Source organism: Pistacia vera, unplaced genomic scaffold (assembly GCF_008641045.1).
Source record: "Pistacia vera cultivar Batoury unplaced genomic scaffold, PisVer_v2 Contig1060, whole genome shotgun sequence".
In the NCBI taxonomy this organism is placed as follows: Eukaryota; Viridiplantae; Streptophyta; class Magnoliopsida; order Sapindales; family Anacardiaceae; genus Pistacia; species Pistacia vera.
In genome coordinates, this window is record NW_022195094.1 from 534,436 (window position 1) to 606,524 (window position 72,089).

General features: G+C 36.0%; 1 protein-coding gene and 1 pseudogene across 1 annotated transcript; one reads left to right on the forward strand and one right to left on the reverse strand.

The window, feature by feature from the left end:
- Window positions 1–32,719: 32,719 nt before the first annotated feature.
- Window positions 32,720–45,487, forward strand: LOC116130624. Its single transcript, XM_031416358.1, has 10 exons — window positions 32,720–35,527; window positions 35,625–36,125; window positions 36,358–36,876; window positions 37,279–37,527; window positions 38,920–39,576; window positions 39,681–39,841; window positions 40,759–40,891; window positions 41,833–41,957; window positions 42,423–42,568; window positions 45,231–45,487. Exons 1-10 carry the CDS (start codon window positions 32,720–32,722, stop codon window positions 45,485–45,487), a joined length of 5,556 nt encoding a protein of 1,851 aa, XP_031272218.1.
- Window positions 45,488–61,609: 16,122 nt separating this feature from the next.
- Window positions 61,610–63,189, reverse strand: LOC116130753 (annotated as a pseudogene).
- Window positions 63,190–72,089: the final 8,900 nt, after the last annotated feature.

A 72,089-nucleotide genomic window follows, 5' to 3' on the forward strand; every position in this document is an offset into this window, starting at 1 on the left:
TTTAATTATATTTTTTTCTTCTCTAATTTAATTAATAAATCATTAGTGTAAACTTCATTCAATTTTCAAGAAACTCTTAAAAAACACTATACATTGTTTGCAACATCACAATAACATATATATTTTCTGGCTTTGGTTTTATTTGCAAATTTATGGATTTTCCATAACTGCTTCTAAACCGCAATATTTTGAGTTAATATTTCATTCACTTCTCAATAAGTAAATAAATAAAACAGAGAGAAAAAAAAAAAAAAAAAGTAAAAGTACGATAAATATTTCTTCTTCTTTTTTTTTTTTTTTTTTTAATGAAATCTTTTTGTTTGTTTGGTTGCTTCTCATTCGTAATAAGAGTAAGAGAGAAAAGAAATAAGTTGAAAGGATTAGGAGAAGGATGATTTTGAAAGAAGTTAAAACCTTAACATATGTCCTCTAAATAAATACCTGCATGCATACACGTATCTTATCTGACGGTTTACATTATCTGATGCTTTAGGGTATAGATCAAAAGTTGTATGTTGCCTACTTGGTAGCTGTAAGTCTTTTTTTACTTTTCTTCTAATCAATTGGTAAAAGCATATGATTTGAATAAAATGTGTTTGTTAGAGTATTTTGACTTTGTTATTTGAGTTGAATAAATTGTTGAATATTTGTGTAAGTGTGAAGACTGAAACGATGCCATATTACATGATTAAGTAATACGCTGTCGACATGATTAAGTAATACGCTGTCGTTTCATGAGAATCAAAGGATCAGTCAAGACCATCAGTTACCCTGAGATCCAACAGTTATAGTTTAGTCAAAGCTTGGTCAACGTTATTTAAGCAGATGAGTCTTTAATCTTCAGGCAGATTTTTGAGGTTGATACTATGTAGAAAGAAAATTGCTCTCTTAGGGTTTCTCTCATCATGAAATCGTGATCTTTGTAACTGGTTCGAGTGATTGGTGTTAGTCATTCTATGAGGGGGTATTGTCTCTCAAAGGGCTAGGGAATCTTAGTTTTGCTTCTCTAGGTTGATTGTTACAAGTTGGTTGTTTTTGGGCTTTCTTTCTTGGATTGACTAATTCGAAGTCTGTAATCTGTAAACTGATTCTTGATAGTGCACTAGTTTCTTTTGTTTCCGAAGCTCAACGTGAATGTAGCCTTCTCATTCTTGGAAAGATGAACCACGGTAAAATTGTGGTGTTGATTCTTTGTATAGTTGCTTGATTTGTTAGAATTGGTAGGTTTGTGTGTGTGATTTTACAACAATTTGTTTGGTATATTTTTTTTATAAAAGATTTATTGATATAATATTTTGGCGCATTTTTTAAAATAATTTATTATTATAATCTAAAAACTTATCAATTTACATTTTAATAATATTCAACATTTGATTGATAATTTCGTAACCACTAAATTAAAAAAAAAAAAAAAATACTAATCCCATTGTTTAAAAACACCACATTGATACATATATGACAAAGCTTGAACGGTGGTGGAATTTGAATAGAGAATCACGCTTATGAGTGGTGGTGGAAGACAGAAGCCCGTGGTGGTGGTCTAGGATTTCAACTGGCGATTTTGGGACAGGGATTTAGGGGAAGGAGGGCTGTCAAAAATGCCGGGACAGTTTTTAGATTCAGGGGAAAGAGAGAGTAGCACAACGTTGGGGAAGATTAATTGGGGAAAAGGGAGAAGTAGCGTGGTGAAGGAGTGAAGAAAGAAGAAAAAGTCAGAGAAGTAATGACCGTGAGAGAGAAATTATTGACAAGCTGGAAGAAACAAATTAAGAGGATGACAAAAGTATTTATGTTAAAGTTAGTTGAATTTTCTCCTTCAAATTTATATCTTGAAAAAGTTAATTTCCTTAATATTAAATAAAGAATAAAATCACACACAGAATTTTCATACCTTGTATATTATTTTTAGTTATGCATGACGATCGAATTTATAATAATTATAAATGATGATATTAACAATTATTATTATTAAGATAATAAAATTAAAAGAGTGATGAAAAGTGTCAAATACACAAAGTTTCACTGAAAAGGGGTGCAATGTGATCAGATTGGTGCTTCACAACTGCAAAAACAAGACTTTAGCAGTAACAAGACTGTCAAAGAAAATCATAGCCTCAGAGATCACAACTTCTATCTCCACATCAGTAACATAAAATATTAGCAAAAAAACTACAAACAATGCCTACAGGCTTGCAAATCATAGCCTTTGAAAAAGGCTTCAACACCAACACCACTTGAAAAATTTCATAAAGCTGTGCAGAAACCTTTTGCAACTGTAGGAATACAGCTAAATGTTTCAACCACACAACTTTTGAAGTCCAATTCTGCAAAATAACTCCAGAATTTCATCATTCAAGATCACAGCATAGTCTTGAATTTACCAACGTTGGTCTAAATCTTCTAATTAAGGCTTTTACCCTGGCAAAAAGTATCATTCCCTTCCACATCCAAATCCTGCTCCATTTCTGATTAGAAGAGAGAAGCTAACCATCCAGCAAACATATAACACCAACTGGAATTTTTTAACAAAAAGCAGATACCTGCTCAGTATCCAAAGAATTTAACTTAATGGCATATATTTTTAACGTTGCAACAAACTTTTAGGTTCATTTTGTGTCACACTCTCACGTACTATCTTATTATTGATTTTGTTAATTTTTTTTATAAGTTTCAGATTAATTACTATAATTAAGTTTTTTATTTCAAACAATTTTCTTGCTACTTGTAACAAGTTCATATTAATTAACTTTATGGGATCAAAACTTAATTTTTACTATTACGTTATATAACTGTCACATATGTCTATTATAAGTCTAACTATATGGCTTATTATAAGTTTCAGGGAGAAAATCGAAACAAGGACACATATTTATAAAAATAATTAAAAAAAAAAAACACAAGTTTTCTAAAAGATAAAAATAAGACAATGGTATAAAATTGTTTAATTTAACTTCAAAAGGGTTATAATAGTAAATGTATTTGATTATATGAGGTAAAATTTTGGTGTTGATTCTTTGTGTTGTTGCTTGATCTGTTAGATTTGGTAGGTTTGTGTGTGTGATTTTACAACAATTTGTTTAGTATATTTTTTTATAAAAGATTTATGGATATAATATTTTGGTGCATTTTGTTAAAATTATTTATGATTATAATCTAAAAACTTGTCAATTTACATTTTAATAATATTCAATATTTGATTGATAATTTTCTAACCACTAAATTAAAAACAAATTTACTGATCCCATTGTTTAAAAACACCATTTTGATACATATATGACAAAGCTTGAACGGTGGTGGAACATGAATAGAGAATTACGGTAATGAGTGGTGGTGGAAGAGGGAAGCCCGCGGTGGTGGTCTGGGATTTAAACTGGCGATTTTGGGACAGAGATTTACGGGAAGGAGAGCTGTCAACAATGCCGGGACAGTTTTTAGATTCAGGGGAAAGAGAGAGTAACACAATGTTAGGGAAGACTAATTGGGGAGAAGGGAGAAAGAAGTAGCGTGGTGAAGGATTGAAGAAAGAAAAAAAAAGTCAGAGAAGTAATGACCATGAGAGAGACAAATTATCGATAAGCTGGAAGAAACAAATTAAAAGGATGACAAAAGTATTTATGTTAAAGTTAGTTGAATTTTCTTCTTCAAATTTATCTCTTGAAAAAGATAATTTCCTTAATATTAAATAAAGAATAACATCACACACAAAATTTTCATACCTAGTTATATATTATCTATGTGACTAAATCTTCTAATTAAGGCTTACCCTGGCAAAAAGTATGATTCCCATCCACATCCAAATCTGCTCCGTATCCATAGAATTTAACTTAATGACATATTTATAAAAATAATTAAAAAAAAAAACACAAGTTTTCTGAAAGGTAAAAATAAGACACTTAATAGTATAAAATTGTTTAATTTAACTTCAAAAGGGTTATAATAGTAAATGTATTTGATTATATGAGGTAAAAGTTAAAAGAGTTATTAAAATATGTTGATGCTTGATTTTGACACCAATAACTCGCACATGGGAAACGCTAAGCTGGCTCAGGAGACAAACGTGAATGAAGGATTGAGAGTAAAAATGGAGACAACAGTGTTTAAAGTGGTTTGGATGCTTGAACAAGCGAATCCTACGTCCACTGATATTGTATTTATATTTGATGGATCAGGTCGCGAATAGCGAGTTGACCTTAGACAATTTGAGAATACAAATGAGAGAGAGAGAGAGAGAGAGAGAGAGAGAGAGAGAGAGAGAGAGAGTAAGCTATTACAGAGATAAGTTAGCTTAAACAACCATAAAATGAGCTAATCCCCCAAACAAGAGAGGAGCTCCTTATTTATAGTGGGATACATTGAGTTAATGATTACTAAATCCATAAAAAGGGGGGAGATCCCATGCAAATCCTTTCTTGAGTCCCGTTATTCACCTACCCGAGTGATTTCCTCGTTTTGATGCAGTGATGAGACACGTGGACAACCTCCAGCCTTTCGTCAGTCTGGCACACACCCACTGCATTGGTGGGTGCAGGCTGCTTACGCCAGCATGCGACGTGGCCGCATCTGAGCAACTGTAAGATTTGCATGGATCCTGACCGTTTATACTGACCAAGCTCTACGTCAACCCTAGTTTTTCAGGCATAACAGAAGTCCCCTAGTTTTTCAGGTTTGAGGATCAAACCTTGGAAACTATATAATTATGCCTCGATTTGATGGGCTTGAAAAGATACTGGTCGACCAGACCTGGTTGCAGAAGGGATCGAGAGAATGTTTTCTCACAAGCGACCTGGGGTAGTCTGCGATTTTAGGATCAGTGACCTAGTTTAGGTACCTAGTGCTTATAGTGATGATTTCGACCTGAATGGAATCCTTGACCTGTTTACACTTAAAGCTTTCGAAAGGATAAATGGTGACGCAGCTTCACAACTGACGTCACATCGCTTTGCGACCGACGTGAAATGAGGTCGAATAATCACGTCACTTTGCTACTAATGAAGCGAAGAGTGTTATAGCTGACGACCTCTTCAGATGTTATCCGTTGCATTTTCGTGGCTGACGTATTGATGAAGCGCTTTTTGTGCTGATAGACGTGTCTCAAGCGTAATAAATGCAAGCCATGCGTATTAAATGCGAGCCATGTTGAAACGACATTCCCTATCAGAGCATTAAATGCAGATGTGGGCACATTAAATGTGGAGGAGGGAGAACGTGCCGTCGCTTGAGCGTTTCAACAGAAGGGAATGACAATCTGATTTCTCGAGGTGTGACAGTCACTCTTCTTCGTCGATTCGAGACACGTGGTCGCGATCAACGGTCAGATGCGTTTTTCGCCCAAGCGTCGTTTGACTTCGAGAAACCAAAGCGCCATTTCTTCAACTATATAAACCCCAAGCTCTTTTCAGGCAAAGTCACAATACTTTTATTCTTAAAGAGCAAGAAACTTCTGCGAGTCTTGGTTCTTTGCCTTCCAAAGTGGTGTTCATTCGATATTCGGAGTAGAATAGTATCTTTCTCATTTCAAGAGGTAAAAAACGATTCCCTTCTCCTATTTTTAGTTTGATTTTGCGTTCGACGGTCGCCATGCGATAACTGTCCGTCGGTAGCTCATCGAAGATGGAATATTCTCTGTCGGGTTAAAGCCATTGATGGTGGCTCTCACGTATCCTGTTTAGGGTTTTTCTAGGGTTTAAAAGAGGAAATGTTTATTTTCTCCTCCACATCATCGTACCAAATAGTGTACGAGGACTGAGTGGTTCTTGCTTATCGCTTTTGCAGACTGTAGAATGGACCCCCCAACGACTAGGGCCGAGGAAGGGACCAGTTCGCCTGTGCAAGAACCCCTTGTGGGTCCCCCTCGAGAGATCTATTTGGTACTTATAGCCAAAGAGCTTCAGAGGGTGGTAGACCAATACGTTGTCAGCGTAGAGGTCTTCCAAGATAGAATACACACAGTTCGGAGACTGCCGCGAGGGCTGGCCGCGATCTCCGAGGATATTTTCAAGGGTGGAAGGTTGATCCCTTTCCATCCCTTTGTCAGGTCGGTCCTCGATCACTTCGGGATCACGCCGATGCAGCTTACACCAAACTCGTGCATGATTGTTGTTGCCATGTACATCGCGTGCCATGAGAACGGCCTGAGCAAGCTAACCACAATAGAGCTCGGTTGCTCGTACGTTCTGAAAAAGAGTAAGGACAAGGATTCTTACTATCTTTCCAAGCGATCCATCATCGAAGCGGGGAATACACAGTTACCCGAGCAATGTAGGGGCTTATGAGACGAAATTCTTCTTCTTTCGTCATTGCAGCATTTGCCATTTCTAGGACCCAAGTAGGTTTTTCCTTTATTTTGAATCGCGAACTTAACTAAGTTCTTCGCTGACGAGCTGTTTCTTTTTGTTTGCAGTTAATAAAATGACCAGTTTGGAACTGGTCGCTGACCCAGACAGGATCACAGCCTTCAGTTTTTTGCCCAAAGCAAGCCGCGACACGAAACTGCTCATGACGACCGCAAATTTGTGGAGGTACGACTTTTTCAACTCTCATGCGGCCTTAGAGACCCCACCGAGTAAGTTTCCTGACCTCTTTTTGAGCTTTTCGTGCAACGAACTATTTTACTAACGGTGTTCGCATGCAGCGACCATGCCTCCTAAGGTGCCCAGATCACCACGACCGAGGCAGTTCACTTTTCCTAGGGTCGGTGGCGTCGGACTGACTGGCGCTACTCCTGGTGATCCATCCACAGGGGCGACTTCGACGGGTGCCCCGGTGTAACCTGCTGGAGCCCCTCAGCCTCTAGCTGTTTAGCAGAAACAGAAGACTACAGCCCAAAAGTCCAAGAAGCGGAAACAAATTCGGGCCGAAGAGTCAGAGTCTGAACCTGAGGGACTGGGTGTCTAGCCCGAGAGGTCACAGCCATATCGAGCGATTGGCTCGGGAGGACCTCCTAAGGGTACAGCTGACATTCCCATCCCCCTGAGGGGGCCACAGACGGGACAATGCCCATTGGGGGGGGGGGGGGGGGGGGGGGGGTGCCGGGGGGGGGGGGGGGGGGGGGGGGGGGGGGGGGGGGGGGGGGGGGGGGGGGGGGGGGGGACAAGGGGGGGGGGGGGGGGGGGGGGGGGATGTGGCGCTCCATCTGCTAAGGGTAATGGCACACCTGTGTTACGACGGGCCAACTCCCAGACCATTTGCAGCCGGTAGTTCTTACTTTGCTGGAATGTGAGCTTGCGGAAGCATTTGAGGAGTTCATGGCTTCCGGTGATGTGGATCTGATGTCCACATCCATTCAGCACGTGAGCAAGGTAGAACGAACTATCTTCAACGAGGACTTAGCTTATTTGTAGTAGAGAAACTAACTTTACTTTTCTTTGTTTGCAGGCTCTACTCTCCATGCAACTCTCTCTGCAAAAGGTTCAGCTCGAGGCTGTCGAGGGGGCGGTTGAGCTAAGAGAGGAAAACGCACAGCTTAAGTGGGGCTTGGCAGCTACTGAAGTAGAGAGAGACTTGTCCACCACTTCGAGGAACCAGTACTTGAATGAAAGGAACATTGCTCTTTGCACGATGGACTTTCAGAAGGCCGAGTTGCAGAGACAAGGAGAGGAGATGAACAAGCTCTAGAGGACAGTGGCCAGGCTCACTAGGGAGGCTTGCGAGAAGGACAAGGAGTTGGCCACAACCACCCAGTGGGCCTTGCAAGCAGAGCGGGTAAAGAGCGAGCTGTGGGAGTCTTCCAAGAAACACAGGTAGGCGCTGGAGATCAAACTCCACGCTAGTCAAGGAAGGGTCACTTCGCTGAGTGAAGAGATGCAGCAACAACAATCGGAGATCGAGAGCAAAGCTGTTGAGTAGACAATCGAGTCCATCTTTGCCCTTTGGTCGAAGAATCCTGGGATGGATATATCCAACCTTCCGGGGGACTACCAGGACATCCTTGATAGAATGGCTCGGATGGAAGAAGCGGATGTAGCGGCGGCCACCCGAGGACCTGACCTAGGGGAGCATTTGGGACATGTCTCCGAAGAGCCTACGGCCGACCAGGTGATCAGCGATCAGCGTGGGGGCGATGAGGCTGGGCCTTCGGGAGCTGGGGGAGAAGGCCATTGAGCTCATTTTGTTGTCTTTCCCTTTCCTGCTTATGTACTTTTTTCTTTATAAATAAAGACATCGCTTTCTTAATCTTTTTGAGTACTTACAATTTTCGCATTACATTTACATAAGATCGCATTCTAACTGTTTACAATTACATTGAGATAAGTCTATGCGAACAAGATTTTACATTCTATGCAAGCAGAATCATACATGTAAAGTGATTACAAAAGAACTAAGTTACACTTGTCATTTACAAAGTACGAAAAATAAAAGCTTTACAGGGGAAAAATTGAGTTCGGAATTACTGATAATATGGTCGGAGATGTTCAACATTCCAAGCTCGCAGTACTATGAAACCATTCAGCCTTTTGAGATGGTAAGTCCTTGGTCTTATTATTTTGGTGATGCGATATGGGCCCTCCCAGTTCGGTCCCAAAACTCTCGCACTTGGTTCCCTCGTATCGAGAAGAACTTCCTTCAAAACGAGGTCACCAACCTAGAAGTCTCTTCTTCTGATCTTAGAGTCGAGGAACATTTTCACGCGTTGTTGATAGGCTGTTATTCTTAGTTGAGCCTTACCGCAATCTTCTTCAACCAGATCAAGACTTGCGCACATAAGCGCTTCATAATCGGCTTCGTTGAATAGGTCTCTCCAAAGTAATCATGTTCCTTCCTCCACAAGGATCATCGCTTCGCAGCCATATGCTAGCGAAAAAGGGGTTTATGAGGTAGAGGTTCTCGAAGTTGCCCTGTATGCCCACAAGACTTCACAGAGGTCTTCGGCCCAATTTCCATTGGCTGTGCCAAGTTTGGCCTTTAGAGTGTGCTTGATGGTTTTGTTGACAGCTTCAACTTGACCATTTGCTTGCGGTTTTGCGATTGAGGCTAACTTTTTATGGATATCTAGCTCATCGCAAAACTGTTTGAACTCCTCGTTATCGAACTGTTTACCATTATCTGAGATGAGGGTATGAGGAATTCTATATCGACACACAATATTCCTAAAAGTGAAGTCTTTGAGCTTTTTGGTGGTGATCGCGGCTAAAAGCTCTGCTTCAACCCAAGTAGGCTACCGCGACCACCGCATACTTCACTCCCCTTCTACCAACCAGCATAGGACCAATGAGATCGATTCTCCACATGGAGAATGACCAGGGGCTGGTCATGGTTATCAACTGGTGAGAAGGAGCTCGCGGTATGTTCGCGAACCTCTAGCACTTATCACACTTTTTGACAAAGTTGTAGGCGTCCTCTTGGATCATGGGCCAATAATACCTTTGATGAACAACTTTGTTGGTGAGGGACCATGCGGCTGTGTGATTACCGCAGATCCCTTCATGTATCTCCTTCATGATATAATCTGCTTCTTCGTCGGTTACACATCGGAGGAGAAAGGTGCTAAACCCTTGTTTATACAATTGGTCCCCAATAATAGTGTAACGAGCAGCTCTCGTTCACAGGGTCCTTGCCTCGACCTTGTTGTTGGGCAAGGTCCCATCTCGGAGATATTGTATGATGGGAGTCATCTAGGAAACTGATTCTGAAGTATTCACGACTTGTTCGGTCGAGCTAATATTGGGGGCCTCGATGAACCAAACAGGAATGCTTTCTGGTGCATCTGAATCCAACGATGAGGCTATCCTTGCCAAGGCATCTGCCACAGAGTTGCCCTCTCTAGGAATTTGTGTGATTGTGAAGTGCTTGAATGGCTCGAGTGCGGCCTTAGCTTTCTTCAGATAACTAATCATATTTTCTTCCTTAGCTTGGTACTCTCCCAAAATCTAGTTAACAACTAACATGGAGTCACTATGGATACTGATAGCGGTTGAACCCATTTCTCTGGCCAATCGTAGTCTAACGAGCAGAGCTTCATACTCAGCCTCATTATTTGTCGCTTTGAACCCGGACCGGAGAATGCCATGAATACAAGCCCCTTCGGGACTCAGGAGGAGTAGACCTACCCTGGCCCTCTTTCTGGTCGATGATCCATCGATATAGAGGCTCCAAGTCGGTGGGTTTTGGGTGGTTTCTTGGTCAATTTCGTTGGGCTGCTACTCGGACTCCATCAGATTGTATAAGAATTCTGAGATGAAGTCGACAACAGCCTACCCTTTGATAGCTGCTTTTGGTCTGTAGTGAAGATCGAACTGACTTAGTTCCATGGTCAACTTGAGTAGTTTACCCGATGCCTCTGGCTTCTGGAGGACTTGCTTGAGCGGGTAATTGGTCATTACATGGATCGTGTGGGCATAGAAATAAGGTCGCAGCTTTCTGGAAGCGATCAGCAAGGCATAAGCCAATCGCTCCATTTCTAGATACCGCATTTCGGCATCCACTAGATGCTTGCTTGCGTAATATACTGACCATTGAGTTCTGTTCTCTTCTCGAACTAAGGCTGCACTGACCGCATGCTGAGAGACGGATAGATACAAGATCAGGGTTTCTCGTGGGAGAGGTTGGATAGAAGGGGTAGCTTTCCGAGGTGCTATTTGATACTCTGAAAAGCTTGTTTGCACTTGGGGGTCCACTCAAACTTCTTATTAGCCTTTAGTACATTGAAGAATAGCAAACAGCGATCTGTTGCTCTCGATATGAAGTAACTAAGTGTCGCTATTCGCCCTATTAAGGCTTTGAACTTGCTTTTTTGTGGTCGGGCTTTTCATATCGAGGAGTGCTTGGATTTTTTTGGGATTGATCTTTATACCCTTCTGGTTAACCATGTATCCCAAGAATTTTCCCGAGGACACTCCAAACAAGCATTTGAGAGGGCTCAGCTTCATTCTGTATTTTCGGAGGATGTCGAACATCTCAGCAATATGTGCTACGTGATCTAAGGTGACATGCGACTTGACCAGCATGTCATCTACGTAGACCTCCATCGATTCCCGATCTGCTTGGAAAACATACAGTAAACCAGCCACTGGTAGGTTGCGCCAACGTTCTTCAGGCCGAAGGGCATAACTCTGTAGCAATAGAGCCCCCGATCTGTAATAAAGGAGGTATGCTCTTCGTTTGATGCATACATCAGAATTTGATTGTATCCCGAGTATGCATCCATAAAGCTTAGCAGCTCGTGCCTAGAGGTGGCATCCACGAGCTAGTTGATTCTAGGTAGGGGAAAACTGTCCTTTGGGCATGCTTTGTTGAGGTTGGTGAAGTCTACGCAGGTCTGCCACTTGTCATTGGGCTTCTTTACTAGAACTGGGTTAGCAACCCAGCTTGGGTAAAGTGCTTCTCGGATGAACCTATTGCGAAAGTGATTATCTACCTCAATTTTTAAGGCAGTATATCGCTCATGATCCATCGCTCTTCTTTTTTGGTAGACTGGCTTAGCTTCGCTGTCGATGTTCAAGGAGTGACAAATTACACTCGGGCTGATCCTGACCATGCGAACACATCAATATTCTCTCTGAGGAAGTTGGTCAGTTCGGTGGCGAGCTGGGGATTGAGATTGCTTCCAATCTTCAACACTCGGCTCGGCTCGGCTCGCCTTGGTCGACTAACACTTTGGTTAGGTCCTTAACTGGCCCACTAGATGGGTATTCTTGCATACGGGGATCCAAGTTATTTTTAGTTGGGCTGGGCCAGGCTGTGGCTTGATCCGGCTGATCGCCATTGCCTGCTCAAGAATACTCCGCGAGGTGCCTTTCCCTTTGTACGCCATCTGCACTGCCCTTATATAGCAGTCGCGAGATACACGCTGAGATCCGCTCACTTCCCCTATCCCTGTTGGGGTGGGGAACTTCATCTTAAAATGGTAAATCGAGGTGACTGCTTTAAAGTTTCTTAGCAAAGGTCGCCCTAGGATTCCATTGAATGTGGATGGGCAATCTACTACCAAGAATTCAATGACCTTGGTCACCTTGTCAGAGTCACCCAGCGTGACCAGAAGTGAGATCGTTCCTTTGGGGATAAGGTGATCCTGGTAAAACCGTACAGAGGGACGGAGGCAGGCTTCAGGTCAGCCTCATCCAAGTTTATTCTATTGAAAGCATGCTGGAACACGATATTCACAGCGTTTCCGTTGTCTACCAACACTCTATGGACGTCACAACGCCCAATCAGGGGCGTAATGACGAGAGCATCGTCATGAGGATGATGCAGTCACGCTAAATCTTTCTCGGAAAAGGAAATTTCCTTCTCTTTGCAAACCTTTGAAGGTCGCGACGTCGTATTCATTACTCGGATGGGGTCATGGTGGGCTTCTTGAGCATATCTTTCTTGGGAATTTCTCGTGAGGTATGGCCCCCCCGTAGATGATCCTTATGCTGTAAATGCCCTTACGATCATGGCGATTTTTGCTCGGTTCCCCCTGATCTTTCTCCCGTACGAGAGTGGAGTCATCAATATACTCCTTGAAATGCCCTTGCTTAATGAGCGCTTCGATTGCCTGTTTAAGAGCTCAGCACTCATCAATATGATGCTCATTATCCCGATGATATCAACAGTATTTTTTACTGTTTCTAGCTAATTGGAGATTTTTCATGGGCTCAAGCTCTCCGAGCAAGCCAGCTTCTTCTGACTTGTCGAGAATAGCCGATACAGATACATTCAAGGGAGTATACTGATTTCTGTCGCGATCGCGATGAGGAACGTGTGCATAGGATTTTTTGGGCTCAAACCATGGTTTTTTTCCTTTACGCTGATCGTCATTAGCCTATCTGAGATCAGTCCTCATGTTTTACCCCCGACCAGGTGCATTGCCTGAAGGGCTGGGGTTATGGTGGTGGAGTGTCGCCATATAGTTCTCAATACGAAGGCACTTCTCCGTAAGTCTGTAAAAGTGAGTAAGGGAAACATCATCCTCAGCCTGTAGTTCTCTCCATAGATCAGTCTGTGGGCAGACTCCCATGATGATGAGAGTCCAAACGAATTATTCGGGAGTATGAGCTACCTTATGAAGCTCCTTGTGGAATATGTCGATGTAAGACTTGAGGGATTCATCCCTCTCCTCCCTTATATTGCTGAGATAGCTCAAAGGCATCGAGAACTTTCTGTTCGCCTGGAAATGTCTCAGGAATGTCGTGCTCATCTGAGGCCATGAGTTGATCGATCCCGCTGGGAGCGACCTGAACCACCGCTTGGCATGTGAGGTTAGAGTTACTACCAAACATTGGCACTTCGCCAAGTCTGAAACCTGGTGAAGTTCTATTAGGTCGTTGAATTGGTAGAGATGATCTTGTGGATCAGAATTCTCATCGAACGCCCGCATATCGGGCATTCTGAATCTCGACTGGAGTGGGGCGGCTAACACAGCCGGAGAAAAGGGAGACGCCTCTGCAACCTGCCTCACTCATTTTGCTGAGCTTTTAGTTGATATAGAGCTTGTTGCAGCTCTTCAATATGAGGCAGCGGCACTGCCTGTGGATCGCTTTCTGCAACGGGGGTTCGACCCTCACTATTGCGATTAAGGAATGACAGTAGTTCGGATTCCTCTTCGCCTTTGTTGGCAGTTTGGGCCAATCTCGACACACGTTGGCTAGAGTCGTGTGATGGTGCTGCATGATTTGGGAAATTTTCACGACCTCCGCAGTGGTACGAACCGACCCGCGAAGTGTGGTAACTTTCTGCACGACGATGATCGACATTGTCATTTTGGCGATGGGAATCTCCCCACCTCGCACTTTTGTGGGAGTGTTCGTATGACGCACCACGGGACGGCTCAAGTCACGACATGTCACCGAGTCTTAATACCATGGGTATCCTACTTGTGGTGCGGTCGATGTTCGCTAGACCCTCGGAGTCTCTAGGCCCCTTGTTCACCGCTTGCTTCCCTTTTCTTTGACGCGCTGCAGTGCACGTGGCATAGGCTATTGCCCTTTTCTGCGCTTTCGCACAACCTGCAGGTGTTTTTGGCGGTTGCACTGCCTCATTTGATTTGGGTGGCACGACCCGATCCAATCGGTCCAACCTTCGGTTGACTGTTTGGAGAGTATTGTCGAACCTCTCCAGGTAACTCATGATGGCTGGGTCAAGCTGCGAGCTTGAAGGAATATCCCCCACGACATTTTGTGGGATTGAGGGCACCTCGGGAGAAGCATCCTCTTGTACCTAGGGGATCTCTTCATTGCCATGATTGGTTCGTTCTGATTCGAATCGACTAGCCATTTGCGGTTGTGGGACCGTTTAGTCAATGATTCTCCTGATGAAGGATGAATACTAAATCAGGGCCCTCCTTCTAGCGCCAAACTGTTGATGCTTGATTTTGACACCAATGAATCGCATGTGGGAAACGCTGAGCTGGCTCAAGAGACACACATGAATGAAGGATTGAGAGTAAAAATGGAGACAATAGTGTTTAAAGTGGTTCGGATGCTTGAACAAGTGAATCCTACGTCCACTGGTATTGTATTTATATTTGATGGATCAGGTCACGGATAGCGAGCCGACCTTAGACAATTTGAGAATACAAATGAGAGAGAGAGAGAGAGAGAGAGAGAGAGTAAGCTATTACAGAGATAAGTTAGCTTAAACAAGCGTAAAATGAGCTAATCCCCCAAATTAGAGAGGAGCTCCATATTTATAGTGGGATACATTGAGTTAATGATTACTGAATTCGTAAAAAGGGGGGAGATCCCGTGCAAATCCTTTCTTGAGTCCCGTTATTCACCTACTCGAGTGATTTCCTCTTTTGGTGCAAGGATGAGACACGTGGACGACCTCCAGCCTTTCCTCAGTCTAGCGCGCACCCATTACGCCAACATGCAACGTGGCCGCGTTTGAGCAACTGTAAAATCTGCATGGATCCTGACCGTTTATGCTGACCAAGCTTTGCGTCAGCCCTAGTTTTCCAGGCATAACAAAATATATTAATAGCTAAAAAACCCATAAGATATAAGGAAATGACATATTACAATATTATTTGACTTAAATGTCAAGAAAAATATTAAAAGGAAAATTGATTAAATCGCCTGCAAAACTAATTAAATAATCGATCATATGATTTATTTAGGCTGAGTTGTACATGTAACAAGCATGAAAAACTTCATGTTCAGAAAATTTTATTGATTTTCAGTAAAAGTTAATACTTGATCTATGTATTACATGGCGTAAAGGGGAAAATTATAAAATAAAATAAAAATATTAAACTCAGGGTCTACATAGAAGAGATGTTATTCATTATAAAAAGTTAAAAAAATAAAAAATTAAGGAGGGCCATTACACATTCTAGAATATATCATAAAGAAAACAAAATTAAAGTAAAATCATTTAGCCAAAACAGATTTTAATTTTATTTTTGAAATTTTGCCAATTAAAAAGGTTGAATAATCATATTATATATTCTGAATCCATATCATGATGATCAACACCATAAAAGATAATTGTTTAGGGTATACGTGTTCTTCTTCTTGGGATGTCCCCAAATGTTCCTGGGTCGTGTTCCAAATTTTAACACACTTTCTTCTTCTTTGGATGTCCCCAAATGTTCTTGGGTCGTGTTCCAAATTTTAAAACACTTTCTTCTTCTTGGGATGTCCCCTAATGTTCTTGATCGTTTTCCTAATTTTAACACACTTTCTTCTTCTTGGGATGTCCGCAATCATCTCTCTCTCTCTCTCTCTCTCTCTCTCTCTCTTACTGTTCACATTTTACAAACACTTTTTATTCTGTCTATATACCCCCCCACTCATACAACACTTTCTTTCCCGAAACATTTCCTTTTTCATCTCTCCTTTTCCTTCATTTTCTTTCTAATCAAACACAAACCAACACTACTCAACGTTTGATATTTTTTAGTTTATTTATTTATTTTTAAATATTTGTAAATATATAAACTAAAATACTTATTAATATTAGTATTTTATTATATATATCATTTAAAAATATTTTATTAAAACATTATAAGAGTACCATTTATAATATTATTTTAATTTATATATACAGGCGAACCTCTTTATAGTGATACTCTATATAGGAATAAACTCTAAGTAGTCATAAAAAAATTTGGTCCCAACTTAGGCCAGTTATAAATAAGAATAAATTTCACATTGTAATAAGTTATAATTTTTCTAGGTCTCGTCTCAAAGAATTTGCCTCTACATAGTAATAATTATATGTATATTGTAAGAAATATATACTATGTTACATTGAAGGTTTAAGATGAAATAAAATATTTATTTAAAGTTGTTCGGGACAATGATTTATGCTTTAGAGTTGTTACCACATCTTTTATCTTATGGGTATGTAATAAGTCGCCAGCATAGACATCTTCCTATTGAAGCCAAAATATTTCTAGCTTTTTAAACATGTTTAGAGCTTCTTGACACGAAACTTTTGGTATTTCTATACTATCATCCACAAGATTATCCTCTTCATCTTCTTGTCTAATTCTAGTAATAATTTCTTCTTCAGTTAAAACATATACGACTCATTATTCATTTGGATGGTTGAGGAAGACATTAATGTCTATTTGATTAGTATAGTGAAATTGTCGAATTTGATCACTCAATTCATTTATACCACTAAAACATGAATTATAAAATAAGAAATCAAAACAATAATTTTTGTAACTACACCTCTATTAAATTATACCTCCTCATAGTAATAAATTTAGTTGGTCCCAATATTATGACTATAGAAGAGTTCTACCGTATAAACAAAAAATTGAATAAAAGTATTTATTATTATTCAATATAATGTTAATAATTTTAAATATAGAAATTAAACTAAGTATACAAAATTAATTAAAAATATTTTAATAATATAATTTTAAAATATATAAAATATTTAATAAAATATTATTAACTTAGTATACGATGCACTTTTTTGTTAGGTACGTATTGACTTGGATGCATGATACACCTATGACTATAATCGATTCTTCTCTTTCATGGTTAATTATTTTTTCGTTATAGAACAAATGTATTTGTTAACCAAGAGATACATGCATGTTAAAAATACATATAACTTTTGATTATATTAATATAGTTATTGTCATATTGTTTATCTTGTTGCATAAATAATGTCTATAAATTTTTTTTATAATTTTAATAGAATAATAATTTTGAATAAATATAGAAGTAGTCTACTTGTGATATATTTATTACTGTTTTACATAAGTCTATGCGTAAGATCAAGGTTTGTAAGCAAAAAGAGAAAAAAATATAAAAGAAAAGAGAAAAGAACGACAACTAACCTACCGTTCTTTGAATAAATATAAAAGTGGCCGAATGTTTTTTATTTGAACAACGCACAGAACAGAAGATTCCAAAGATAGTAAGTATACTATATGAAAATATATATTTAAAGATTTTGTCACTGAAAGAAGTTGCTGAATTATCGGGGTCATGTCCTCGATTAATTTGATAGAAACAGCTCTAATGAAATGCATTCTCCAAACAATGGGATCTTCTTGACTACCAAGAAATATTTATTTTTTCTTAATGTTCTGTTTTATTTTTTTCTTTAAGAAGTTTTAATAAGCCGCCAAAGTACGTACATGTGATTCTGAGTTTATTCAAACCAATTGATCAGATGGTACCACTTTTTATAATTTTCTTTAATGGGGAATGTTATGAAGATTTTCATGTGGTATTACAAGTTGTATTTTTTCTATTTTTTTGTCGTATTGACTGGCATGCATGCCTTGATTCACTGTTTTGTTAAGTCACTCTTGCTATTGAGCACCAGCTGTCGCTAAACATATTATTAACTGCTGTAACTAAAATAATTAAGGGCGACATTGATTACAAGTAAGATCTTCTGATCAACTTCATTAAACACATGTTTGAAAAAGTAAGCCCGGCCGTGTGCACATGGATTTTGTTTGTTCTTGAAATTAAAGTTGGTTATTGAAATCACATAAAAAATGAAAGAATAATTGTACCTGTACATTTAACCAAACTCCTTTATAAATTTAAGTGCTCAGAAGCTAGCTAATCTTAGTATCAGTTAGACAAGAGTTTCTTAATTAGATAGTATTCTTATTGGTACATAGTTATGGAAATCTTCTCAAAGATTTTATCCAACACTGATATTACAAAAAGGTTGGGATTTCCTACAATTGCTTTGAATCATTTTTCTTTTCCTGAAGAGCATCATCACTACGTGCACTTTCTGGTTAATGACTCATCGACTCAGAATGGGTGGAAATTTCGTTTGTCCAAACGGCAGAATAGCAATTATCCAAAACCTGCCATGACTGGTGACTGGCTTAAATTTGTAGAGACTAGAGGTCTCAAACAAGGAGATCAAGTCATCCTTCGCAAGCTGGTCGATGAAGCTGGTGGAGTGAACTACAGCATTGCTGTCAGGAAAATGATCAAACTATTTGGTAACGTTATTTATGTTGATCAGGATGAAGCTGGTGCTTGAGTGTTTAGAGTTTGTGACAAGCTTCACTGTGGAGATGTGAAGTGTCCACGTTATTGGTTTTCTTTGTTTCTTTTGAGTTTTCAGTTTAAATGGAACCTCGCAGGGGTGTAGGTGTCAATTTATTCGCTGGTCTTTTTAAAGTCAGGTGCTCTTTCTTGAAGATATTCAGGATATGGAGCTAACTAGCTAGCTCTTCAACCTAGTTTCAGTTTGTTCATCAACTGTAAATTGGTGCATGAAGGTTTGGCTATTATATTTATATAAGCAATGTGCCCTATGTTAGTTTGATGATAATTTGAAGTAGCATTTGGTTTATATATGTATGGTAATGAAACTATTTCTTTTTGTCTGTCTTTTTTTTTTTTTTTTTTTTTTGGAAAATATCTGATGGTATCTCTGAAGATAAATAATCATATATATTATATCATGCATAGACTATATTTAACTAAGGAATCTTCTGTTTTATCCATATTATTTTATATTCGTTTTTTTTATCACCTAATTTAAGTTAAAAGCATTATGGAATCTAAGATGTATACATAAGACATGGACAGTTCTGAAAAATGTACATTGTCATTATCATTCTATGTATATATATGTGTGTGTGTGTGTGTGTGTGTGTACCTTATCATTTTAGTATTATTATGCCATGAAAAATAAATATTAAGTAATTATGATCATTATTATGAGTTTCAATTTCTTTATGACAGTATGAAATCTGGACAACAATAAATATAAAGCTTTGAAATTAAAGTATGAAGAAGATAAATAATATTTTTTATTATAGTTATATTCTCACCTAAATTAGAAGAAGTGAACTAAAGAAGAAAATGGTGTAGGCTAAAAATCGTTTCCCTTTCACCCCATCCCACCCTATTACTTGAATCCAACATTGGAGTGGACAAGATTTCCCAGCCCAAGTTTAACATTAATCCATTACAGTATATATTGTTCATAATTGTATGTGATAAATATTATTATTATAATATTTTTAAATAAATATTTTCAGGCATGATTATAATTAAAATTGTTATTGAAAATATAATATAAATGTTTTATTATTTATCATATTTACTTAAAAACAATTATGTTATGATGCAGTTAAAACTAAACTTATGACAATTATCCAATTAAGTCATACTAAATAAACATAATTTGAAAAGGACAATCTCTTAAAAAATAACTAATAAAAGAAATTAAAAATAACATACTACAATTAAGAGTGATATATATATTTTGTACAAATTTTAATACAATGAATTTGATTTATGTCATTTTCGGTTTATCACAATGCATTTAATGTATGAACTATACTGAATGTGCGAATTATTAAAATTTAGTTGTTTAAAATATATTAATTTAATTACTAAAATATTATTAGCACACATGCAGACTACTTTTTGCACAACATAAACACATAAAATAAAAATCTTAATTAGTTAGTTTAATAATGATATCTTGAAGATTGAGCTTAATTGACCTTAAATATTGTTGGTGGGATTCAAAAACTTAAATTGTGTAGAATCTGATTACATTGTAAGAGAAAATAACAAAACCTAATTAAGGGACGTAATGTATACCTCTGAATATCATTATTCCATTAAAATTAAAAAAAAAAAAAAATTATTAGACATTAGATAACAAGATAAATAATGGCAATCAAGCATATTTATATAATAAAAAATTATATTACAAGCGGATACAATTCCTTTAAATTTTATCTTTTAATAAAATTTCAAGGGTATATGTTAACAATTCTTTATTATCGTGCATGAAATGTTCAGAAGATTCTGATTAATATCATATTACAAGTGGATACAGGTAGACCAAGCTTAGGCTTAGCTAGCAAGAGGCCTACTGTCGTTAAACTCTTTTAGCTGTACTAAAACATATATGCATTAGGAGTGATCAAAAGCAGTTAACCTTAATCCAATCAGTTAATTGTTTTCTTAAACCGAACCAGTTTTTCAGTTTAAAAAATTTTTTAAAGCGAAACAGAACCAGTTTGGGGAAAAAACCGGTTTATTTTCCGTTAACCACTTTGAAAAAATCGGTTTTCCCCTTTTTATTGGATAAAACCTTTTTTTTTTAGTTTTTCCTAAATTAAATGTAAACATCAACAATCCACATCTAAATAAAAATTAAACATTCATACATATCCATTGATCACAACTACCACTACATTGAAAATTGATATAAATAAAAGTCCGAAATTAAACAAAAATAAAAATCCGTAATGAAATGTCCATAATAAAACAACAAAATAACTAAATAAATCCCAATGAAAAACAACAACAGAAATTATGCAAATCTAGGTATTAAGATTATTATTATTATTTTTTATTATATATATATATATACCGGTTCAAAAAATCGATTTTGGTTAATCGGTTTTCATTTTTACCATAGTTGAAAACCAAACCTAAAATTTGGTTTTTTTAATTCTTTAAACCATTATTGAATCATAGTTTTCGATTAACCGATTTTTCGGTTCGGTTCAGTTTTTGCATATTTTTTAACACCCCTAATATGCATGCTATGCTTTTCTATTGGAGCATCTATCACAAATCATATGATTAAGGCCATTTTCTCAACTTCATCAAACATATATGTGTTTGAAAAAGTAAGCAGTTGTTAATTTCACTTGCACTAAAGATAACTAAGTCAAAACAATAATTTTTGTAACTATACCTTTATTAAGTTATAACCTCTTGATATTAATAAAATTAGTTTGATCCCACCATTATAATTAAAGAGATATTCCACTTTATTAATTTTTAAGTTTTTTTTTTTTTTTAGTTGAATTGCATAGAATATTTGACAAACATCCTTATATTATGTTTAATATATAATTTCCATAATGTTAGCATGTGCTTTTGTTTCTCATATATGAACACAATGGGAACACTTTCAAAGGAAGGAAGATAAAGAATTAAGAAGTTACCTTGACATAAGCATTTTCACCAAGATTGTACTCACACCCATCCATTAAAGCTTTAGTGTAATGACACTTTGCTTGCAGAGCTTCATCCTCTTGATTTGATCCACTATACCCAGAAGGCCAGAACATAGTTATCAACACACCAATATTATGAATCAATTTACAAATAAAAATGGTAAGTAGCCCTATTGAGGTGTATTTCGAAGTGCTTTTACAAAACCAAAATTGCTTTTTTAAGACATTAAAAAACACTTTAAAAAATATACTTATCAATTAAACACTTCTTCAGAAGCATAAAATGACTTTTTAAGACAAAGAAACAGTTTTAAAAAGCATTTTATTTGCTTTTACCAGAAGCACTTTATGAATTTATCTGGAGTGTTTTATAAAAAGCCAATTTTTTTTTAACCTTGGAGGACCATTTATAAGTGTATCTACTCAGCCATTTCTTCTGAGCTTTAGAAGCCGGTTCGGGCAGGCTGACGAGGGAGAGTTCGGAGTCGGGTTTGTTCTTTTGGGTGTTCTTTTTCTCCTTGTTCAACAACTCAACTCGATCGTCATTCTGCTACTTTGTTTTCTTAGATGGCGGTGACGCACTGGAGAAAGGATCTTCGTCGTGCTCCACGGCTTCTCTCAGGTCGTTCATCCAACATGTCAACCCATTTTTGCTAACCATTTTGGAGAGACGAAAAGGGCAGAGAAAGGAAAGGTTTTTTCGGGGCTTAAGAAAGGGAATGTTTTGGAATATTTTTAACTTTTTTAATTCCGAGATGGGTGGGAAAGTTTTGCAGGATCTTATGAAAACTTCAGGGCTCCATTGTAATTTTACATATAGAAAACAATAATACTAACCTCACTAATCTCTCTTACTAACTCCATGTGGAAGTTTGTGATTGGCTTGGTTAGGTGGGACTTATTATTGGACAAGTGGAACCCATGTAAATTGACGAATTATGAGCTGACATATGACGTTAGTGAGAAGTGTTAGTGAGTGTAGTGTTACTCTATAGAAAAATGTTAAGTTTAATGTGAGAATGGTTTTCGTTGACCCCCATATGTTTTACGAAATTATGAAGTCACCACCTAAACCTTGTTCTGCTAGAAATAACAGTTTTACCCTTCTAAATAAGTTCAACTTTGACATTATACTAGAAGTTATAAAATTTTCAATTATTAACCAAAAATAGGGATGGGCATGTGTTGGGTCACGGTCAGGGACCCCTATCTCCATGCCCAACTCGAAAGCCCAAAAGAATTCCCCAAATCAGCCCGTCCCCAAATCAGTGATTTCAGGGAATCCCCAAATGAAATAAAAAAATCTTTATAATAAATCAAATGATACAGATACTATTATGGGATTAAACCGTTTCATCTTATATTTACTTGAATAGTTGAAAATCAATCACTCAAGCCATAAATTATACAAGAACAAATTAATTACTTAAATTGACATTTAAAATCGTTATAAATTAAATTTACCAATTAATTAGAAGAAGGAAGAGAAACTTTATGTGATATTCAACAAAATTAAACGGTTAAACTTGGTTAAGATTTTTAAGTAGGGCTAATAATTACAATTAGATGCAATTTGATTCTAATTAAAATGAGAATATATATAAAAATTGCATCAAAATAACATAATATCATGTCATTTAAAAAATTAAATATAACATCTTTTGTATCAAATTTTAAAAATATTCAAAAGCATTCATTTATATATATATATATTTCTCTTCGTAAATGCTAGGCCTGTTTATATATACAACTTATTTAATTTGCTTAAATTTTAATTAAATTGTAACAACAATTAACAAACACTCAAACACAGGAAAATATAATAAACTTAACTTTAAATAATATCATAATAAAATACCATTATAACATTTAATAAACTTTGTTTTGATTATGCGTATAGTAATTGATATATTACTAACCTAATCATAAATCTATCATATTCTTTTTTCAATCGATCTTAAAGTGTTTGATTTTAAATGTTTAACTAAGTTGATATGTTTCTTTCATTTGTTTTTTGTATCTAAATTTCAGTTATCTATTTTTTCAGATGTGAATGTTCTACCTTTTTAAAAATTTGGATCTACTATTTATATATGAAAGACGGAAATTCAGTTATATTTTCTCTTTTCTTAAGGGTATTCTTTCTTAATTGTTTTTTTTTTTTTTTTTTTTTTCAAGGAAGCAAGTGGACAATTTGATGCTCGCTTCCTTATATTAACCGTTTCTTTGTCTCATTGATTCTTCTATTGTGGATGGATGGTAATAAAAATATTAAAAAAAAAAATTGTGGAATGAGTAATTTCTGATGTTCTTCAACTTTTGATATATATAATTCCCATAGATACTGCATTTTCTCGATAATGTGATCGCCAAATTGGGTTCTTTACTGATGATGACTACAGGCTATCGGTGGGTGGACTAAAATAAAGTTGTGATTGCGAAGGTAGAATTTTTTTTGTTAAATTACATCATGTTGCAGGCCACTAGGCCATTCCAGCTATGGCTGCTGTGCTTAAATCACAGTATTTATTTTACCTTAATAAAGTAATATTTTAGATGCTACATTTTTGGCACCTAAATTTTATCTATAAAAAAGAACTCCATTATTTGAAACAATCTTAAGCAAAGCCAATTGACTTAATAACATTAACTTGCATACCTTCTTGCAGGATTTCTGAGAATTTTCCAGAAATGGAATTGTAAATCAAGTACAATTTGGGGTTGTTGGTGAATTAATTTTGAAAATCTAGTTTTTTATCTATATTATTTTTAAAAACTAAAAGTCATATTAAATCGTGTCTCGAAAAATTAAAAAATATGTGTTTAATTTTGGTGATACATTTCTAGATTTTGAGGATTCATACGCCACTATGATTAATAATCTAATTAATCATGATTCATGTAATTGTCTTATGTAGTGTTCTAAAACCTGAACCGGCCTGGCCAGTTCGACCGATCGAACCAGGAACCAAAAACTTAGTCGGGCTGGATACACCAGAAAACCTTTTTTTGTAGTTAACGCGCTTTTACCTGCGGTTGAACCAGCAGAACAGTAGTGAACTACTAGTCCTACCAACTTGGTGACAAAACCGAGTCACCAAAATCAGCAATTCCGGTGGCTTCCTCCCTAATTTTGGCGAATTTCGACGCAAACCACCCTACCTGACACCACCATCAGTATCAACTTCATCTCCATACCAAAACCCCTATCATCTTGAAATTCGATTGTCTATCGATCATCATCGTCGCCACCTGTTTGCTTCACAGAAATCGGCAGCTTCCTCCCTAATTCTAGTAGATTCCAACACCAACCATCCCACCTGACACCATCATGAGCATCACCTTCATCACCACATCAAAACCTCCATCATCCTAAACTCCAATTGGTTGCCGGTCATCGTTGCCATCATTTGGTTGCTTCACAGTTTCCTACCCAAATCGTAAGGGTGTGTTTGTTGGATTTCAAACCTATAGGGACTGATATGTAATTTTATAGGAGTGTGTTTGTTAGATTTCAAATGTGTTAGACATGCTAACGTCATCAACTCAACCGACCCGTTCAACCGATTGTCTGGTCAACCTAGGATGAGTCAAGGGATAATTCGGGTTTCAGAACATTGGTCTTATGTTATAAGAATTATTTTGAATATTAAGTTTATATTATCACAAATCTTCTTCATTCATAATGTTCAATTATCAATTTCTTGATCATTTGTATCCAACAAAGAATCCCGAGCAAATTGTTTTGTTTGTTAAAATTTAATCAACTTGAAATGACATACTCATGACAATAACAGGCCTATTTGTAAATTCTTTTAAATATATTCCTTGATTTAAAAAAAATCTTATTTAATTAGCATTCGTAATCACATGACAACTTGAACATTTTTTACATTAATTGACTTTAATTTCTAGAAATTAGGGCTCCCTTTGTTTTGTTATTTCTATCCATATCTCAATCCTATTCCCAAAATACTTGTTTGTTTTATTATTTGAGAAATACTACTCTTTTTTAATTAATTTTAAACCCCTAAAGTTTATTAATTTAATTAAACAACCCATAGAAAAAAGTTTAAAAATTAACAAAAACACCCCCATCCGCCCATAGTTGTCAGATTCCGACAACCACCGTCGATGGTTGCCGGAATCTGTCACAATGGTGTAGAAACGACTGGAAATGGCAGGTAATTCGTCGATTTGGTGTTTTTTGGTCAGATCTACACTGTATCTGGCCGGAAAGGCCTGATCTAGCAATCAACGATGGCCAAAGAAATGGTCGTCATTGACGGTCAATGATGGCGTCAACAACGGCCAAATCTTGATCATCGTTGACTGACAATAACGACCATATCTTTGGCCGTCGCTGACGAACAAATCTAGCCTTTTCCGACTGCCAACGATCAGATATGGCCGTAGATCTGGCTTTTTCTAGCCAGATCAGTGGTGAATCTAGTTGGAAAAGGCCATATCAATGCACGACCGGTCAGATCCGACTGGTCTGCGTCTTAACACCATTTTTCGGCTAGATTCCAACAGTGGTGGCCGGAATCTGGCACTGTGGGTGAGTGGGGGTGTTTTTGTCATTTTACAAAAAATTTATATATTGGGGTGTTTAGTTAAATCAGCAAACCTAGGGGTTTTTTTATGAATTTTTAAATTTTACCACATAATACTCACCCTATTCAATTATCCAATATTATTCCAAAAATCATATCCAAAATAACAAAACAAACAGACCCTAGTTTTTTGAAATGTAAACTCAGAATCATTCAATACAGAAACCTATGTTCATTTTAAGATTAAATCATTATAATGTATGTCATATAGAATGAGTCCACAAGGTTTTGGAACCAGTCTAGTCTACCAAGCTTTAACAAGTAACCAAAGAAAAAAATAATCCAATTTGGTAGTTTGGTTTTGTTCTTATAATGGATGTATATATAAATATGAAAATTCTCATATTTGATTGTTGTAATTTTTAAAAAATTCGGATCTATATTCATATCTAAAAGATGAAATATCTTTTCTATTCCATTCATAGCTAATACCTTTGTCATTGATTTTAGACCATAATGGCCTCATATCACTTATCCTATCTCTAACTCCATTTTTCGAACAATAAAACCTTCAAACAAATCCAAAGTCTTGCCGATAATTTTTTTTTTTAATTCCTTGAATAACTTTGTTGTTGCTTGTTTTTGGACACTAACGACTCACACGTGCAAAATGCTAAGAGAGTCTTAGAAATTACACATGATGGATCCATGAGATTTGAATATGGTGCTGAGATTATATATGTTGCAGAAACATAAATAAAAGTTTGGCAATAGAGGTTTTAAAGTGGTTCGGATGCTTAAAGCGAATCTTACATCCACTGTTATTTTGTTATTCTCTCACTATTTCTATGATATTGCTCATAAGACATACAAAGATGGAGAAAAACTTTGTTTACAGAGAAAAATAATAAAGCTCAAATCCATGCCTAGCTCTCGTATGCCCAACCTCTCCTTTTCGTGAACAGAGGTGCTAATTTATACACCTTTGAGGTCAGTGTAATGAGTGCTTTTGCAAGTTATCATGACACGTGGGGACCACTCCTTAATCTTTATCTTTTTATTTTGATAAAGTTGGGACAGGTGTGCGGTCCTCATCCACTCATAGACAAAACTTGAATCTATTGGGTTGGTGACAACCGTATCCCTTCTGTCTTGGGGTGATGTGGCAGCTCCTGGACGGCACAAAGCCTTCTTGAGCTCTGATTAGTTGGTGCTGACATTAGTACGATTTTTTAGGCACAACAGAACCCCCCTGGTTTTTGGAGTGTGTAATTGCACTTCAAAAACTCATGTTTTAGATCTGAATGGCTGTTGCACTATAGGCTGTAGTCTCGAATTGAAAAGCTCAAACTATGCTTGGCGCGATCGGTTGCTGAAAGTTAGGATTGCGATCTGAGAGCTTGGAGCGATCCAAAGCTGAGCGTAATTTGATAACTGACATGAAATGTCCAGTAGATGAATTCTTGGAAGGAGCTCACGTCAGAAGCCCAAATGCACGACTTAGAGCCCTTAAACAGATAAGCCAACTTAAAATAGCTAGAACTTTTGATCCAGGAGGAGTTTTGGAGCTCGTAAGATGTCCACGGAAGGCTTGTTTTGAGCTTTACGTCATGGCAATTAGGAAACCTAGTTAAGGCCATTTTCAAGGCCAAAATCCACTGTTTTAGCATGTTTCGGGGCTGTTTTGAGTTTTCTACGCGTTTTTTCTGATGCTGGCAACTGGTCGCAATCTGAGAACTAAGAACTAATCGCAATCTAAGAGTTGAGAAAATGACTTGAGGCTGTTCGCAATATCAAACCTAAGAGCTGATAGCGATTTGAGAGCTAAGAGCTTATTGCAATCTGATGAGAGCTCGACCTGAAAGTCTAAGGCATGCGATTTGAACAATCTGATGCACACAATCTCTAGTAAACGAGCAAGCTTATGAGCTCAATCAGAGAGCATAAGGAGCTCGATCAGAGAGCATAAAGAGTTCGATTTGAGATCATAAGAAGCTCAATCAGAAAGCAAGGAGCTTGATCTGAGAACTTGAGATCAGTGATCTAAGCTCTTGGAAGCACGATCTAAATGACCTGAACGTGTGATCTCGATAATCTTGAATGTGTGATCTAAGCATACGATCTGCAATCTGGCCACGCAATCTAAAGCTAAAGTGATCTGAAGCTAAAGATCAAGACGATTTGAGCGTGCGGTCAGCGATCTGACCACGCTATCTGAAGTTAAAGATTAGCGATCTGAAACTGAAGATCAAGACGATCTGACCATGCGATCGGAAGCTAAAGATTAGGGCTGTGCAAAAAAATCCGATATCCGATATCCAATCCTAATCTGCTCCGAAAAAATCGGATATCAAAAAATTCGGATCGGATACGGATCGTAATTTAAAAAAATCTAAATATTCGAATCGGATACTGGGTCGGGATTGTTAAAAAAACAGATATTCGTATTTGATCCGGATTTTACTAAACTACGTCGTTTTGAGTTTTAAAATAACCCTAACAGTCTAACACAATTAAGTCAACTCTCTCACTCTCTGTCTCTCTCGCTCGAACACGCACAACCTCTCACTCTCTCAGACCAGATCTCATCTCAGTCTCTCTCGCTCAAACACGCACAGTCTCTCACTCTCTTAGACCAGATCTCATCTCAGTATCTCACTCTGTCACTCTCACTCTCTCGGTCTCTCTCACTCGAACACGCGCAGACATAGACACACAATCAGTTAGCCACTCAAACTCTCTCAGACTTAGATCTCAGTCTCTCTCGCTCGAACATGCACAGTGGCACAGACACATACACACAGTCACTCAAAACTCTCTCAAACTCAAATCTCAGTCTCTCTCGGTCTCTCAGTCTCTCTCGCTCGAACACTCTTAGATCTCAGTCTCTCTCGCTCAACTCTCTCAGATCTCAGTCTCTCTGACGATTGAAGCCCCAAATCAATTGTTGTCACAGCCTAGTGCGACTGCCACCACACCGTAATAGCCTGGTGCGATTTCGTGGTGCTTATTTCTTTTTTATTGTTGGTGATGGTTTGTTAATGGTACAATTTGATGGGTGTTTTTGTTTTGATGTTGATTTGAGTTTGATGTTAATGGCACCGTAATATGGTGCCTTTTCTCTTTGTCCCGGTTACAAACCTTCTATTGTTCATTAGTATTGATTTGCATTTCAAACCTATTACAAGGTTGATGGAGGCTGGGTTTGATTCAAACTATGTCGATTGGGTTTGGTTTTATGTGTGTTTCCAAAGATTGTTGGTGGCAATGTATAATTTATTCCTTATGCAATTAATTTTGTTGTTAATCTTAAAAATTGTTTATTGAAATGGTTTATTTGTTTTGTTTTGTTTTGTACAGGAGGATGATGACGAGTAGGAATTGGCAATGAAGATAGCATAGTCATTTAGGCTGTGACAGTGTTTGGACAACATAGGTTAAATGTTTTGTGCTTCATGTTAATTTTTTTAGATACTTTTATCATGAAAGGATGAAGATAGCATAGTCATTTAGGCTGTGACAGTGTTTGGACAACATATGTTAAATGTTTTGTGCTTCATGTTAATTTTTTTAGATACTTTTATCATGTAAGGGAATTATAATTTCAATTTTATTGCTAGAATTATTTGATTTTAGTAAGAAAATTTTAAAATTCGGATCAATTTCGGATATCTGATTATCCGATCCGAATAATCGGATACCTATAAAACCGGATATCCACATAATTCGGATCGGATTCGGATCAATATATAGTCTGATCCGAAAATTCGGATCGGATTAGGAAAAGCCCTATTCGAATCGGATATTCGGATTTGAATAGCCTTACTGTAAAGATTAGCAATATGAAGCTGAAGATCAAAATGATCTGAGCATGCGATCAGCGATCCGACTACGCGATCGGAAGCTAAAGATCAATGATCTAAAGCTGAAGATCAAAATAATCTGGCCACATGATCAGCGATCTGGCCACGCGATCAAAGAGCTAAAGATTAGCAATCTGAAGCTGAAGATCAAGACAATCTGAGCGTGCAATTAGCAGTCTGACCACGCGATCGGAGAGCTAAAGATCAGCAATCTGCGATCTGACCATGCTATATGAAGCTAAAGATCAGCAATATGAAATTGAAGATTAAGACAATCTGAGCATGTGATCAGCGATCTGACCATGCGATCAAAAGCTAAAGATCAGCGATCTAAAGTTGAAGATCAAAACGATCTGAGCGTGTGATCAGTGATTTAACCACACGATCGAAGAGCTAAAGATTAATTATTTGAGCGTGCAATCTGCAATCTAGCCACGCAATCTGAGCAATCTAAACGTGTGATCTCAACGATTTTGAATGCATGATTTGGATGATCTGAGCGTGTGATCTGTAATCTGACTACGCTATCTAGGTGATTTGAACGAGTGATCTCAATGATCTTGAACGCGCGATTCAGATGATCTAAGCATACGATCTACAATCTGACCACGTGATCGGAGAACTTTAATGTGTGCGATATGTGATCTGACCAAGTAATCAGAGTACTTTGATGCATGCGATATGCGATCTGACCATACCATCTGAGAGCTCTAATGCGTGCAATCTGCAATCTAACCACGCGATCGGAGAGCTCTGTTGCGTGCGATCTGACCATACAATCGGAGAGCTCTGATACATGCAATTTATGATCTGACCATGCCATCTGAGAGCTCTGATGCTTGCGATTTGCATTTGACCACGCGATTGGATAACTCTAATGCGTGCGATTTGCGATCTGACTACGTGATCCGAGAACTCTGATGCGTGCAATTTACGATCTGACCACACCATCTGAGAGCTCTAATGCGTGCGATCTGCGATCGGACCACACGATTTGAGAACTTTGATGCGTGCGATCTACGATCTAACCACGCCATGAGGGAACTTGGATGTAGGTTTGAGACCTGCATAGGCCACCAAATTGTTGATCCTTAATTTTGGACACCAAGGACTTACACGTGCAAAGTGCTAAGAGAGTCTTATAAATTATACGTGATGAATCCATGAGATTTGAATATCGTGCTGAGATTATATATGTTGCAGAAACATAAATAAAAGATTGGTAAAAAAGGTTTTTAAAGTGGTTCAGATGCTTAAAGTGAATCCTACATCTACTATTATTTTGCTATTCTCTAGCTATTTCTATGATATTGCCTGTAAGGCATACAAAGATGGAGAAAAACTGAGTTTACAGAGAACAATAATAAAGCTTAAATTTATGCCTAGCTCTCATATGCTAAACCTCTCCTTTTCGTGAAGAGAGGTGCTAGTTTATACACCTTTGACGTCAATGTAATGAGTGTATTTGTAAGTTGTCATGACATGTGGGAATCACTCCTTAATCTTTATCTTTTTATTTTGATAAAGTTGGGACAGGTGTGCGGTCCTCATCCACTCATAGACAAAACTTGACTCTACTGGGTTGGTGACAGCCATATCCCTTCTATCTTGGGGCGATGTGGCAGCTCCTGGATGACACAAAGTCTTCCTAAACTCTGATTGGTTGGTGCAGACATTAGTGCGATTTTTAAGGCACAACAAACTTAATTAAGTTTAAAAAAATCTTAATTAAAGCACAATTAATTAAGTGTATTAATTATTTAAATATTGAATGAAAAAATAATTAATTAAAATAACATTATAAAATTAAATTAAATATATAATATATACCGTAAAACTAATTAATTATGCAATATGTTAATATTTGTTTTTTTGTTTACTTATTATGTCAATATCTTTGGTATGATTATTATTGATAGTTGTTGAACCACTCCTTTTAAGTAAAACTATCGATTTAAAAAAATTGCTTATAACGCTCAAGATCGAGACATCAATTCATTGTTTTTTCGAAGTAAACTCAAAATCGTTTACTGAAATAAGTTTTATAAGATACTGATTCAACCCTCTTAATTAAATTGACAAAATCTTTAAGAGGTTAATTCAACTTCTTGCAGGAATTTTCTGAGAATTTGAGTTGAGCATTGAATAAACTGTTTCTTTTCTCATTTTCCACTTCCTTAATAGGTTCCCTTGCCTAAACTGAACGATCACTGCAATTTGTGATTTATACCTGTAACATTTGCCAGCTCTACATCAGCTTCTCATTCTTACATCATATCATCATGCACAGCTATCAGAGAGCTTTTGCGTTTCGTTCAACAGCCAGCTAAATCTCTCCCTCATGTTTATTCTGATCCAGCTTCCTTCCTTCAGAAGCTTTGCTTTGCTTCTGAACCTCAACACGGTATCTTGATTCTCTGTTGTCATTTTTCTTTTTTCTTTTTCCCCTGCTTAGTCATTTTCTTGCAATTTTAAGTTTTGCTGAAATTTTCTTTTTCCCAAGTTTTTGTTATTGTTAAGTTTGTTAATTATCTTATTAGTTTTTACTTCTGCATATTTTATTTGCTTTGTTCAGCGCTGCTTTTCTTGAATATATTTTACTTCTACAAATATTTTATAGCTCTTCAGAAATAAATCCATTTTTTTCAGAATCCCACAGAAAAAAAATTATTTGACGTACAGATCGTCTTAAATTATCTTAGTTTATAATTATTTCCATAATATCGAAAATTAAGTAAAAAATTTCAGTTTTGTTTGTGTCAATTTTAGAATTATTTCTCAATCTTTTTCTTCTTATTCTAAATATTTATTATCTTTGAAACATTGCTTATTCAACAAAGCCTAGTTGATTGTTGTCTGCTTTTCCTCCCTTAAATTTTGTTGTCTTTGGTCACTCTGTTCGGGTTCGTTTCGTTACACCAAAAAAAAAAAAAAAAAAAAAAGCAATGGCTGCTGAACTAGGTAGCGCTGCAGTTTCTGGCATTGCATCAAAAGCTGTAGAATCAGCGTTTGATTCCATTGGACAGCATATATCTTATTTGTTCAAGTACCAGAGCTACATCGATGATCTCAAGAATCAAGTTGAGGATCTGGGAAATGCAAGAGAGAGGGTGGAACATCAAGTTGATGAAGCTAGAAGACGAGGGGAAGTGGTTGAAAAGGATGTGGAGCAATGGCTGAAAAGAGTAAATGAGTTCACTGAAGGGGTTGTAAAACCCATAATTGGTGATGAAGATAAAGCAAAGAAGCATTGTTTTATAGGGTTGTGTCCTAATTTGATTCAGCGTTACATGCTCGGCAAGAAGGCAGGGAAAGCGTTACCAGGTGGTGCTGATCTGTCGGGAAAGGGGAACTTCAGTAGTGTTTCCTACCGTCCTGCAATACAGAGGACAGAATCTGTTTATATTAAAGGCTATGAGGCCTTTGATTCTAGGATGCTAGTTTTGCAAGAAATTATGGAAGCATTGAAGGATGCTAATGTTAGCAAGGTTGGTGTGTATGGGATGGCTGGAGTGGGCAAAACTACACTGGTGAAAAAAGTAGCTTGGCAAGCCAAGGAAGATAAGCTATTTGATGAGGTGGTCATGACTACGGTAACACAAACACCAGACTTTAAGAAAATCCAAGAAGAAATTGCTGATCAATTAGGCCTAACATTCCTTGAGCAGACTGTATTCGGAAGATCTCTTCGATTACGTGACAGGTTAAACAGAGAGAAGAGGATTCTAGTAATATTAGATGATATATGGGCTAAACTTGATTTGGATGCGGTGGGAATTCCTTATGGAGATATTCACGAGGGAATCGGCCAAGAAAAAGAAGTTTGGAAAGGCAGAAAAGATGATGAGAGGCGATACAAGATATTGCTCACGTCTAGAGATCAACACGTATTATGCAATCATATGAATATTCAAAAAAACTTCTTGGTTGATCTTTTATCAGAGGAAGAAGCATGGTATTTATTTCAAAAGATCGTGGGTGATTCTGTTGAAACCTTTGATATTCGACCTATAGCAGTAGAAGTGGTTGGGAAATGTGCACGTTTGCCGATCGCTATTGAAACAGTAGCAAAGGCTCTAAAAAGTAAGAGTCTTCCAGTTTGGGAGGATGCCTTGGGTCAACTAACAAGGTCTAATCCCAGACAAATTGAAGGAATGGCTGAAAGCGTGTGTTCTATTATAGAACTCAGCTACAATTTTTTGAGAAGTGAGGAAAAATCACTATTTCTTCTTTGCGGTTTGTTGAATACAAGTTGTGGTATAGTCATTAGTGACTTATTAAAATATAGTATGGGTTTGGATTTGTTTCGAGGTGTTTATACCCTTGAAGATGGAAGAAATAGATTGCTTACGTTGATCCATAATCTCAAAGCTTCGTCTTTGTTGTTGGATGGTATCACCAATTATTCCGTTAAAATGCATGACATCATTAATGCTGTTGTTATATCAATTGCATCCTCAGATGAGTTTATGTTTAATATTAAAAATGTTGGTGATTTGAAAGACGTACTGGAGCAAAAAATACCCAAAACTTCAACTGCTATAACTTTGCCTTATGGAGATATTGGCGATGAGCTTCCGCATAGTTTGGAATATCCGAAACTCAAGTTCTTTCTTCTATTCAGCCAAAATCACTCTCTGCATATCCCAGACCTCTTATTCCAAGGGATGAAAGAACTTGAAGTTTTGGATTTGACTGGAATTCATCTCCTGTCACCACCTTCCTCACTCCGCTGCCTAAAGAACCTTCAAACACTGTGTTTGGATAACTGCCTACTAGAAGATATAGCAATAGTTGGAGAGCTTAAGAAATTAAAAATTCTTAGCCTGCTGCGCTCTGACATAAAAAAGTTACCTGGAGAAATAGGACAATTGACTCGGTTGAAGATGCTGGATTTGAGCGAGTGCTCAAACTTGAAAGTAATTCCACCAAATGTCATTTCAAGCTTGTGCCGATTAGATGAACTATATATGGGCAATAGCTTCCTTCATTGGGAGATTGAAGGACTAATCAACAATCAAGAACAAAAGAATGCTAGTGTTCTTGAGTTGAAGCAATTGTCTTGTCTTACCACTCTAGAGATACACCTTCATGATCTCCAGATTATACCACAAGACTTGTTTTCAGAGAAGTTGAAAAGATATAGAATACTTATAGGAGATGTGTGGGATTGGAGATGGTCTGCTACTTATGGTGAAACCACGAGAATGTTGAAAATCAAGCTCAACAACAGTATTTCCTTGATCCATCGAGTAGAAATTTTGTTGAAGAAAACTGAAGAACTCCATTTAGAATTGAATGGTGTTAAAAATGCTATTGATGAACTTGATGAGGATGGTTTTGCACAATTAAAGCATCTTCATGTGCAAAATGGTCATGAGCTCTTGTATATTTTAAACTTTGTTCCTAGCAAAACTGTCTTCCCTATGCTAGAGTCATTATCTCTTCATAATTTGATTAAATTAGAGAAGATATGTCATGGCGAACTCTATGCGGAGTCTTTCAGCAAACTAAGAATTTTGAAGGTTGAAAAATGTGATATGTTGGAGCATCTCTTCTCGTTCTCCGAGGACATAAAGTTTTCGCAGCTTCAAGAAATTGAAGTCATTGATTGTAAGAACCTAAAGGAGATTTTTGGTGAAGAGAGTGTAGACTTAGTGGTTGAAAACGAAAGGAATGGTAAGTTTGAGTTCACTCAATTACGTTCCCTAGTACTACAATGCCTACCACAATTCATAAGTTTTGGCGTGAAGGTATATTTTCTCTTTTTCTTTTATTTTCTTTTCATGTATAAAAGGTGTTTGTAATTAGTTTCTTAAGTTATTTATGGAGCGAGATTTGCTTTTGCAGGTTGTTTTGCCAAGATTGGAGAACTTGAAACTGTCCTCAATTAAAATTGAAGATATATGGCTTGATCAACCTCAACCAATGTCTTCCTCTTTTCAATGCTTAAAAAGCTTAACTGTGGAAGAGTGTAATGGTTTGAAATTTCTGTTTTCATCCTCCATGGTCAAAAGTTTTATGCAAATCCAAAAGCTAGTGATATGCAATTGTAAGTCAATGGAAACAGTGATAGTGGACTCAGAAGAATTAGAAGTACAAGATAAAGTAATTGATATGAGTTTTCCTAAATTGTTTGACCTAAAGCTTGAGGGTCTTCCAAAACTCACAAGATTTGGCAGCGGAAATTCAATTGAATTTCCCTCCTTGATTAAACTTCACATTGAGAGTTGCTCTAATTTGAAGACATTCTTCCCCAATTTTTCTGGTGTAGACATGTTAAGAAAAGAACCTGAAGAAGTGAACTTGGAGGACCATATTATTGATGGAAATGCCCTTTTTGACGAAAAGGTAAAGTTAATTCTTCTTATTGAAATCTTCCTTGCCCGTTGGCCTCAAAATTTTAGCCTTTTCTGTACTTATTAATGCACCATTATTTGTAATTAATTAGTAGAAATTTGCTTATAGATATCCTCTTTTATTTTTGTATTTTAAAGAAAGACAAAATCCTTCTGACATCCTCTGATTTTTGGTGTCATAAATATGCCCAAAAAAAATTTACATGATGAGATGTATTTTGCAGGTTGCTTTTCCAAGTTCGCAGGAGATGATACTCTCACACTTAGATAACTTACAGTTGATATGGCACAACCAACCCCATGGATATTCCTTTTGCAAATTAAAAGAAGTGAGACTTGAATTCTGTGAAAAATTGATGACTATTGTCCCATCAAATTCTACTCAAGGACTTCTTACCTTTCACAATCTAGAAAAGTTAATTCTTAGAAGATGTTGGAATATGAAAAGTCTATTTCCAATTTCCATAGCTACTGGTCTTTTGCAACTTAAAGAGCTTATGATGATCTCTTGTGGGTTGGAGGAAATTGTTACCAAGGAGGAAGTAGATGGGACCCCCATATTTTTGTTTCCTCAATTAACCATCCTCCAACTTGACAATTTACCAAATCTCAAAGCTTTCTACATGGGATTGCATACAATAGAGTGGCCAATACTAAAGGAATTGTATGTGTGCAATTGTGAGAGAATAAAGGTATATGCTTCAGATGGAGAGAACCAACCTGCCCTGTTTTCATTTGAAAAGGTATGACTTCGTCTATTGCAACTAAAAAATGCAGCATAATCATTAAGGTTAATTTATGAAATTTCATTCTTTCTGTTATTATTTCATTTTTCTCTTTAAATTAAGAATGGATTTATATTAACGACTAGTCATGTTTTAGAGTAAGACATAAATGATTGATTTAGCTATTTAAATATCTATTTTTGTTAATTTATATAATTCTTGTACTTTAAAGTAGTTTATAATTGGATTGCCAGAATTATATTTATTTAAAACATATAAAATTATATAATTAATTGGAAACTTAGATGGTTAAAAAGTTACACCTATTATAAACTGAATTGCAACTTTCCTCTAAATTTAAAAACCTAACTCGTGAACTAATTGATGAATGTATATTCTTGCTTGTTCATTGATTTTCAGGTGATACCCAATTTGGAAATATTGGGTTTAAATGCCGAAATCAATACATCTAGATGCCTTGATCGTATTCCAACTAGAAGCTTTCGGAAACTTAAATTTCTTTTACTGGTTGAACTTGATAAGAAATCAATAGCATTTTGGTTTAGTGTTCTTAAAAAATTGGACCATCTGGATTCACTCTATCTATATGATAGTACTTTACAAGAACTATTCCCATATGAAGGATTTTTATGGAAACAAGATTCTCAAGTGGACACATTTCTTCAAAATCTCCAAACTCTATCATTAAATAGATGTCATCGTTTGACATATTTAATGTCATCCTCTACAATTTCCTTCAAAAATCTTAAGAATTTGGAAGTGTCCTATTGCAATGGATTAGTAAACATATTAAGGTGCTCAATAGCAAGAACTCTTGTTCATCTCACCACAATCAGAATAAGAGAATGCAAGTTACTGACAGAGGTAATAGCGACTAAGGTAGAAACAACAGAAGAGGAGATTGTTTTCAATCAATTGACAATTCTAGAGCTTCATTGCTTACCGAGCCTCACAAGCTTCTACTCGGCCAATTACGCTTTCGAATTCCCATGCTTAGAACAAGTAATTGTGAGTCAATGCCCCAATTTGAAGATCTTTTCCCAAGGAGACTTAAACACACCAAAATTAAATAGGATACAACTAACAGAGAAGATCGATGAAGAATATTTGTGGAACGGTGACCTTAATTCCACTATCCATCATATGTTTACAAATATGGTACTTACTCATTCCAAATCTTTTTATTTTCTTTTGCATTGTCGCTATATATATATATGACCACTGTCACTAATATTTTTTATTGTCATTATTGTATAATTTAAAAATGAGTAAGAATACAATGACAATGCCAAAATCATGAGTGCACGAGTTATTATCTTTGATAACTAGGCTATTAATATTTTATAACAAATGGGATTTTTTTTTTTTTTTTTTTTTTGGTTATAAAATGGTTTTTTTGTTAATATCTGATATTATATAGATCATTTTTTTGGGTACTATTCTACCTTATACAGTTATTATTTTCAGCATATTATATATAAACAAATAGTGCATCTCTTCTTTTCTTCCTGTCCATGAAGTTCCTTTTGCATTTGTTATTGTTCTATAATTCTAATTGAACATATAGAAATTATTCTTAGATTGTTCCACATATTGTGTACAAGTTTTAGGTGATTTTAATTATTGGGTACATTAACATCATTAAAATATAACATTCCTATTATTATATACTGGAAAGTGTGTTTTCTTTTTCGTTTTGTTAAAAAAAGACATTAATATGCTAAAAGAATAGTCTTCTCTTGTCCTAGGCATTATTTGTCCTTAAAACTCATTTTAAAATTACCCATAGTCAGTGTTTTATAACGAAGAACAATAGTACAAGGATGAAAACTTTTGTTAAGAATATGAAATTTGGAATAATGATCAACCAACCCCAACCCCCCAAAACCAACCACCCCCCCTCCCAAAAAAAAAGTCAAAATTTCAGTGACTTTGATATGAATTCATATTGTTATGCTTGAAATACTTTTTTTAATTATATTTTTGTATTGCTTTGGCCACTTCTAACAGGTTTTAACCAAATATTTTGTGTTTTTCTAGGTTGGTTTCCCCAACTTAGAACATCTAAAGCTCTCTGAATTCCCTACATTAGAAGAAAGATTTTGGAATGCCAAAGTTCCTACCAGGTTATTCTACAGTTTAAAGTTGTTGGTTTTGGACATATGTTTGGACACATCAAGTGCTGTTCCGTTCGATGTGTTATGCAACTTAAAAAATCTTGAAATATTGGAAATAAGAAGTTGTAATTCACTGAGAGAAGTGTTTGATATGGAAGGAAAACTAAATGCTGATAGACATACCTTGAAGAAAACTCATCAAGAAGTGTTGGACTTCAACAACCTGAAATCGCTTAAAGTTCACAATTGTTGCAACTTGAGATATATATTTACTGCATCTATCATTTTGCGTCTTGCTCAACTTAGAGATATGGAAGTAAAAAACTGTGCTTTGATAGAAGAAATCATATTGAAAGAAGAAGAAAAGGAATTGGACATTGACAAAATTATGATACCCCAATTGAACTCCATTATTCTTGAGTCATTGCCTAACTTGACAAGCTTCTATTCAGGAATGAATACTTTGGAATGTCCTGCCTTGAAAGCTATTACAATAACCAAATGTCCAGAGATTGAGACATTTATTTTCACTGATAAGAAGCACCAATCTGACCACATTGCTCCTCTTTTCAATGAGAAGGTTGGTATGATTGAAACTCTTTTATCACTCTTTTCATTTTATTATATGCGTTTACCATATGGTCATTAAAACCTTCTTGCTTGTTCATCCATTTTGAATTACAGGTCATGCCCAAGTTGGAATCATTGTGTTTAGATGACTTGAGACTAATATGTCACAAGACTCACAACCATATTCCATATGAGGGATTCTGCAAACTAAAAGAACTTCTGCTGGCTGAGTTAGATGATGAATCAATTCCATTTTTCTATGGCTTCCTCAAAAGGTTATACAATTTGGAAAGCCTTACTCTACGCAATAATAGTTTCAAAGAGCTCTTCTCATATGAAAGAGACGCGGTGAAAGATGATTCTCAAGTAGATTCATTTCTTCCATCATCTTAGAGACCTGAGAATATTGAGATGTCATGATTTGACACATTTATGGACATCTTCAGTATCTTTCACGAATCTCACGACTCTGCATGTATATTATTGTAATGGATTGGTAAACATATTTACAAGCTCAAATATCAAATCTCTTGTCCAACTCACAAAAATGACTATAGAAGACTGCGAGTTATTGCGAGAAGTAATAATAGGTGAATTTGAGCAGATAGAAGAAGAGATCACTTTTTGCCGATTGAAAACTTTGGAGCTTTCTTATTTATCAAGCCTCACATGCTTCTGCTCAACAACTTATGCCTTCAAATTCCCATGCTTGGAGCAAGTAACTGTGAGAGAATGCCCAAAATTGAAGATCTTTACTCAAGGAAGTTTAAGCACACCAAATTTAAATAGGGTGCTACAAATAACAAAAAGAATGAATACAGAATATGTTTGGAAGGAGGATCTCAATTCCACCATTCAGCAAATGTTTACAGATATGGTATTTACTACAAAATCTTCAAATCTTCTTTACCACCTTTGCTATATATATCAGTATATACGTCTTTACAATTGGAGTAGATTATATATGATTGTATAATTTATAGTACTCTTCCATATCTTGTGCATAATTATGCTGTTGAATTGATATTGGTAATAATATAAATATATATTAATTAAAAAATTATTTTATAAATATTTATCTGTAATATATTTGATTCCAATTCCCCTTAATAAATTAAATAAAACCAACCCTGTATCTTTATCACGCTAAAAGCCGCCACATTTCATCTTGTTCAACTCTCCACTACTACAGTCACCGGCGGTATTTGTATTTCAAGCGGAATCCAGCTCAAGCGGCACTGGTGTTTCTATCGAACGACGTCACAAGCCACAGGGCCTCCGTCACCGGCGGCACTCATTCTAGCACTCTCGGTCACAAGCGGCAGGTAAGCAAAATCATTGTGCTCGACTTTTAAACTATATTTTAAGAGTGAATGCTTTGTAAGTTTGTATAATCGTGATTTGATATTTGTGTTTTAGAACTGAAGCTTCGTTTAGTTGTGACTTTGTTCATTATTTTTTAACTGAAGCTTCAGTTTGATGTTTGATATTTTTGTATATAAGACATTTAGATGTTTTTGGTTAATCAAGTTGAGTGATGTTGCCGAGTTGTTTGATAAAATGTTTGAAAGAGATGCTTTTTTTTGTTAAAAGTTTTCTGGGTTAGCTCCATCAAGGATGATGCTTCATGTGCTGCCTAGGGGCTTTATTGATGCAAAGTATGCTCTTCTGTTCTATTGTTCTTTTGACAAATTCAACTATACCGTCAAATTTGACAAATTCTACTATTCATTTACGCATTAGCATGTGAGATTTATATCTGCATTTCTGACAATTTAGATATGTTGTGAATTTTTTTATGTGTAATTTCATTTTATGCAACTATACATATATATCATATTTTGACGATCACAATTTAATTTTCTAACTTGCTGAACAATTTTTTTTTTTTCCCCTGACATACATGGTATGAAATTTTTTCGTTTTGACTTCATGTTTGAATGTAACTGGAGCAATCTCCAGACAGTCCTAATAAATTGGCATATGCAAACTAACTATTGCTAAGCAAGTTTGAAATGGAGATATTTTTTACTAAATTCAATTTGAAAAATTATTTGGAAAAATTGATCTTATCTTGATTTTGAAATCTGTTTACCTTGCAGCAAGAGTGCATAAGAAGAATAAGTGCCTGGAATTTCAACCTTTAGTAAGTAGATTCAGTTGTCATATAATGGCTTTGTATTTTATTTCCTTACTGTTTCATTGATGTAAAACTTGCGTTCTTGTTTTGGCAATATCAAAAGTACTGTGTTACTTGCATATTCAGGATGATGATATACAGCAAATGGACAAGATCAAAATGGAAGTGGGAGGCAAAGCGGCTAAGATTGTTTTGGTGTTTCAGCAGGAAGACTATCCCCACAGAGGTCTAACCATTCAAGTGTGCTCCAAGTCAGGAGGTAGTATTTTCTAGATTTTTTTTTTTTTTTTTTTTTTTTTTTTCGCCTTAAGTTTTCATCAGATTTCCTCATTTTCCTTGAACTTGTTTTATGATGGCTTCAATGAGCTTCATGTTTTGGAGAATTCCTTTGCTTCATTTCCTATCAAATCATTGCAAGCACTTAAGTAAGGATTATTTCTGTCTCATCTTCATTGCTAACAGCTCCATCAATATCATTAAGCGTCTTCCAGGGTAGTGGAATGTATTTTCCAGAAATTTTCAGTTTCAAATTGTTTGTGAAATTGAGTTGAATGGAAAATGCAGACTTAAGAAATTTTTTTTTCCCCAATTCATTCTTGTTGATTTCTAATCATTATTGTTTTTATGCATTTGTGTAATATGAATGCAAATTAGGGAAAAAAAAAAAAAGATAGCATTTTCTTCCCTGTAATTATTTTTTTGCTTTTTTGATGTAGATGTTGTTTTGATTTTGGTGAGGATGATGAGGGTTCAAGTAGTCCTAGGTCAGTTTCTATTAAGACCAAGAAACTGGAAGGAGTGAGAGAGGGAATTCAGGGCAAACTAGCTCTTTACCATGTAATCCCATTTCTGAGAACAAAAAGTTTTTGAGTGGTTCACTAATACTCGTGAAGGAGATAGGTAATTTTGATTATAATTATAGTTGTACTTTCTTCTAATTTATTTGCTACCAAGAGGTTGTAGATAAAAATTTTCATTAGGTTAATTTTTCCTTCTTAGTTCACTTAAAGAAAAATAAATATTATACTGTCTATGTATAGCTTTTTCTCAATTTATCTGAAAATTAAACTTTTGAGACATTCTGCAAGCTTTTTCCAAAGTTGATTAGAATTCTTAGATAAATTATTTAGCTTCTTTAGATGATTTTTTTGGGGAAAATTAGAGTTAAACCTCCTTAAAAAATATTGGCTGCTTGTTCTTGAATAATGCAATTCTTAGATTCAATGACTCATAAGGAATTAGTCTTTCTGTGTTCTTCCATGTGTCACATATTTATTTGTGAATGTGCTCCGTAAATTTGCTAACGTGAGTTGTGCAACTCACTGTTCTCTTTATGGATGCATAATATAGTTGTACAGAGACACATTAAGCTCTTTGATCTATGCCGCCTTCAATTTTTGACCCTGTGGAAAGCATGATTTGAACTTGGGACAGAATTATTAGTGGGTTGCTTTGAACCTATGTTGCACGAAATGTCAGCTTAAAAATTCCAGGAGAGAAATATTAACATTAGAACAAGATATGGTTTTTGTGGTGACACATGATACACCACATCAAAATTCCTTCTTTATATCAAAAGCCTGCCTGCTGTTGTGACGTCTGCACAAAGGTAGAAATATATATTTTTTTTTTGGGTGGTGAAATTTTTTTTTTTTCTTTCCATGTCCATGACTGAAAAGCTTTGCTATGTCTAATAAATAAGTTTGGTCTCTTGAAATTATTTTGAGGGGATTCTCTACAGCCAAAATATAATCTGAGAGGAACTATGGTGGTTCATTGTTGTATCACAACAGGACAGACTCAAGTAATTTTCAGGTATTTCTGTTGTGATTCATTTGCTTTATAATTTCTTACTAAATTAGAGGCATTATTACTTGCTGCTTTATACTTTATGATGAATCTTGTATTACTGTGTTGCATCTGATTATGCAGCAGAGATACATCAGGAGCATTGGTCTAACACAAAGGACGCTTTAAAGTTACTTAAGCAGATCTGAGCCCCAAGGTATATTTGCAGTAGCAGGAGTTGATTTTGTGGAAAGCATCATGTAAACTTGGGACAGAATTATTAGTTGGTTGCTTTGAACCTATGTTGCACAAAATGACGCTTAAAATTCTAGGACACAAATATTGACATTAGAATAAGATTTGGTTTTTGGTGGTGACACATGATACACCATATCAAAATGTTTTCTTTGTATCAAAAGCCGGCCCTTTGTACAAAGCTATAAATTGAATATATATATATGTTTCTTTTTTTTCCTCCTTTCCATGTGCTTTAGTGAAAAGCTTTAATTATGTACACTAAATAAGTTTGGTCTGTTGAAATTATATTGAAGGGATTGCTACAGCCAAAAAAATAATCCAAGTGGAACTACAGTGGCCCATTGTTGTATTGCCAAAGGAGAGAGGCAAATCATTTTCAGGTATTTCTGTTGTAATTTATTTGTTTTATAAGTTCTTACTATCTAAATTAGAGGCATTATTACTTGCTTTATAATTAATCTTCTATCACTGTGTTGTATTTGTTTAAACAGCAGAGGATACATCTGTAGTAGTGGTCCAATACAAGGGATTCGTTAAAGTTACTTTAGCAGATCTGAGCCCCTAGGTATATTTGCATTACCAGGCTATGATCTAAGTTCGGGATGACTTACCCTTTAGTTGATATTGAAGTATCCATTAGTGCCGTGTTGCTTCCTAAAGAGATTCAAAGTCTTAACATATACGATCATCAGTTATGTACATGTTATTTTAATGGTCATTTATCTAATTAGGATAATAGTAATAATAATAGTAAAGAGCAATTTTACCCTATCACCTATAAAATCGCAAGGCAGTCCATAAAAATGAGAAATGATGGTTAATTTTACTGATAGGAGATTATGGGGTTCGCAAGAGTATTCTGCTCTTGAGTTTTTCTTCTAATGCTTATGAGGAGTTGACAATTTTTTTATTTTTTTTTCTTATTTTTTAGCAAGAGCATGTCATTGAGTTTCACTTTTGGCAAAAATATCTTTATTTTATGATATTATCTATTAAGATCATCGTGTAATATATATTTTAGCAAACTATAAATGTAAGTTCCTCGAGTATTATTGATTATATGTTTACGATGAAAGACAATATCTATTATGAAGAATATAGAGGAGGAAAAATGAATTCTATTAGATCTTACAAATGAATATAGAGGTTGAACTAGTCTAGTACCTCACTTCATTCTAATGGGCTATTCAGATATTTACAAAATAAATAAAGTGTTAAATTGTTAATAACTTGGGCTGAGCCAACTCAACAATCTAAACTATGGATGCAATTTGAATTGTCAGTTTTGATATATCAAAATGTTGTTAAACACTCCTTGAACTAAACATTTATTTTGTATATTAGCTATTATAATATCTTATGAATTTGCATATTGTAGTTTTAAAGTATATTGGCCTCTGTTATCATAACAGAGCTCACCATACTTTAGAAAAATGTATTTCCATGTTATTAAGTTAAATTCTTTGGACACTGAGCAGATATCTGCTTTTTGATCTGGAATGATGAAATTCTGGAGTACGTTGCAGAATTGGATTTCAAAAGTTATGTGTGGTTGAAGATTTTAGCTGGACTCCTACAGTTGCAAAAGGTTTCTTCACAGCTTCATGAAATTTTTCAAGTGGTGTTGGTGCTGAAGCCTTTTTCAAAGGCTATGATTTGCAAGCCTGTAGGAATTGTTTGTAGTTTTTTGCTAATATTTCATGTTACTGATGTGGAGGCTAAAAGGAAGTTTTGATTTCAGAGTTCAGATGTATATTTTCTTCTTTGAAAGTCTTGTTTCTGCAGCTAATTTTCACTTTCTATGTTAAAATTTAACTGTTTTCACTTCTGACAATGGCATAAATTCATTATCCATTGAGCAGTTATCAATGTTTCTTGTGTTTGGTGGACAGATGCTCTTCTAAGAATGGCATAAATTTGGAGCTCCATTTTGATTCCAAAGATCGCCTCATTGGACATAAAAATGTAACTTTTCATTCATCTTGATGCATACATGTTCGTCGTAAATTTTTCTTTTTTATATTATTTTTATTATTATACTCTTAAAGAGTTTTACATTTGAACATTTTGATCATATGGGTTTTTATTCTCTACTCCTTTAGAGAAAGAAAGTTCAATCGCTCCCAAGTTTTGGGAAAGTATGGAAAACCCCCCCAAAACCCAATTCTCATTAAAACATTAGGGGGTAGAAAACAAAATCCCCTTCGCAAAAATCAATTCCTTGTCTTTCATGAACTATCGAGTTTTGCTTTTACAAATTCTTTTATATTTTAAAGGAATCGGTTAATAGGTATTTAAAACGTATAATAGAAGAAATAAAAAACGAAACATATTTTTTTCAAGTTTATGTATTTTATAGTTTTTCCTTTTATTAATGTATGTTAATTATTGTTGATTAATTTTAGGATGAATGTCATGGGAGGCGAATGAAATTCCTATATATTAATAATCATTTTTTAATATTATATAGTTAATTATATTAAGATTTTACAATTCTTAATACCAATAACAGTGATAGACTTAAAAATTTATGCAGAGAGGATAAAATAAATATTTAAATAACATTGCGTATAATATAGTTATTAGTTTATTAATGCTTATAAGGTATACAACTAAATAATCAGTACATATTGTGGAATTTAGGGATTGCAGAAGAATTGAGAGCAAATTCATGTTGAAAATTTTATCAAGTTTCGATAACTACAAAGAATATTAGAGCAACCGTTTTATAACTGTTTTTAGAGCTCCAAAACGACAGCACGTTGAGCTTGTTGACTTAGTTGAAACGACAGCACTTTGAGCTTCTAGATTTAGTTGAAACGACATCACTTTAAGTTCCAGAGTAAAAGATCATTCAACAGCCCCCTTTAGGCCTTCAAGCTAAACTGTGCTTACAGTTTTAGCTTGCTTGACAATTCCTAAAAATGACTCACCAGCCCCCTTCAAGCCAAACTATGCTTATAGTTTCAGCTTGACATTTTTTCTGAGACCAGTCAGTAACAGTAACAGTTGTAACATTATCTTCTTCAATACATTTTAAAACTTAATTATCTTTTTGTTACATTAACACAATTTAGATAATTATTTTTCGTGTTTTGTATAATGATTTCACAAATAATTTAGACGTGAGTAATGCAATTTATACATGGAGAAGAAAACGATGTCCAATTAGTGTCTATATGGGTTAATTTAAAGTGATTTTATTTTTCATGCTTTTTATAATTTAGAATTGAGTAATTCAATTAATACATTAGAAGACAAAGATGTCTAAATATGGTCTAATTTGGATTCATTTAAATTATTCAATTAATATGAACACAATGTCTAATTACATCAACCACTCGACTTGGGACCCGGTCGCCTGACTGGATCATATCCTGGGTCGTGTTTCAAAACATTGCTCATGTTCAATCTTTTGATTATTTTTTCAGTTCTTACTAATAATAAATGATACAGATTATGCCAATCTGATAAAGAGACACAAGATTTAAAAAATACAGAAAACACTGTCTTTTATAAAATGATTAAAAGACATAAATACCTACACTAATATTTAAAGAAATTTAAAAAAAAAAAAAAAAAAAAAAGACAGTGTCACAAGAATCAATTGTCAGTAAAGCTTCCAGTAACACCACCAGCGTGTGTGAGATGGTTAGAAGGCAAACTAGCCGCTAATGCTAGCACCAGCAGCAGAAAAAGGCCAACGTGGCAACAACGTTTTCGTGGGTGAGATGGCCAGAAGGCAAACTAGCCGCTGATGCTAACACCAGCAGCCAAAAAGCCGCAATGTGGCAACACCGCTGGCGTGAGTGAGATGGCCAGAAGGCGAACTAGCCATCTATGCTAACACCAGCAGCAAAAAAGCTGGTGTACATCGCAAAAATGTAGAGAATTAAGATTGGACCATCCAAACTTAATTAAGTGCAGACCAAACCACCAACTAAGCTTTTGGTCTGTACAAATGTCTGCACTGCATGCATACAGATATGCATACTGCATGTAAATTCTTTTCAAATTTAAATAGTAATTCAACAAGAAGTTGCCATGTCATTCATACAAAGAATGGCATGCATTAAATTTGATTAAACTTAATCCATGCTAGTCATTAAACACATTCAGCACAAGCAATAGCTTTCAACAAGAATCAGGAAATTAAGTAGTTGCATCAGCCATATATATTGGCTAGTTTTTGAAAGTACGAGTACCAGAAAAAAAAAAAATTATCATCTACTTCGATTAGTTGTCTTATGATTGAAAGCCACAATGCAAAATGAACGTACTGCAATCAAAATACTCAAAATTATTACCTTACATTAGCTGTGCCTATTGTTAATGTATACATAAGATGCAAAAAACCACCCACAACTTCGTATTTAAAAGTCTGCAGCAAGAAAGTTGCTAGAGAGCGATACCTGCATTTATACATCGACTCCCATTTCATAAAACAAGTAGGTGAAAAAGAGAGAGAGAGAGGAAAAAAAAACAAAGAACAGAGCACTTAAATATTTTCCATACCTTGTCTCCCAGTTTGAATGGCGGAAGACCCTTGTAAGGGCATGTGCTGCATCGAAAAGCATCCCCTAATCCACACTGTAAAGTGCATAATCTGTCAAAGAGCATCAATTGATCAAACACAAGCTACTAAAACAATGATAGATGAACAGAAATTTGGTATGCTTACACGGATAACAACAAATATCCATATGATAAAACTAAACTTGAATCTAAAATCTAAAATCGGTCAATAAAAAATTTCTAATAAAAAGAACAAAAAAATCTCAGACCATTGACCCACCGAGCCCAACACATATCAACCCAGACTAATGACCCTTTAAGCCCATCTAAGTATGGCCCAAGCCTAACAACACCCAGATAAAAGAAAGTCGAATCGCCCCAAGCCCATTGTGAGTTTGCAACCTTGGGAAATCGTTTGAGTTTAATGGAGTTTTAACTTACTAGTTTGATTGCTTTGGGATTGAATTATTAGGATAATTTTTTGGCTCTTGTCTTGGACTCTTATTGAATGAAACAAAAAAAGGCCTCTTGCTTCATGTAACTGCATTAAGAAGCCCTTTCATTTCTACAATAATACTGGGAGACCTCTTGAACCTGAAGTTTCTCCAAAGTACAGCTGAAGGAACTTCCAACTTTGCACTATGGAGGATTTTGTATGAATCTTGTAGAAGAATGTCATAAGCATTTGTCTTGGAATTCGGTTCCCTGTCCCGCATTGCTTCTTGGAATTCAGTCTGAAAAAACCATCTCGCCATAGCTTTTTTTGACCTAAAAAATACATTGATCATAAGGGTTAAAAATGACGAACAAGCAATATTCATCTTCTAATTTTTTTTTAATTTGGTGTGTTAATGGGTTAGTTGCATAGATGCTTGGTTCTTCCTATCATTAAAATACAATTCCTTCAAGATGAGTAAACGATGCATGTTCAGAACCTCATCAAGGGAAGAAGCTCTCACCTTGGACAAGCGCTCAAAAAATAATTCGTCTAGCAGTAGGCACAGATTGCATACAATGTAAACCACATATACAAATATACCAATGCCATAGTACAACAAAACACTATACTTTCTCATCTGCCACTGCCCTTTCTAACAATCCACGGATATGTGTTTTGTGCCTCCTCGGCTTATTGCATTAAAGATCTAATGCTGATATCTACCAAAGTACTAAAGAGTTTTGGACTGCAAGGATATATCTACAGCCTATGCAAGATGAACTCCCAAAAGATATACTAAACTGCTTATAGTCTCTCCAACGAATCCTCATATTAAAGTTAACGTGAAGTGATCATCTAAAAGGAAACCCAAATTTGGCCACTATGGTATAACAAAACTTCAGTTTCTACGGAAATTACACATATCTAATATTGGAAAATATCAGAATTTGACCCATTCCTCAAGTTTCTTTTGCTTACCTTCATTTTTAAGTATGATTACACTGAAATACTTGAGTCTTAGAGTCTGACAAAAGGATGCAAGATTCAAATAGTCCACCTGCTTTCCATTGAAAAATAAAAAATATACAAAAAGTACTCTTAAAAAAATAAGATATAAAAGTGGAAAAACTAATTTCTAAATGATAGAAAAGCGGTCAAACTCCCAGTCGCAAAGTATTTCTGACGGTCAAATACAGGAGGCTAAGACATCTCACTTCAAGTTACGTTACTTTAAATTACAACTTCATACATTACACTACAAGGAAGATGAGTGAAAATAAACTCTTCAAGACAGGTAAAATTTAACCCTTAGGACATAGATATCTCAAGTTCAAGAATCTAAAAATTATCAATTAAATTAAAGAGGCTGGCAGCTTCATTCTCCTCTCCTCTTGTTGAAAACACACTGATTATGAGTTTTGCAAAAGTGGTGAGTTTGTGGAAGCCCCACACACCCACTGGGTTGTATATGATGCTGGGATCATCAACAGAAAGTGATGTTAGATTCGTGGGCATATCTTGTTCTTGAAAGAATGTGCAAGCCCCACCTATTACAAGTATCCTCTCTATTATCCCAATTTTATACAATTTTCTACCAAGAGGGTTTTCAGAAATGAAGGAAGTTGGCCTCTTAGAATGAATATTAGAGAAGGACTACCATCAATCTTAAGTGTTCAATGCATGTATTGTTGCACTTCAATCATCTGGAAAAGAAACAAGAATCCTTATTTAAGAAAAGCACCTGTCTAGCAAATACAACCGACTAGATTTTGAGAAAAACTTCAATAGCTGCTCAATGTCTAAAGTATCTAGGCCATTGTTAGATATGAAGACGGTTAAAATTTCATTTGTGGGTTGTTTCCTTTTGGGTTATTGTGAAACCCCGTTTTTAATCCTAATACATATTACATATTTTGTGTGATTTTATTTTTATGGAAGGGGATTTCTGTTAGTTTTTAAAAGTTTTATTGGGAATGAAATTGCAAGAAAAGGAAGCTGCTGGGTTTGCATGTTACAAGGGGCAAAATCTGGAGGTTTATTTGAAAGAAAAGCTGATGTGGTAGGGGTTTAGCGGGATTACCTGTAATCTAGGGGTAGAAGCATAAATTTAGAAAGACTAAAAATATAAAACGTGTAAGCAATAGAACACCTTTAGATATGCAAGATTAGGAATTGATTGCAAAGCAAAGAGATTCAAGCTACCCCAGAGGCCGATTGGGGTTTCAAACCCATCGACCTTGCGCAGCACGCTATCAGCAAGGTTCATGATGATTAAATTGTAGGCCTCTTCATCCACTTCGGCCTTCTTCTTCTAACTTCTCCTCCGGCCACTTGGTGGAATCCTTCTCCAGCGCGATAGACACTTTGTTATAAGACAACAACTCTCATCTTCTTCCTCCAACTTCCAAAATCGATTTTTCCATCATACTGGGTGATCTCAAGCCTAGTTTACTCATGATGAATGTGTTTGTTTTTTGTGTTTGGTGATTACTAACAGAACCCAAGAAACGAACCAAGATTGGTCTCTCTTCCCAATTGATGTCCCGAATTTACCAATTTCTAATCCTAGACTCTCCCAAGCCTTTAATCAAGAAATCCCAATTTTGACCAAACCCTAGATTTCGAAAAAATCAAGAAACCCTAGGATTGAAAACACTAACCGTGCTCTGATACCACTGTTGTGTAAATTCCCAACCATCATCCTGCTAATCACACGCACAAACCAACAATAAACACACAAAAAAACAATCAAACCAATCACAAGAACACCAAATTTACAGTGGTTCACCTTTCACAATGGAGATTACATCCACGTTGAGCTCCAAGAATTTTGGAGGCTCACTACACTAGGACAACTGTTATTACAGATTACAAAACATCTAAAGATTCACCCAACTATCAATCTTTAACCTACTCACTCAAATCGGAAATCTCTAGAGAATACTTGATCTAGTTTCTCTAAACCTGAAGAAACACTATCTCACCCTAAGATTATACATATTCTCAACCCAAAAGATTGACTACAAACTAACAATGCTAAGAGCAAAAACTGATTTGTCGTGAAAAGAAAGAGGACAGAAAAATCAGTTTCTATGCAAAAAACTTTCCCTTTAATATTTTGACCTCAAGAGCTAATCTTGCCGTTGGATCTTCTTCATTTCAGCGTTGTGATCTATTCTCATTTGTAGTGAAACGGCTGCGTTTTGATAAGTGAAATTTGGCAGAAATGTTAAAAAAAAGGTTTTGCGCTTCAGATATTAACAATGAATAAGATGTTTATATAGGGTGGTGACAGCCAACCCTACAAGACTCCGAATAAATAAGGAATAAAATCCAAATTAATTAAAAAAAGAAATCCTAAATAAAAATAGAAAAAAAGGTCGAAAACTTAAATGGCCCTAAAACATGCCAAACAATAGATTTTGGACCTAAAAACGACCTCCAACCGAGTACTGTTGTCACATCATTGCGCTCGAAACGAGCTTTTCGTTGATATATTATGGGCCCCGTACTCCTCCTCCCAGATCAAAAAATTATAGTTGTTTCAAGTTGGTCTGTCTGTGTTGGGCTTCTAACGGTCAACCCTCTCTAGAAATTCATTTGCTAGTGTTCTACTACATCATATAGGTAAATGAAACAAGTAATAGCAAAACAGGAAGAGATATTCTTTCCTGTCTTTGTCTTTTTCTTCTCGATTTAAAACATATCACCCTTAAAGTTTAGTGTAAGTAATACTTATATTCACAGGTTCCAAAACTAAGCGGGATAACCCTTTCTTCTGCTATATTGACTCTTCTTCTCTTTCAGCATTTGTTTTTTATAATCTAAAATCTTAAATCTCGATCGTGTGTGAACCCGAGTTTGAAACTGAAGCTTCTATTGAATATTTATAATTTTGTGACCGAAAAACAGGAACCCTCTAACCATATGGATCCTTCAAGAGGGCTTCAAAACCTAAACTTGTGTATATGTACCTAACCATTCGACTAACCTCTTGCGAGTTTTCTCATACTTAAAAAAGTGAAAAAGGTTGACATGTATTGTATGTACATGTAAATTCCTTTTCTTTTTCTGAAAACTATATCTTATGAAATTCCTTCTAGTTGGGACAAATTGCGTGTAATATTAAAAAAATAAAGAAGAAAATGGAAGCATTACCAGGCAGAGGATAAATACAATGCATGAGTTTGGTGCTATTGGCTATATATATTAACGGAGATTGAATTGAGGTTCTGAAAGATTTTTCTTCAAAATCTAATCACACTCCTTCGGGATTCTTTTCTACAATGCATGGCGCATGAAGAAACAAATTCAGTTAAAGTGTACTTATAAGGAATAGGAATCAGCCACAAATCATCTTTTCTTCGGACTGTCACACTAAAGGCCTCAGTCATGTCCAAATCATCATTCCTCATTCCATTGGGAAGTTTTCCAGTCAAATGAACAACAACTTGCGAGTGGAAGCTCAACATTGCCTTCCATATGACATTCCTGGACACAATCCTCCTACCACCCCATGGGATGTATTCGAAATTTGTCCCCTTAAAGTCAATACAACAATCAAGAAACCTCTCGGAATAAAGCACTCAGGTTCACCCATATTTCTGGATCTCTTCCAATCGCCCTGCATTACAATGACTCGGTTTTGATGGTATGTCAAATCCATTACACACATCTCTCTCTACATTCTCTTGGTATAACAAGGAGCAGGAGGAAGATCTCAGAGTCTCTTTTATCACCTGCTTAAGAATTTCATTTCCTCAATGCTAGTTTCATCGATCTGCCTTCCTATTAAAGACTTTCCTCACTTCAGCTTGTCCTTCTCCAGCACTCTTGTATTTATAGCATTTCAGACATTGCCAATCTATAGTTGTGGCAGATGTTTCACCAGCACCACCAAAAATGTCCTGAAACAACAGGTCATTGAGGTATGGAAAGTGATTTGGTTTGAATTTTACTTTTACCAATGGAATCATGAGAAAATTGCACAAGCAGTTAAGGTACTTACCAGGATAACTGCTTTGATGTTGTCGATAGTTGAGGGAAATTCAAGTTCGCCTGTTCTTGAACTTTCAAAAGAACATCAATCAGATCCTCAGCTTATTTTCTCAACAATTCTGTCAGCTCTTTGTGCAACTTCTCTATTTTAGACTTGATGCCTGTAATTGATTGAAGCAATTCAATGGAGGATACAGTTCTGCAATATTGAAACCTGCCGCCAGTTGTGCGTTTTCATTGATTACTGATATGAGCAATTCCTGATCTTTGATTTGTTGCCAAAGGCTGCCCTGGAATTGATGCCATATATTAATGATAAACTTTATCCGTAGATTAATCAATTCTGATCCGCTTTGAGCAATCCAATTCATGAGACTGGACACCTCTTCCTCTATCAATCGGAAAGACTGGACTCGTTTTGCGCTTAAAAGCTCCAACGTAAAACTTTTCGTAGCTGCCTCCAATACCATCATACGGTGAAATATTATATATCAGTAGAATCATAGATTCATAGGCCATGATTTTGTTACCGGCATCTCAGGCCTTGATGCGAAGGTAACATCATGGGTTTTCATTACCTCTTTGCATATCCGAGAAGAAACATAACAGTGGAAACTTCGCCGAGCTGCACGAGCTAAGGGACCGTATTTCCGGGCCAAGTCTCTTTGTCTGTGATGGGCAGAGAGCCAACAGCTGGTGCAAATTTCCAATTAGAGGTAATTTCAATGGCCCTGGAGCAAATGTAAAGTTTTGTTACTGGTTTGGATCTCTTCCCTATACCAGCACCATGAAGAGAAGAGAAAAAGGTGAGAAGGATTGAGAAGGTGGACAATTCAAGGTCCATGAAAAATTAAAGGCAGTGACTGTTAGATTTAGGGCTTTGTTGACCTTGATTTAAGTACTATTCGAACTAATGATTAGCTGGAACTGGAAGCATCTACCAGGATGGTTTTATTTACATAATTATATCTATAAAATAGTTGATGGATTTTTTGATCGTCACGTTTAGGATCGTATCAAACTAGTGCTAATATTTTAGTTACATTTTGCAAATAAGCTGTACGAATCTCCAGATAGCTTGTCCCAACTCTGGAAACTCAGAAAAAGCAGAGCCCATGCAAAAGCTACTAACTGTCCTGGAAGCTGAAAAATGAAGAAATAATTAATAAGAGAAGCTAAGACCATATATGGAAATTAAACACTGGTTAGTTGCTTCCATGTGAAGCTTTGAACCTTTTTCGATCCGTATTTTCTGGAAATTGAACACCAGAATAATGTATAGTACTTCCACACTTATAAAAGTATGTTGATCATTCCAAATTAATTTATGAATATGAATGCTTGTTAGGAAGTTGATAAACCTAATTTGCAGCGTAAATTTGGAATGAAACAAATTGTGAAACACATAAATATGAAAAACGGACACGAGATTTTTGTGGTAAACCCTCGATTATGGAGAAAATACACCACAAGACTTGGAGGATTTTATTTAGACCATGAGAGAATACAACCACCTGGCTTTAGATTGGAAGAGCACCATAGACACTCTCTCTGTTGAAAAATAAAGGCAAAACACACACATAACAAAGCAGGAAAGTAAGGAGGACACACAATTTATCCTGATTTGTTCAATATAAGAACTATTTCTAACATTCAAGATAGAGAAGATTTTATTGAGTTTTAGTAATATTTAAAATACATAGTAGTGACATAGTTCACTCTTTCTCTCCTCTTTCTCAATATTTTGTTATGTTAGGTTTTTCCCATCAAAAATGCATATATAAATCTTACCCCATTTTGACTATCCGATCTAACTCGATTCAGGCTCATATATTTGCAAATCAATTTTAAACCCAATACTAATTAGGCTTACCATGAGAGGCATTGCCCTCTCACCCTGCCCATGAATGCATCGGCGTAAGCCGATAATCTGTTAAGGTCATGCAAAGTATCACATATCCAACACTCTTATAAGTGAGGAAAGACAATTGGGGGGAAACAATAGAAAGGAAGGCTGGTGTATTGTGTATGTGTTTGGTGGTGGACGTTTGTGATAGAATCGGAGAAATGAACCATGGTATGTATAGGAAACCCTCCAATCAATAGTAATTAACCACATTCACATTCTAAGGTCAAAAATTACAACCGTTAATGCCTCCACATACTTTTGGTCATAGTCTCTTGTCACCCCTAATTTACCTAGCCCCTAACTTTTCTACTCAAATTTAATTATCATTACTACTTGTTTTCAACCATCCAAATCTGTGTCAAAGATTCTAAGCTAATTAATTTCATGCCCAAATCCTTTGTTCAACGTTGTAGGCCAAGTAATACCAAGCATGCTTTTAAGGTCCAACAATGAGGCATTTGGTAGGCAGGATGACTTTAAAAATTCATTTTCAAGATGAGCCTATGCAACAGGCCATGATGTGGTCATTTATTATTATTACATCCATTCAGAAACAGCTGGAGTAATTTTTATGATTCCCTTATCACAGATTTTTCTGATATTGAAAACCTTAGGAACAGTATTATTTACCCTTTTTCTTCCAGCATGGTTATGCAGCTGTTGAAGGATGATAGGAACGGAATGATGTAAAGATCCTTTTTCCTTCTTACTGCTGAACCAAATTTCTCTGTCATATCCAAATCTTCAGGTTTCATTCATTTGGAAGTTTCCAATCAAATGGTACAATACATTGCTATGGAAGCTCAGTGTCAGCAAGACCCATGACATTCCTGGACACATTCTCCTATCGCACCAAATATTTATTAAAATTAGTCCCCTTAAATCAACAGAACAATCCAGAAACCTCTCTAACAAAGCTCTCAGGTTCACTCAATATTTTGATCTCTTCCAATAGGTATACAATCCATTAATCACACATCTCTCACCACATTCTCTTGGAATCAATAAAGGAACAGCAGAATGCAGTCTCAGAGTCTCTTTTATCACTAACTTCAAGAATTTCATTTCTCAATGCCTGCTTCATCGATTTTGCCGTTTCTATTAAACACTTCCCTCACCTCAGCTGGTGCTTTCCATCACTCCTTTATTTTTCATGATTTCACAGCCGTCGCCTAGTTTACAGTTATAGCAGATGTCTCACTACCAGCACCAAAATGTCCTGAAGATAAGAAAAAGTGACCTCATAGATTTTTTCTTCTAAATTTCCATGTAAAAACGCAGTTTTAACATCAAGTTGTTCTACTTCTAAATCATGGTATGCAACAATAGACAACATAAGTCTTATGGTCTTATATTTCACAACAGGAGAAAATATTTCATTAAAATCTATTCCTTCCCTTTGTGTGTAGCCTTTGGCTACCAATCTAGCCTTATATCTAGGAGGATCAGAGAGAGATGTACCTTCTTTTACCTTGAATAACCATCGATAGTCAATTAGTTTCTCGTCTTTAGGATTTGGAACCAATGACCAGGTTCCATTTACCTTAAGGGAGTGCATCTCCTCCTCCATTGCAATCTGCCATTTGATTCTGTCCTTGGATCCAATTGCCTCTTCATAGGTGATAGGTTCTGCCCTTTGCAATTCAACCCCATCCACCAAGGCTGTGTATATGAGTTCAGCATAGGAGAATCTTGTTGGTGGCCTGATCTCTCTTCTAGTTCTATCTCGGGCCAATTGGTATTGGGCTAGTGAATCATGTTGAGAAACCTCAGGATTTTCAACATGTTCCTCTTCATAGTCAGGATTCAGATCTGGTGTGACAGTTTCAGTTCCTGGATCTTCCTGTTTAGGTTAGGTTATTAGTGGCTCCACCTCAATTTGAACATTCTTAGGTGGTTCTTGAGTTGTAGAGTTACTGCTTGAGGTACCTGCACCATTATCAACAGATTTGTAAGGAAAAAGATTCTCATTGAATATTACATCCCTACTAATTATAATCCTCACTCCAGGTGCACTCCTCTCCCATAACCTATACCCCTTGGTTCCCTCTTGATAACCTAGAAACACACATCTCAAAGATCTTGGGTCTAATTTTTCATCAGTGGTGTAAGCATATGCTGCACATTTAAATGCCCTTAAGTGATCTAAGTTGTGTTTCCTGTTTGACCACTTTTCTTCAGGGCACATAAATTCTATGGCACTTGAGGGACTCCTATTGACTAGGTATGCAGCAGTGTTTAAGGCTTCCCCCCAAAAAGTTTTAGGTAGACCAGATGTAAACAACAAACATCTAACCTTTTCTAATAGGGTTCTATTCTTTCTCTCAACAACTCCATTTGCTGAGGAGTTTTCCTAACTGTTTTGTGTCTCAGAATACCCTGGTCACTACAGTAGTTATCAAACTGTAAATTGCATAACTCTAACCCATTATCAGTTCTAAGGGCTTTGACCTTTTGGTCAATTTGGTTCTCTACCAATAGTTTCCAGCTCTTAAACCTGCCCAAAACCTCATCCTTAGTCCTAAGCTAGTAGACCCACACTTTCCTACTATAGTCATCAACTATAGAAAGAAAATAACTACTGCCCCCATGTGATGTTACCCTTTCAGGCCCCCACAAATCAGCATGCAAGTAATCGAAGCAATTTTCAGTAAGGTGAGTTCCTTTTTGCAAACTCAATCTATGTTACTTACCCATTACACATGTTTCACAGAAGTTAACTGTTTCAATGGAGTCCTTACCAAACAGTCCCTTTTTGCTTAGGATGTCCATGCCTTTCTGACTTATATGGCCCATCCTAAGGTGCCACTTCTCTGTAACAGTCAGGTTAGTAGAAAACAAAGCAGTATTATAACATTCAGAATTATGGTTCCCACACAAAAAGTACAGTCTGTTTCTTTTCACTCCACTAAGGACTATGTTGTTATTCCTACAGACATTAGGCACCCTTTCTTACAGCTTTATAACAACACCCAGACTCATCTAGTGTTCCTAGAGAGATCAAATTCCTCTTTAAATCTGGAATGTATCTAACCTTAGTCAATTTAATGTTTTTTCCATTTTCAAGCCTTAAGGTTATACTAACAATTCCCTGGACTTTGCAGGCATTATTATTTCTCATAAACACGGTTTCTAGTTCATTAGCCTCAAAGTCTTGGAACCAGTTTTTATTAGGACTCATGTGGAAAGAGCAACCTGAATCTAGAATCCATTCATTTACATTATCTGATTTAGAGACAGTGAGGACCTCTGACTCTTCAATATTGGTTTTAGTGGATGCAAGGTTGCTCTCTGTATTTCCCTGTTTCTGTTTCTTAATCCAAGCAAAACAATTTTTCTTTAAGTGACCTGTTTTGTTACAAAAGAAACACTTCCTAGTCTCCCCTTTTGCTTTGCGACTGTTTTTACCCTTCTTTTTATTCCTAGGGCCATTTTCAAACTGTGTGTTACTACCCAACATGCTTGACTCCCCTTTTCCCTTCACAAACAGATTGTGACCACTCCTTTTTCGCACTCTAAGTTCTAGTTCCCTAGCCTTTAATCCTGAGATTATTAAATCTAGACTAGGGACAATTTCAGAGTATTATAATGCATTTTTTACAACCTAATATTCTTCAGTTAGCGAATTTAACAGTATCATGGCTAAACTGGAATCTCCAAGTTCTTGATCTGTACCCTTAAGCACTAGGGTCATTTTCAAGAACTCATCAAGATTCTCATCAATAGTCCTAGAACTATCCATCTTGTAAGCAAATAGAACACCTTTAAGATATGCAAGATTAGGAATTGATTGCAAAGCATAAAGAGATTCAAGCTTACCCCAGAGGCCGATTGGGGTTTCAAACCCATCGACCTTGCGCAGCACGCTATCAGCAAGGTTCATGATGATTAAATTGTAGGCCTCTTCATCCACTTCGGCCTTCTTCTTCAACTTCTCCTCCGGCCACTTGGTGGAATCCTTCTCCAGCGCGATAGACACTTTGTTATAAGACAACAAAGCTCTCATCTTCTTCCTCCAACTTCCAAAATCGATTTTTCCATCATACTGGGTGATCTCAAGCCTAGTTGTACTCATGATTGAATGTGTTTGTTTTTGTGTTTGGTGATTACTAAACAGAACCCAAAGAAACGAACCAAGATTGGTCTCTCCTTCCCAAATTGATGTCCCGAATTTACCAAATTTCTAATCCTAGACTCTCCCAAGCCTTTAATCAAGAAATCCCCAATTTTTGACCAAACCCTAGATTTCGAAAAAATCAAGAAACCCTAGGATTGAAAACACTAACCGTGCTCTGATACCACTGTTGTGTAAATTCCCAACCAATTCACTGCTAATCACACGCACAAACCAACAAATAATACACACAAAAGAAACAAGATCAAACCAATCACAAGAACACCAAATTTACAGTGGTTCACCTTTCACAATGGAAAGATTACATCCACGTTGAGCTCCAAGAATTTTTGGAGGCTCACTACACTAGGAATCAACTGTTATTACAGATTACAAAACACTCTAAAGATTCACCCAACTATCAATCTTTAACCTACTCACTCAAATCGGAAATCTCTAGAGAATACTTGATCTAGTTTCTCTAAACCTGAAGAAAACACTATCTTCACCCTAAGATTATACATATTCTCAACCCAAAAGATTGACTACAAACTAACAATGCTAAGAGCAAAAAACTGATTTGTCGTGAAAAGAAAGAGGAGCAGAAAAATCAGTTTCTATGCAAAAAACTTTCCCTTTATATATTTTGACCTCAAGAGCTAATCTTGGCCGTTGGATCTTCTTCATTTCAGCGGTTGTGATCTATTCTCATTTGTAGTGAAACGGCTGCGTTTTGATAAGTGAAATTTTGCAGAAATGTTAAAAAAAAGGTTTTGCGCTTCAGATATTAACAATGAATAAGATGTTTATATAGGGTGGTGACAGCCAACCCTAACAAGACTCCGAATAAATAAGGAAATAAAATCCAAATTAATTAAAAAAAGAAATCCTAAATAAAAATAGAAAAAAAGGTCGAAAAACTTAAATGGCCCTAAAACATGCCAAAACAATAGATTTTGGACCTAAAAACGACCTCCAACCGAGATACTAGGTTGTCACATCATTGCGCTCGAAACGAGCTTTTCGTTGATATATTATGGGCCCCGTAACTCCTCCCAGATCAAAAAATTATAGTTGTTTCAAGTTGGTCTGTCTGTGTTTGGGCTTCTAACGGTCAACCCTCTCTAGAAATTCATTTGCTAGTTGTTCTACATCATATAGGTAAATGAAATCAAGTAATAGCAAAAACAGGAAGAGATATTCTTTCCTGTCTTTGGTCTTTTTCTTCTCGGATTTAAAACATAATCACCCTTAAAGTTTAGTGTAAGTAATACTTATATTCACAGGTTCCAAAACTTAAGCGGGATAACCCTTTCTTCTGCTATATTGACTCTTCTTCTCTTTCAGCAATTTGTTTTTTATAATCTAAAAATCTTAAATCTCGATCGTGTTGTGAACCCGAGTTTGAAACTGAAGCTTCTATTGAATATTTATAATTTTTGACCGAAAAACAGGAACCCTCTAACCATATAGGATCCTTCAAGAGGGCTTCAAAACCTAAACCTTGTGGATATGTACCTAACCATTCGACTAACCTCTTGCGAGTTTTCTCATACTTAAAAAAGTGAAAAAGGTTGACATGTATTGTATGTACATGTAAATTCCTTTTCTTTTTCTGAAAACTATATCTTATGAAATTTCCTTCTAGTTGGGACAAATTGCGCTGTAATAAAAATTAAAAAAAATAAAGAAAGAAAATGGAAGCATTACCAGGCAAGGAGGATAAAATACAATGCATGAGTTTGGTGCTATTGGCTATATATATTAACATGGAGATTGAATTGAAGGTTCTGAAAGATTTTTCTTCAAAATCATTAATCACACTTCCTTCGGGGGAATCTTTTCTACAATGCATGGCGATGCATGAAGAAACAAATTCATGTTAAGAAGTGTACTTATAAGGAATAGGAATCAGCCACAAATCATCTTTTCTTCGGACTGTCACACTAAAGGCCTCAGTCATGTCCAAATCATCATTCCTCATTCCATTGGGAAGTTTCCAGTCAAAATGATACAACAACATTGCGAGTGGAAGCTCAACATTTGCCATTCCATATGACATTCCTGGACAAATCCTCCTACCAGCCCCAAATGGGATGTATTCGAAATTTGTCCCCTTAAAGTCAATACAACAATCAAGAAACCTCTCCGGAATAAAGCACTCAGGTTCACTCCAATATTCTGGATCTCTTCCAATCGCCCATGCATTAACAATGACTCTGGTTTTGATGGGTATGTCAAATCCATTAATCACACATCTCTCTCTACATTCTCTTGGTATTAACAAAGGAGCAGGAGGATGTAGTCTCAGAGTCTCTTTTATCACCTGCTTTAAGAATTTCATTTCCTCAATGCTAGTTTCATCGATCTTGCCTTTCCTATTAAAGACGTTCCTCACTTCAGCTTGTGCCTTCTCCAGCACTCTTGTATTTATTAGCATTTCAGACATTGCCCAATCTATAGTTGTGGCAGATGTTTCACCAGCACCACCAAAAATGTCCTGAAAACAAACAGGTCATTGAGGTATGGAAAGTGATTTGGTTTGAATTTTACTTTTACCAATGGAATCATGAGAAAATTGCACAAGCAGTTAAGGTACTTACCAGGATAACTGCTTTGATGTTGTCGATAGTTGAGGGAAATTCAAGTTCGCCATGTTCTTGAACTTTCAAAAGAACATCAATCAGATCCTCAGCTTATTTTCTCAACAATTCTGTCAGCTTCTTTGTGCAACTTCTCTATTTTAGACTTGATGCCTGTAATTGATTGAAGCAATTCAATGGAAGGATACAGTTCTGCAATATTGAAACCTGCCGCCAGTTGTGCGGTTTCATTGATTACTGATATGAGCAATTCCTGATCTTTGGATTTGTTGCCAAAGGCTGCCCTGGAATTGATGCCATATATTAATGAATAAACTTTATCCGTAGGATTAATCAATTCTGATCCCGCTTTTGAAGCAATCCAATTCATGAGACTGGACACCTCTTCCTCTCTTATCAATCGGAAAGACTGGACTCGTTTTGCGCTTAAAAGCTCCAACGTAAAAACTTTTCGTAGCTGCCTCCAATACTCATCATACGGTGAAAATATTATATCAGTAGAATCATAGATTCATAGGCCATGATTTTTGTTACCGGCATCTCAGGCCTTGATGCGAAGGTAACATCATGGGTTTTCATTACCTCTTTTGCATATTCCGGAGAAGAAACAATAACAGTGGAAACTTCGCCGAGCTGCACGAGCATAAGGGGACCGTATTTCCGGGCCAAGTCTCTTTGTCTGTGATGGGGCAGAGAGCCAACAGCTGGTGCAAATTTCCAATTAGAGGTAATTTCAATGGCCCTGGAGGCAAATGTAAAGTTTTGTTACTGGTTTTGGATCTCTTCCCTATACACAGCACCATGAAGAGAAAGAGAAAAAGGTGAGAAGGATTGAGAAGGTGGACAATTCAAGGTCCATGAAAAAATTAAAGGCAGTGACTGTTAGATTTAGGGCTTTGTTGACCTTGATTTAAGTACTATTCAGAACTAATGATTAGCTGGAACCTGGAAGCATCTACCAGGATGGTTTTATTTACAATAATTATATTCTATAAAATAGTTGATGGAGTTTTTGATCGTCACGTTTAGGATCGTATCAAACTAGTGCTAATATTTTAGTTACATTTTGCAAATAAGCTGTACGAATCTCCAGATAGCTTGTCCCAACTCTGGGAAATCAAGAAAAAGCAGAGCCCATGCAAAAGCTACTAACTGTCCTGGAAGCTGAAGAAATGAAGAAATAATTAATAAAGAGAAGCTAAGACCATATATGGAAATTAAACACTGGTTAGTTGCTTCCATGTAGAAGCTTTGAACCTTTTTCAGATCCGTATTTTCTGGAAATTGAACACCAGAATAATGTAATAGTACTTCCACACTTATAAAAGTATGTTGATCATTCCAAATTAATTTATGAATATGAATGCTTTGTTAGGAAGTTGATAAACCTAATTTGCAGCGTAAATTTGGAATGAGAGAACAAATTGTGAAAACAATAATAATGAAATAACGGACACGAGATTTTTGTGGTAAAACCCTCGATTATGAGAGAAATATCCACCAGGCAAAGACTTGGAGGATTTTTATTTAGACCATGAGAGAATTACAACCACCTGGCTTTAAGATTGGAAGAGCACCATAGACACTCTCTCTGTTGAAAAATAAAGGCAAAACACACACAATAACAAAGCAGGAAAGTAAGGAGGACACACAATTTATCCTGATTTGTTCTCAATATAAGAACTATTTCTAACATTCAAGATAGAGAAGATTTTATTGAGTTTTAGTAATATTTAGAAATACAATAGTAGTGACGATAGTTCACTCTTTCTCTCCTCTTTCTCAATATTTTGTTATGTTAGGTTTTTCCCTATCACAAAATGCATATAATAGTAAATCTTACCCCATTTTGACTATCCGGATCTAACTCGATTCAGGCTCATATATTTGCAAATCAATTTTAAACCCAATTACTAATTAGGCTTACCATGAAGAGGGCATTGCCCTCTCACCCTGCCCATGAATGCATCGGCGTAAGCCGATAATCTGTTAAGGTCATGCAAAGTATGAACCATATCCAACACTCTTATAAGTGAGGAAAGACAATTTGGGGAAATACAATAGAAAGGAAAGGCTGGTGTATTGTGTATGTGTTTGGGTGGTGGACGTTGTGATAGAATCGGAGAAATGAACCATGGTATGTATAGGAAACCCTCCAAATCAATAGTAAATTTACCACATTCACATTTCTAAGGTCAAAAATTACAACCGTTAAATGCCTCCACATACTTTTTGGTCATAGTCTCTTGTCACCCCTAAGTTACCTAGCCCACTAACTTTTCTACTCAAATTTAATTATCATTACTACTTGTTTTCAACCATCCAAATCTTGTGTCAAAGATTCTAAGCTAATTAATTATCATGCCCAAATCCTTTGTTCAACGATTGTAGGCCAAGTAATTACCAAGCATGCTTTTAAGGTCAACAAATGAGGCATTTGGTAGGCAGGATGACATTTAAAAATTCATTTTTCAAGATTGAGCCTATGCAACAGGCCATGGATGATGGTCATTTATTTATTATTACATCCATTCAGAAACAGCTGGAGTAATTTTTATGATTCCCTTAATCACAGAGTTTTCTGAATAATTGAAAACCTTAGGAACATAGTATTATTTACCCTTTTTCTTCCAGCATGGTTATGCAGCTGTTGAAGGATGATAAGGAACAGGAATGATGTAAAGATCCTTTTTCCTTCTTACTGCTGAACCAAATTTCTCTGTCATATCCAAATCTTCAGGTTTCATTCATTTGGAAGTTTCCAATCAAAATGGTACAATAACATTGCTAGTGGAAGCTCAGTGTCAGCAAGACCCAATGACATTCCTGGACACATTCTCCTATCAGCACCAAATATTTATTAAAAATTAGTCCCCTTAAAGTCAACAGAACAATCCAGAAACCTCTCTAGACTAAAGCTCTCAGGTTCACTCAATATTTTGGATCTCTTCCAATAGGTATATCAAATCCATTAATCACACATCTCTCACCACATTCTCTTGGAATCAATAAAGGAACAGCAGAATGCAGTCTCAGAGTCTCTTTTATCACTAACTTCAAGAATTTCATTTCATCAATGCCTGCTTCATCGATTTTGCCGTTTCTATTAAACACTTCCCTCACCTCAGCTTGTGCCTTTTCCATCACTCCTTTATTTTTCATGATTTCAGCCGTCGCCTAGTTTACAGTTATAGCAGATGTCTCACTACCAGCACCAAAAATGTCCTGAAGATAAGAACAAAGTGACTCCATGTGAAACCCCGTTTTTAATCCTAATACATATTACATATTCTGTGTGATTTTATTTTTATGAAAGGGGATTTCTGTTAGTTTTTAAAAGTTTTATTGGGAATGAAATTGCAAGATAAGGAAGCTGCTGGGTTTGCACGTAACAAGGGGCAAAATCTGGAGGTTTATTTGAAAGAAATGCTGATGTGGTAGGGGTTTAGCGGGATTACCTGTAATCTAGGGGCAGAAGCATAAATTTAGAAAGATTAAAAATATAAAAAAGAAAGAAAAGGGGCTGATTTTGGCCCAAATGAAGAAGAAGGAGACGAGAGCAGAGGGAGAAAGCGAGAGCAGAGCAGAAAAAGAAAAGTTAAAAAAAAGGGAGGCTGATTTTCGCCCAGATGAAGAAAAGAAGAAAACGGAGAAGAGAGGGGAATGGGTGCGGCTGAAAAATGGTAGAGTGAGAGAGAAGAGTGGAGGAGAGTGCAGGGAGCTTCGGTTGTTAGAATAGTGAGTGGATCTAAACTATTTTCCTTAAAAACTTAAGCTTATGCCCTTGCATGTTGATTTCCTTTTACTACCGTCCATTTGCTTTTGCGAAAATCCTTACAAGCATGATGTTTGTAAGTGGAATAGTAGAACTTTGCATAAAATCATGTTTTTAGTGAAATGATTTCTATGTTTGTGCATAAATGCCTTACCTTCAAATTTGTTTAAGCTTTGATATGGTTATATTCATCTTCTGTAAACTATCTTTGGCATGCATGTGAATGATTTTATATATAATGAAATTTGGAAGTAAGTGTGGACATGCATGTATAAATAATTATGCCTATACCAGATGTTGTTGAATGGAAAGCAGAATTTGTGTTTCCGCCTGTTTGATTTGGTTGATGATTGAGAATTCCAGCTAATTTTGGTAGGGCTGGTTTGTTTGGAAATTAATTGGTGGCAGTAATGGTTGGAATGAAGGGTATGGAAATTATGGATTTCATATATTGATTAATTTTCACAAGCATATGTGCATTTTTATGCATATTCACAATGTTTGTGATAGAACAGAAATTATGGGAAGCAGTATGTTGGATATGGTGGCTGAATTGTGTTGTTGACTGAAATTGGAGATTTAATGCAATAGGTTTTATATGGGTAGAGCATATATGTTGATCCTAAAGAACCAAGAGTTATTAAAGTATGTTTTTGGTTATAAAAAGTTATGCTGTGAAATTCTGACAGTCCGAACTTCTGAAAATTTTATATATGTTTCGGGTTTGCAAATGAAGCTAAATTTCAGGTATTTTGTTTTAGACTTATTAGAGATTGGTTGAAAATTGATTTCACCCCAAAATTCGAAGTATTGGATTTTTTAATGAATTTTGAATTCTGCTATGAAATTCTGGAATTTCATGTTTTCTGTAGAGCATGCATTTTTCAGAACTGAAATAATGCACTTATACTTATCCAAATTGAGTGATTTTAAATTCTGGTGAATCCTATATGTGTCTAGTTTAATTCTGGAGAGTTTCATGAGGTTTAGATTAAGGGCTGAATTGTTATGAATTTTACAAGTCAGTAACCTCAATTCTGGAAACAGTTGGCAGATTTAAATGAGTTTGAAAGAAAATTGTGTTTTAAATAGTTATTGATTCTGAAGTGACTTGAAAATATTACTGGATCAACATATATTTGTCTTGAATGCCCCATTGAAATTATAGCTTGATTTGGTGAGTGGATTAAACCAAATCTTCTTCCAAAAGCTTAAATCCATGTTTGCATGTTAACTTATGATTTTATTTTAAATGTTTTGATGAAGTTTGGTATATAGAATTTATATGTATTCACGCTATATGAATAAAATTTTGAGAGTAGAGAATTTGTTGAATTGTATACGGGTTGAGGTTCGTGATCTTGGTAGATGGTTTCTTGGTAAAAAGAAAAAGAGAAGGGGTGCATTCTGTCAGTTTTTGAAAGTATGTTTTAAAACTTGCATTCTACCCCCATTTTGCATGGAATTTCATACGATTTGGCATGATTTACTTTTATATGAAATGTGGTATATATCTTATGATTAGTGATGGACATATGCTATGGAAATGTGATGTTGAAAGTAATTTTTAATCTGGGTTAAACTGTCAGTTTTTAAAACATGTTTGGAAATTTTCAATTTCACCCCTGGAAGTGATTTTTGAATATTATGTCATATATGCATGATTTATAAGCACATATGTGGTATGTTCTTGACTTATATATGTTACTTGAGATTAACATGAGATGCATGATTAAATGAGAGTTTAGTGATTTTGATAAATATACTAAATGAGAAACGAAAAAGGGTTGATTTGTCAGTTTTGAGGCATGTTCATAAATCTATATTTTCTCTCCCTTGGGCATAAATATCATATTTTTCAAGCAAACTATGCATTGTTCATGAAGAAAAGTATTTTAGACTATATATAAGAATAAAATTGTTTTCAAACCACCCTACAAAGTACCCGTTCCCCAGAGATACAGATTTTTGGCTCTGCCCGAGCGATGTAGGATTCTGTCAGGTATGACAGTTTCAGATTTTGGCTCTGCGCATACGTATGACAGATTTTATTGGTCTGTTTGGGCGTTGAGTGGTCCGCCAGGTATGACACTTTCAGTGGCTCTGCTCGCGCGATGACAAATCTTGCCGGGTATGACAGGTACATCCCTTACTCTGCCTGCGTGCGGGACGCCCACCAAGTAAGACAGATTTCCCCGAGGGTACTAGTTGCGGTGAGAGTTTTCTGTTATTAATATCATAATCAGTTTTAGAATGTTCAAAATCACATTCAGTTTTTAGTATCAGCTATGAGCGATAGTCTCAATATGAGTTTTCAGAATATTAAGAAAGCTTTCAGTATTAGCCATAGTTTCGAGATAAGATATCAGTTTATAGTTTTCAGTATCGGTAAAAGCTACAGTATCCAGTTTAAAGTTCAGTTATCAGCATAAAGTTTACAGTATTCCAAAATCAGTTATCAGTGCATAGTTTCAGAAAAATCAGTTTTCAATTTTATATCATCACGATAGTTATAAATTTAGTTATCAGATTTTGTTTTGAGAGTCATGAGTGTTCATTGAATGATGGTTTGGATGTTTGCAGCATGACTAGTAGAGTTATTATTTTCATAATCATATGCATTCTTGAGTGATGACATATATGGTTGCAGCATGACTTATAGGAAACATTGTTTCCAGAAGCATAAGTATTTATAGTTATGTTTTGGGTTTCCAGAAAAAGAATTTTAAGCATTCAATGATGAGTTATAATTCAGGATTTGTTTTCAGCTTAAATGATGATATTACAGTACTTAGAACAATTTTAGAAATGAGTTATACATGCATACAGGAATAATTTAGTTACTTCCATAACACATTCATAGAATCATGTTGTTTTCAGGATTTCATAAGAACTATTACATGCCATGACTATTGTTTGAAGAATGTTTTGCAAACTCTCCCTAATCCCCCACTCACTGAGTATTTTAGCTCACCCATTTTTAGACTCTTTTCCCCAGGTTCACAGGAAGAGTCCTGCTGAGGAGCGTTTGCTCTCGAGGTTGGGTCACATGTCATCGACTCATCATGTGTGTAAAAATGTCATACTTGTTTCCGCTACAGAATTATGTTTTATCCTTATGTTTATCTCCTGTGTTGATTATAAAAGATATGAATATCTGATACCATCCGTTTTTGGATTTTATGAACGTACAAGTTAGCTTTCAGATTTTCAAATGTACACATATATATATCCTATGTGTTTATGCTTTCAAAACGAAGCCAAGCAAATGTTTTTATGAAAAATGTATTCAGAATGCAGGTTTTTAGATTCCCACACGGCATGTCTTGGCCGCCCGAGTCTCATAGGTGCGCCCGGAGCTTATGGGGTAGGGAGGGTCGAGGCGGGTCGTGTCACTATCTTTGCGTCATGTGGATTGTAGACTTTAACTGCAACTAGCCCTATACACAGTGGCGGACCCAGGATTTTTGCCCAGGGGGGGCCCGATCGCTCTGCCATTGTTTGCCAATCAAGTAGTGAAAACATAAGAAAATAATTCACAAGGAAACACAAGAAAATTTTTACTTGGAAAAACCTCTTCAATATGAAGAGATAAAAAAACCACGAGAATCTAACGACCCATTTAAATCCAATATAATCAAAAGAGTTTACAACAACTACAAATCAACCAAAAATATTCTACACAAATTTAGAGCTCAATTACAACTCTAACAAAAGTAAGATACACAAAGGTTTACAAAGAGATGGATTACAATCTCTCTAAATCTAGATCCAAATGTTAACATTCTAACTCAACCGTTTATATTAAAGATCCACACATCCTCTGCATATTGGCCCAAAAATCAAGTTAGAATGGTATACCGTATACCTAAAGATCTAAATAATATGAATATTGATTATTTAAAGATGAAAGCAAGTTAGAATAGTATACCTGAAGATCTTCAATTTAACATGATTTTCCGCTTCATTATGTTCTGAAAATGTTCAATGATATCTTCATTTTGAATTGTAGCAAAAACTTCCTTTTCAATGTAAACTACTAAGCAATTGTTCATCCACTCGTCTCCCATTCGATTACGCAATGTATTCTTAACAAGATTCATTGCAGAGAACACCCTTTCAACTGTTGCAGTAGCCACAGGCAAAACCAGTGCTAATTTAATAAGCAAGAAAACTTTGTCGTAAGCAACATTCTTCTTAAACTTAACCATTTTTTTTGCAAGATCGGCAATCCCATCAACATGAGTGAAATTGGCATTGGTGCTAACATCCTCATAATAATTTTCAAGTTGATTATCGAGCAACCAAATATCGTGTTGAGGAAAATCGACAAGATAGAACTTTGCAAACTTTAGTAATCTGTCTTTATTAAATGCAGCAAAAGAGTTACTTGGATCAAGAGATGCCATACACTGAAGCAACCCCATGTTTACTTCATCAAAACGATTATTGAGTTCTTCTTGAATGTTATCTAAAACTGTGTACATCAATTCCACCTTAAAATGACTTTTGTTTTGCTAATCATCTCCTTCAATCTCAATCACTCTGAGTACACCAACAATAGAAGAAAATAAGTTTATGACACTATGAATTGTCCCTATGTGTGAACCCCAACGTGTATCTCCTGGTCGTTTAATAGTGCATTCTTGATTCAAACCACGTCCCATCTGAATATCACCATTAGAAATCAAAGATATCACATATTCATACTGATTGTCACGTAGAAGATTTCTGCGCATGCAAGATGCTGCCACAGTGTTTGATAACATAGAAAGAGCTTGAAAAAATTCACCTAATGCTGAATGTTTACTTACAACTTTGACTAGCGCCAATTGGAGTTGATGAGAGAAACAATGAATGTAGAAAGCAAGTTTATTTTCTCTCAATATTAAAGTCTTCAAACCATTGAACTCACCCCTCATATTGCTTGCTACATCGTAACCCTGGCCCCGTAAACTTGTCAAACTCAATCCATACTTTACAAAAAAGGCATCTATTGAAGTTTTTAAAGACTTTGCAGAAGTATTCTTAACATGCACAATCCCAATAAAACGTTCGATAACACAACCCATTTTGTCCACATAGCGAAAAACAATAGCCATTTGTTCTTTCACTGCCACATCACGAGATTCATCAACTAGTAAAGAAAATGGTTGTTTATCTCTCACAATTTCTGCAATAATTTTCTTGGTCGTCAAATGAGCACAAACACTAGTTAGTTGCCTCTGGATTTTGGGAGCCATCATTTGATGGTTTTTCGGAGTATTTCCCAGCACAACTTTCTTTATGTCATCATTGTGATTGGATAGAAACTTCAATAGTTCCATAAAGTTACCTTGATTTTCATATTCAACTGACTTGTTATGATCACGAAATGCTAATCCTTGATGTAAAAGAAATCTAATGCAATCAATTGATGCATTCAAGCGAATACAATAATCCAATTTGCCCCTTTTCGACACGCAACTAAGATTTACATCGATGTATTGCCTTTGGTTCATCAAATCAACACACTTGGCATGACATTGGTTATGAGTACTAGAATGATCACCAACATGTTTTTTCACTTTTGCTTTATCTTTCCAGTTATTATATCCCTTATTCACAAAAACTTTACCACCTGCTTGGTCACCATAATCGGGTTTGAAAAGATAACAATTTAAACAGAAGATTGCATCTTTTGCCACACTATATTCCATCCAACATAAACCTTCTTTGTACCACTCTGATGTAAACCTACACTTTTTATCTCCAAAAGGAGTGAAAGGAGAGTTATAATCTTTAGGTTGGCCAGGACCTTTCAACAAGTATGCTCTTCGAACTTCCTCTTTTTGTTTGTCAGTACAACAAAGCTCATTAATTGGTATCCTCAATCCTGAGTCAATTTCAAGCTCATCTAAATTGAACACCCCGATTGAACATTGAGCTTCTTTTTCTTGGTGTTGTTGTCGCTGTTGTGGGGTTTCTTCTTCTAATGGGGTTTG

What these genes read in the sequence shown, in the direction of transcription:
- LOC116130624 (XM_031416358.1), top strand. Translation starts at nt 32,720, where the DNA reads ATGGCTGCTGAACTAGGTAGCGCTGCAGTTTCTGGCATTGCATCAAAA. An exon ending in TATGGAAACAAGATTCTCAA is followed by an intron (nt 37,528 to 38,919) that starts GTGGACACATTT and finishes GTGTTTTTCTAG; the next exon opens with GTTGGTTTCCCCAACTTAGA. An exon ending in CTCCTCTTTTCAATGAGAAG is followed by an intron (nt 39,577 to 39,680) that starts GTTGGTATGATT and finishes TTTGAATTACAG; the next exon opens with GTCATGCCCAAGTTGGAATC.